The sequence below is a fragment of the Micromys minutus genome, assembly GCF_963924665.1.
Source record: "Micromys minutus genome assembly, chromosome: 18".
Classification (NCBI taxonomy): domain Eukaryota; kingdom Metazoa; phylum Chordata; class Mammalia; order Rodentia; family Muridae; genus Micromys; species Micromys minutus.
In genome coordinates this window covers 15326180-15398268 of record NC_137953.1, presented here as the reverse complement: position 1 = coordinate 15398268, position 72089 = coordinate 15326180, and the positions used below count along the sequence as shown (strand labels likewise).

Sequence of the window (72089 nt, the reverse complement as noted above, 5' to 3'; positions counted from 1 at the left end):
ACATCCTGCTGATACTTAGTATCTTTGTTTCAACTGCCTTTAAGGAAACAATGTAATAATAAACCTTAACTGCCATCATTTCACCATGTATTTAACTTTCACTGCCTGTACTAATACATGGAACAACCAAAATTTATGTATTCTTCCATGAAACAGAGTAAGGTATGTTCAAATAATCATTTCCTAAAAGCAACAAAAGTAGAGGTTTAAAGAAATCTTATATCAATAAGATACCAATACCTACCAGGAATGTTGTGTTCTTGTTGTCACGTGTGTATATTGCTTGGCAAGCAATAATGTTTGTGATACTGTTATCTCTGTTAGTTGGGGTCAGTTGAAATCTTTGGCTTAATATATTGTAAAATTCTGTTTAAAATTTCTGAAAATGATGCCTCATTTTTCCTTTCATATTTACATGATGACTTTTGTGCAGTTCAGGAAATACAGAGCAGAGAAAGACACAAGAACATAACCACAAAACAGCCTCCAGGCAGAGCCTAATTCAGAATCATACAACAGACAGGATGGAAGACACAAAAAGTGACATGCAGAATTAAATCTGGACTAGCTTTGGCTTGATTGACACTGAGGGTACATGCTTTTGTTCCTTCCCTTAATGCAACATTGTTGTTACATCTGTGCCTCTGAGTGTATTGTTAATGTGTTGAAACTGACTGAAAGTTCTGTGGAGACACACACTGTGGAAAGGCAGTATGCCATTACATGTAGAATGACGTAGCTATGGGCTTAACACACTCATTCTGAGGAGAAAAGATGATTTTGAACAGTCCTCTCTGGTAGAGAGTGCCATCAAGGAGAAAATCCTCAGATTGGCTAAGATCAAAAACACAGATGACAGCAGATACTGTTGAGATGTGGAAAAAGAGGAACACTCCTCCACTGTTGGTAGTGGTGTAAGCTGGTACATCCACTCGGGGAATCAGTCTGGCAGTTCCTCAGAAAATTGGACATAGTACTACATGAAGACCCAGCTATTCCACTTCTGGGTATATACCACAAAGATGCTCCAACATATAATAAAAACACATGCTCTACCATGTTCATAGTAGCCTTATTTATAATAACCAGAAGCTGGAAAGAATCCTGATATCCTTCAACAGGGGAATGGATACAGAATTTGTGAAACATTTACACAATGGAGTACAACATAGCTATTAGAAACAATGACTTCATGAAATTCCTAGGTAAATGGATGGGACTAGAGAATATAATCCTGAGTGAGGTAAACCAGTCACAAAAGAACACACATGATATGCAGTCACTAATAAGTGGATACAAGCCCCAGAAATCTCTGAATACACAAGAAACAATTCAGACCTTATGAAAGACAAAACGAAGGAAGTACAAAATATGGAAGCCTCTGTCCTTCTTAGAAGGGAGAATAAAAAACTTAGAGTAGAAGGTACTGGATCAAGTGGAAGATCTTCAGGGACTGAAGAGGGGGTCTTTCAGGGGCTGCTCACTTGGGGTTCCACTGCATGTGCAGCCGCTGGGACCAAGCACTACAGCTGATGCTGGGAAGTGCTTGTTGGCAGGAAGCTGATATGGAGGCCTCCTCAGCGGCTTTGCCAGATTCATGCAGCTGAACATGCTTGCAGCTAACCATCAGACTGAGCACGGGGACCCCAGTGAGGGTGCATGGAGTGGGGATGAAGGAGTTGAAAGGGGTTGTGGTTGTAGCCTCATGAGAAGAATAACATTGTTGAAGAACAAAATTCTCCACAGCTTCCATGGATGTGAACATCAACCACTGAGCACGAATTGAAAGGCCCATGACCCCAATTGCATACAGTCTGGTATGCATAGCCGTGTCTGGTATTAATGTGAGAAGAGGCCTTTGGCCCAGGAAGGGCACGTTTTCCCAATGGAGGGGAATGTCAAGGCACTGAGTCAGAGAAGGTGACTGGGAGTGAGTTTGAAGAAAAGTGAAAGAAAGGGGGGATGGGATGTTAGGTCTGGCCATGTAAAGAGACTTAGTGCCAGGACTAGTCAAGTACAGTAGCTGGGCGACTGGCCAGCAAAGCTTCAAAACATTAAAAAGCCTCTGACTCAACATTCATGTCGCTGGTGTGTCAAAAGGAGGCCACAATAACAGGAGGAAAGGAAATGAAAATGGAGAAAGTTAGTGGATATGGTCAAAATATATGATGTACTTGTAAGACATTCCATTATGAAACTTCAGTAAAATGAGTACCTATCAATTAAGAAATGTAAGGAGCAGCAACATTACACAAAAGATGAAGGCACTAGCCACCAAGCCATGTGTCAGACCTGAGACCCCATACACACACATACCCACAGAAGGGGGAGGGGGAAAGGGAGGGAGGTTAGGAGGGAGGGAGGGAAGGAAAGACAGGCAGAGAGACATACATGTACATAAAAATAACTAATTAAATAAAAGGAATATAAATAAAAGAATCACAAAAGAAAAAGAAATGTCAGAAAAAAATAGATACCATTAAGGCAGCAAAAAATCCTCTAGAAATCACAAAAATGCAATAATTTTTTCTATATATTCCTAACCAAAACACAGTTTACCAATATCACCACATCAGCCCATATGATCTTATGTTATTTACCAGATTGATAGAACTATAAGATAAATCCATCATATTCATTCATCATACTTTTTGCTAAAGTGTTTATGAAAGAATTAAAAAAAATGATACTGTGGTATTTTCCTGCATTATGGTATTTAGAATTTTTGTACCTAAAGACATAAGAGGCATTAAGCACATTTTAATGGGCTGTGTAAACTTTTTCTTCAGTACTGCAGGCAGGTCAGGTCTCAGGCAGAAGGGGGAAGTGTGCATGTCCAGGGTTGTGTGTGATGTGTGCAGCTGGGGAGAGTCTCAGGGAGGTTTGTGTAGGAGGCTGAAGCACTGTGTGGGGGAAGGCTGTCATAATGGTGCTGACAGTAATAAACAGCCAGATCTTCAACCTGCACACTGCTGATGGTCAGAGTGAAATCTGTCCCAGATCCACTGCCTACAAAGCGATCAGGGACCTCATATTCTCTAGTGGATGCATAGTATATCAGCAGTCTAGGGGACTGCCCGGCTTTCTGCTGGTACCAGGCCAAGTAGCTTGTTCCATCCCATAAAAGACTCCGACTAGACTTGCAGCTCATAGTGACCTTCTCACCAGTTGACACAGCCAAGGATGATGGAGACTGTGTCATCACAATGTCCCCACAGGTACCTACAATAGGGAATATGCAGTGAGAATGCCTAAATTAATGAACATAAATTATAATAAAAATTAAAATTTGTCAGTTAAATATCTTTATAATGGCAAATTGTCACAGTATTATTATGTAAGAAATATGGCAAACTAAAACATATTGCAAATTTCCAATGACAAATATAAAACTTTGAAAATATTTTAATACTTTAAATGTCTCACCAGATACCCAGAGCATCAGGGATATGAGGACATGGGTCTGTGATGCCATGTTGACGCCCCTGCCTGTTTGATGCACTTCATTCACAATGCAAAGGCCTGGTTTATGAACTCTGAGCAGCTGGGCTGGGCAGGAGGAACCCATGCAAAGCAGATGGAAAAGAAAAAACAAACACCTGGGCAGTATGTGAGTGGTGGTGTCAATCAACAGGAAAAATACCATCAGAGAGAGCACAATAAAACACTGACAGTGATCGGCTTCCTCATAACAACAGAAATATACTACAGGATCTAAGAGGTTTGGGTTAATATCCAAGACAAGTGTCCCTTGGAGAAATTTTAGGGGACCGATAAAAGATTGATCATTCTAGAAAGATAATATCAGTGAGAAAATCGCAAGAATACAAGAAATAAACAGAGTAAGAAAAATATCCTATAAAAGAAAGTGATGGGTAGAAAAAGAAAGAAAATTCAAAGAAATTGTAGCTAAATCTGTTCCCTGTCTCCCATCTCCATATCGATTCCGATAATGAGAGCATGAGCAGTGCCTCAGGCATCGGAGCCCCTACTTCCAATTAAACATGGGACAGAGGTGCCAGGAGGAGACTGAATTAGCTCTGTGGATGTCCTGGGAACTCTAGCCTGGGATCAGAGAAGCTTTAATCTCAAAGACAATCAAACAGAAACTAGCAGTCATGTTTTCCACAATGCCAGGGAATTTAAAGAGGGATCTCAGTTTAAGAAAATGGAGGAGAATAAAACAAACCAGGTTTCTTTACCTCATCACACCTGGAGACCCGCACTGCCAAACTGTTTTATTCCACAAAGGAATTTTCTACAAAAGTCTAAAAATTAGCAGATTTAAAATTGGTCAAAAGTGTCTTCATATTGCTCAGTCTTCAAAGATTCTCCAGAAGGGGGCACAGCCACCTAAATAGAGTAATGATTTTACAGAGACCAGGTGTTCACAACATCAGAGACGGTTCACATCTAAAGAAAAAAAACTGTTTGGGTGTGAAGGAAAACCAATAGCAATTGAAAACCTGAAATAAACACCTGAATTCAGCTTAGTGAATTATGAGGGTATATATGAAGTAAATTATAATTACACTATTCTGTGTAAAGTGCATGAAACAGAAAAGTAAACAAAATGTCATGACAAAGACTGAGATTCATCTCTGTATCCCAGAACTGGAGAGATGGAAGCCGGAGACCCATAAGATTCTAACCAGCCTTGGGTACTTAAATTCTAGGTCAGTCTAATCTATACATGCAGACACAACCTCCAGATGTATATCACTAATCAGCTGAATGCAAGACAGCACAAGAATTTGATATCCAATTTAATTATTCATCAGATATTAATGTGCAAATATTAAGCCAGAACACTATTGAAATTAAATATGGATTTAATCAATATGCTTCTTTTCTATTTTCCATTAAATATATCATTTTATACTGAAATAGGTATAAAACATTAAATAATTTGTGGTAAGCATGTTCAGTTCTCATTTTATAAACTGCTAACATACATACATAACAGAGAGATGGTTAGGGGATTAGAAAACCTTCTATTTTCTGCTGTTGGCAGTTCTCATTTTTAATGAAGGCAACAGACCTTCAAGGACACAGGTAATGCTGGTGGTCTCCCGATGGCAGTTGGCCACTGGCATGGCAGGTAGACCTGTTTGTCCTGAGGGGCAGTAGGCTTCCAGTGATACAGACAGAGCTGGTAGACACTGCTGGCTTCAGACTTCTGGGTGTCCCAGGTTTCAGTAGGCCTCAGGGATGGAAACAAAACTGATAGGCCCTGGTGGCTGCAGGCCTCCAGAATTGCCAGTAGAGGTGTGGATCAGAGGATGAGACACAGAGAGGGCAGAACACAGTGCTGCTGAGGTTGCTGGAGGAAAGGGCAGGTCCTGGAGAGCAGCAGGACTCCAGGAAGCCAGACAGAGCTGCACCACACAGCATGATGGGCAGACAATATGGGAGGAACTCACTGCTCAGTTTTCTTGGTGGGGCCAACATGCAGAGAATTGTGTTCCTTGTCTCAACTGCTGGATCCAATGGCTGGAGGCCTCCTGGATTGCACCTGGCTCTGTGGATCCCAACATGGAACACATCAGTGGATAGTCAGTCCTCACTGCTGCTGGGTTTGCTGGAGGACCAAGAGGGAGAGGATGGGGAGAATAGAGAGTGGCAGAGAGCCTAGCATAACTGTCCTCTGAGAGCCTTCAACCAGAAGCTGACCAAAGCTGATGGAGAGACCAACAGCCAAAAATAAGGCAGCTTTTGAGGAGTCTTTAGCAAGAGTTAGGGAAAGGACTGAGGGGAAGTGGACTTCATATGTCCAAGAGAGGCAACGAACTTGGACCCTTGTTGAAAGGGGTTGGGGGAGGCTCCCAGAAACTGAGCAGCAAACCAAACAACATTCATGCTCTAAACCTAGCCCCTTCCCACCCACCCCCTTCACATATGTAACAGATGTGAAGATTGGTACTCATGTGAGTCCTCCAACAATTGGAGTAAGAACTCACACTGACTCTGTTTCCCTATTACCCTGGCTGGGCTGCCATGTCTGGTCTCATTAGGAGAGGATGTGGCTAGTCTTGAAGTGAATTGATGTGCCAATCTGGGTTGGTACCTTCAGTGTTGTGGATACTTTCCCTGTCTCAGAGGAGAAAGGGGGGGTTGTATGGGGGAAGAAGCTGTGTAAGTGGGAGACTGGGAGGAAAGGAAGACTGCCATTGGGATGTAAATTGAATTACCTAATTAGTTAATAAATTCATTAATGAGAGGATGCAGAGCGGAGCCTGGCCCATCTGCCACCCGGAACGGAGGCTCGTAGACGCTGAGCAACTGGTGGGTGGGAGACCTGGGCTGCCAGGGAGCAGAGAGATCTCTGCGGAGTGCACACGGAAAGTGCACCCCCTCCCTTGCCCTGCCCTGCCCTGCCCGATCCAGCGACCTGGAAATTTCGAACTACTGTTCCCACCCGGTGGCGACTTCAGGACGCAGAGCGGAGCCTGGCCCATCTGCCACCTGGAACAGAAGCTCGTAAAGGCTGAACAACTGGTGAGGGGGGGACCTAGGCTGCTGGGGAGCAGAGGGATCTCTGCGGAGTGCACACGGAAAGTGCACCCCCTGCCTTGACCTACCCTGTCCTGCCCGATCCAGTGACCTGGAACAGAACTTAGGAACTTATGTTTCCACCTGGAGGCGACTTCAGGACAGAGAGCAGAGCCTGGCCCACCTGCCACACAGAACGGCGGCTTGTAGAGGCTGAGCAACTGGTCGGTGGGAGACCTGGGCTGCCAGGGAGCAGGTATATCTCTGCGGAGTGCACACAGAAAGTGCACCCCCTTCCTTGCCCTGCCCCGACCTGTCTGATCCAGCGACCAGGAATAGAACTTTGGAACTTCTGTTCCCACCCGGCGACTCTGAGGCATAGAACAGGGCTCAACCTATCTGCCACCTGGACCAGTGGAGATCCAGGGACAAAGACCAGATACAAGGGAAAGGCAAGAACATATCACTGACAACAAAATGGCAAGAGGAAAGCAAAAGAGTATATCCCAAGGAAACCAAGACAACATGGCAACACCAGAACCCAGCTCTCCCATAACAGCAAACACTGGAAAGCCAAACACTCCACAAAAAGAAGACACAGACCTGTAATCATACATCAAGATGCTGATAGAGATAATTAAACAAGAACGGGAGGAAAAGCAAAAAGATTCAGAAGCTTTTAAAGAGGAACCAAGAAAGAACTCAAAGAACTCAAAGAACTAGAGAAAAAAAGAATAAAAGAGATGAAGGAATGGAAGAGGGAATTTAAAACAGAAATTGACAAAATAAAGAAAACACAAAAAGAGATAACCCTAGAGGTAGAACCCCATAAAAAAAAAAAATCAGGAATCACAGAAGAAAGCATTTCCAATAGATTACAACAGATGGAAGAGAGAATCTCAGGGGCAGAAGACAACATTGTAAAAATAGACAAAACAGCCAGAGAAGATGCAAAAAACAAAAAGCTCCTAACCCAAAATGTCCAGGAAATCCAGGACACAATGAGAAGACCGAACCTAAGGAAAATAGGAATAGAAGAGGGAGAAGAGCATCAACTAAGAGACACAGTAAATATCTTCAACAAAATTGTAGAAGAAAACTTCCCTACCCTCAAGAATAAGATGACCATGAGCATAAAAGAAGCCTTCAGAACTCCAAATAGGTTGGACCAGAAAAGAAATACCTCCCGACACATAACAGTCAAAACATCAAGTGCCCAAAGCAAAGAAAGAATACTAAAAGCAGTAAGGGAAAAAGGTCAGGTAACATATAAAGGCAGACCAATCAGACTCACACCCGATTTCTCAACAGAGACTATGAAAGCTAGAAGAGCCTGGACAGACATCATGCACACCCTAAGAGAACACAAGTGCCAGCCCAAGCTGCTATATCCAGCAAAACTATCAATCACCATTGATGGAGAGATGAAGATATTTCAAGACAAATCAAAATTTACACAATATCTGACCACAAAACCAGCACTACAACGAATTATAGGTGGAAAACCCAATACACTGAGGAAAAATACAGCCTAGTAAAAACAAGAAAACTCCCAAACAAGAAAACTAAAAGAAGAAAAAGACACAGACACAACTCAACCCACAAAAGCAATAATGGCAGGAAACAGAAACAACTATTCCTTGATATCTATTAACATAAATGGACTCAACTCCCCAATAAAGAGACATAGGCTACCAGACTGGATACATAAACAAAATCCAGCATTTTGCTGCATACAGGAAACTCATCTCAGACACAAAGACAGACACTATCTCAGAGTTAAAGGGTGGGAAAAAAACTTCCAAGCAAACAGCTCCAAGAAGCAAGCTGGAGTGGCTATTCTAATATGGAATAAAGTAAATTTCCAACCAAAATTTATCAAAAAAGATAAGGAAGGACACTTTTTACTCATTACCAGGGAAACTGGTCAGGAGAAACTCTCAATCCTTAACATATATGCTCCAAATAAAAAAGCACCAACATTTATAAAAAAAAATCCTACTAAAGTTCAAAAAATATATTTCACCTTACACAATAATAGTGGGAGACTTTGCTCCCCGCTCTCACCAATGGACAGATCATGGAAACAGAAACTGAACAAGGACACTGCAAAACTAGCAGAGACTTTGAACCAACTAGAATTAAAAGATATATACAGAACATATTATCCTAAAGTAAAAGAATACACCTTCTTCTGAGCACCCCATGGCACCTTCTCGAAAATTGACAATATAATTGGACACAGAGCGAGCCTCAATCGATATAAGAAGATTGAAATACTCCCATGCATTTTCTCAGATCACCATGGTTTACGGCTGGACTTTAACAACAACAAAGAAAACAAAAAGCCCACATACACATGGAAACTAAACAACACTCTGTTAAACGATAGCAGGGTCAAAGAAGAAATAAAAAAAGGAATTAAGGATTTTCTAGAATTCAACGAAAACGAAAACACAACATTCCCAAACCTATGGGATGCAATGAAAGCAGTACTGAGAGGAAAACTCATAGCCCTAAGTGCTTCCAAAAAGAAACTGGAGAGAACTCACATCAGCAACCTGACAAAACAGCTAAAAGTCCTAGAACAGAAGGAAGCAGATTTACCCAAAAAGAGTAGACAGCAAGAAATAATCAAAATTAGGGCAGAAATAGACCAAATAGAATCAAAAAGAACCATTGAAAAAATCAACAAAACCAAAAGTTGGTTCTTTGAGAAAATCAACAAGATTGATAAACCCCTAGCAATACTAACTAGAGGGCAAAGAGAGAGTATACAAATTAACAAAATCAGAAAGGAAAGTGGCGACATAACAACTGAAACTGAGGAAATTCAAGAAATCATCAGATCCTACTACAAAAACTTATACTCCACAAAATGGGAAAATCTGGAAGAAATGGATGAATTCCTAGAGAGATACAAGATCCCAAAGTTAAACCAGGACCACATAAACCATCTAAATAACCCTATAACACCTAAAGAAATAGACGAAGTCATCAAAAGTCTCCCAAACATAAAAAGCCCAAGTCCAGACGGGTTCAGTGCAAAATTTTATCAGACATTTATTGCGAACAAAACACCAATACTCGCCAAATTATTCCAAAAGATAGAATCTGATGGAATACTACCTAACTCATTTTTTGAGGCTACAATAACCCTCGTACCTAAACCACACAAAGACCCTACAAGGAAAGAGAACTTCAGACCAATCTCACTTATGAACATTGATGCAAAAATACTCAACAAAATCCTTGCAAACTGAAACCAAAAACACATTAAAACGATCATTCATCATGACCAAGTAGGCTTAATCCCTGGGATGCAGGGATGGTTTAATATGAGGAAATCCATCGATGTAATCCACCATATAAACAAACTCAAAGATCAAAATCACATGGTCATCTCACTAGATGCTGAAAAAGCATTTGACAAAATCCAACACCCCTTCATGTTAAAAGTCCTGGAAAGAACAGGAATCCAAGGTCTATACCTAAACATAATAAAAGCAATATACAGCAAACCAACAGCCAACATCAAACTTAATGGCGAGAAACTTGAAGCAATCCCACTAAAATCAGGGACTCGGCAAGGCTGCCCACTCTCCCCCTACCTATTCAACATAGTACTGGAAGCCCTGGCTGGAGCAATTAGACAGCAAAGGGAGATGAAGGGGATACAAATCGGAAAGGAAGAGATAAAAACATCACTCTTTGCCGATGACATGATAGTGTACTTGAGTGACCCCAAGAATTCCACCAGAGAACTCCTACAGCTGATAAACAAGTTCAGCAAAGTGGCTGGATACAAAATTAACTTGAACAAATCAGTAGCCTTCCTATACTCAAAGGACAAACATGTGGAGAAAGAAATTAGGGAAAAGGTACCCTTCACAATCGTCACAAAAACTATGAAATACTTTGGTGTGACTCTAACTAAGCAACTGAAGGACCTGTACAACAAGAACATCAAACCTCTAATGAAAGAAATTGAGGAGGATGTCAGAAAATGGAAAGATCTCCCATGCTCATGGATTGGAAAGATCAACATCTTAAGAATAGCCATCCTACCAAAAGCAATCTACAGACTCAATGCACTACCCATCAAAATTCCAACACAGTTCTTCATGGAACTGGAAAGATCAATGTGCAATTTCATATGGAATAACAAAAGACCTAGAATAGCTAAATCCATGCTCAACAACAAAAAAACATCTGCGGGAATTACTATCCCTGACCTTAAGCTATATTACAAGGCAATTGTGCTGAAAACTGCATAGTACTGGTACAGAAATAGGCATGTGGATCAATGGAATAAAATAGAAGATCCAGAAATGAGCCCTCATGTATAAGGTCACCTGATTTTTGACAAAGGATCAGTAAACATTCAATGGAAAAAGGACAGCCTATTCAACAAATGGTGATGGTTCAACTGGCACTCAGCATGCAAAAGAATGAAAATAGATCCTTTTTTATCTCCTTGTACAAAGCTCAAGTGTAAGTGGATTAAAGATCTCCACATTTAACCAGATACACTGAAACTATTAGATGAGAAAGTAGGGAAAACCTTAGAACACATAGGCACAGGAGTAATTTTCCTGAACAAAACACCAATGGCTGAAGCTCTAAGGTCAAAGATTAACAAATGGGACTTAATGAGATTGCAAAGTTTCTGTAAGGCTAAGGACATCGTCAAGAAAACAAAACGGCAACCAACAGAATGGGAAAAGATCTTTACCAACACCACATCAGATAGAGGCCTAATATCCAAGGTGTACAAGGAACTCAAAAAGCTAGACACCAGAGAATCAAATAACCCTATTAAAAAATGGGGTACAGAGCTAAACAAAACGTTCTCAGTTGAGAAACACGGAATGGCAGCGAAACATCTGAGGAAGTGCTCCACATCCTTAGCCATCAGGGAAATGCAAATCAAAACAACCCTGAGATTCCACCTCACACCAGTCATATTTGCCAAGATCCAAAAATCAGATGACAGCAGATGCTAGCAAGGCTGCGGAGAAAGAGGAACACTTCTCCCCTGTTGGTGGGGTTGCAAAATAATACAACCACTCTGGAAATCAGTCTGGAGATACCTGAGAAAATTGTATATAGTACTACCTGAAGACCCAGCTATTCCACTTCTGGGCATATACCCCAGAGACACTTTAATACACAACAAAGATATATGCACCACAATGTTCATAGCGGCTCTATTTATAATAGCCAGAAGCTGGATAGAACCCAGATGTCCTTCAGAAGATGAATGGATACAAAAATTGTGGTACATTTACACAATGGAATACTACTCAGCCACCAGAAACAATGACTTGACCAAATTCTTAAGAAAATGGCTGCATCTAGAGAATATCATCCTGAGTGAGATAACCCAGTCACAAAAGAACAGACATAATATGCAGTCACTGATATTGGGATGCTAACCCCAGAGGCTTGCACTCCCCCAGAAACAACTCACAGACTGTACGAGGTCCAAGAAATAAATAAAACAAAAAAATATATATTTACAAAACAAGAAGACTTTAACTATTTCCATGTTGCGTTTTGTTTTGCATGTACTTTACGCTTATTGTAACTATTAGGTTTTCAATGCATACTGTCAAGCCCTTGAAAAAATCAATTACTGACTAAAAAATATATTCACATAGTTTTATGTAAAAATTATTTTAATATCTGAAAAAACAGTACTGACAAAAATGTATAATTTTAAGCAAAAAATGTTTAAATTCTGTACATTTATCTTTGTTTTGTAAAATAAATTTGTTTAAAAAAATAAAAAAAAAATCAATGCACACTATCAAACCTCTAAAAGAATTAAGTACTGACAAAAAAAGTTATATACTGTGAAGACAAAATGCTTTTAAAAATCTGTACATATTTCCCCCTTTTTTAAATGAAGTTGTAAGATAAAATAAATAAATTTAAATTTAAAAAAAAAAGAAAAAGAAAAAAATTAATTAATGTACAAACTATTTCCCAATCTCCAACTAAACAATATACCAGGTGAGCAACAATTCCCGTCAGTGTCTAACAAGTTGTCACATGATCTCAATGTTCACTAACTTTATACTTTATACATCAGAAAGGTTTGATAGCTTTTCATTAAACCTTTTTCCATACATATGGTTTACACAATATGTCTAGGTGCATTCAATTAAATCCACAGGATTCTGGGATTCAGAAAACATGGATTTTATGTCTAAGACTCTTCCCCCAATAAAATCCCAGAATTCTCAAGTTCAAGTGATCTGGTTGCTTGTAAAAAAAGTAATTTTTTAAATTATCATCAACCTTTCCATCCCCATGGTATTCAGGCTTCCTCTCCCAGCAGAAACTGTCAACATCCCCACCTTAAGCTCACAGCTAAGAAACCAGTTCAACCCAACCTCTAATATTCAAGAAATGTGTTTTCTCAGATCATTATGCTCAATTTATACCCAACAAGAAATCTGTTTCCATGTTACTATCTGTCCTACATGTACTTCATGCTTATGGTAACTAGTGGGATTTCTATGCATTCTATCAAACCTATAAGTACTGACAAATTTATTCATATAATGTTATGCCAAAATGCCTTTAAAATTTACCAATTTTTTTAAAAAAAATCAACCAGTAAGGAATTAAAAATAATAAAAATAAATTCTGTGCACTGTAAAAATATATGTGTTTTCTGTTTCCATTATAGATGTCCAATTAATATTTAAAACTTAGTTCTTTCCCTACATGGAGGATGACATCTTTAGTATTAATTCTTGTTAATGAATCCCACCATGGTGTTTCTACCCACCTCAGTGGTGTATGTTCCCTAATGAAAAACACTCACATTGTCTTTATATTTTATTTGCCTTAAGCAACACAATATACTGTATAGCCTCCTTGCTGCAAGAATCTACCTCCTGCTGATAATTCTGAGTTACTACTTACTAACAACCATGTTTGATATTGGCTGCTTCAGAGCATTTGTGGTGCTCTCTGGGCCATGATCAATTGGTTCAGACCCAAGTGTACTCTTCCTGCTTCTCTATCCCATGATGGGCTCTGTCCCTCCTCTCTCCACCCTCTCCAAAACCATGGGATATCTCTTCTTCCTCTCCTCTGAGTCCAAAATCTGAGAATTATAATTTGTCAGTTCTGTCTGTCCTCCCCAGATATTAGCTGCTGGCATCTTTATTTACCAATCAAAGCCAACTCTGGGTGCGTTCTTGGAAGTTATCTTCAGACACACTTGTGTAAACACTTTTTTTGGAGAATGTAATTAGCATTATTACTACAAGCAGCTACATGTATCTTCTTTCCTTGATGTTGGGGCTATCAAGTTAAATGGCTTATTGCTAGAACTCCCTTTAGACATGAGTAATAATGCATTTGATGGTAACATCTTTGGGGCAGTAAGAATCTCTAGTTTAACCAGTTCGCTGAACAACCTCTGCTACTCATTAGACTCCCCTTAAAGAAACAGACATTTGATAGCTCCTCCTAGAGGTAATGAGGAGAAATAATGTTTGTTACAAGGGATGTTAGAGTATGTTGCAATTTATGCAATCAAAATTGCATCTAGATTTCCACAGTGTATCTTAGGTAGACAGGGCTGTAAGCTATAGAAACTTACAATCTAGTTGAGTTTTATTGGCATAATGGCTGATAAGTAACAATATTCATAGAATTTTTATTCCTCTCCCTGATATATTCTCACAAATCCCAGTAGGGGTCTTAAATTGATTTATATTATGGTGTCAGCTATCACACATCTGCTCACCTTGGAGATGGGTGACTATAATCTGATCATTCCAGAGGTAGAGGAAAGATTTCATGTTGGTGGAGAACATCTGTTAAAAATCCTATACTTCACAATAACACAAATGGATAATATCACATATGCATAAAAATATGTATGTATATGTACATTATATATATGTATACACACATGCACACACAAGGACACGTGTGTGCGTTTGTAAATATTTCTGTCTTTTTTTCGTATAATTCCATTAACATTCATATATGTTATCGTTCAATTGAAATAAACAACTTCACCTCCTATTTTCTATATTTTATAATTTTCATTCTCAAAGTAGCTGAAAACTCCGAAGATGAGAGAACTCTTATAATTTTCATCGAGACAAAATTAAAGAAGAATAAAAGAAAACAAAGAGTAACTCATCTGGTTTGGAAAGCAACTAAAAGGTGGGGAGGTTGTTTTCTTCAGAAGCAGCTACTTCAGAGCATGACTGAGAAAACACATTTGAACATACAAAGACCAGAGAGGGCCCTTTTCCCATATGTAGGACCCGACATTTTATGAAGGACACCAGGTCTGAATTGAGCACGGCTTGGGATAATCCATGTGTAAAAGATAAACAATCTGTAGAGGCCAATGTTAAACTGTGTCAAGTTTAGAAAGTCTATCAGTAAGTTTGAGGTTAATACAAAGTATAATGAGAAATTGTGAGGCAGTGCTCACAATAAATTCATGTTTTCATTGAATACATTTTAGTCCGTGTTGTATTGACACACAAAGAGGAAAAAATTAAAGGCTCTTACTTTGTGATCCAGATGAACAATTAAGTTATTTTTCCTCTCCTCATCTGAAATTATACAATATTGATGGGAATGCCTGGAATGGAAAACCTGGTCTAGAGAGCTTAGCTGTGGAGGTCATAGGGCTCTTAGAGGAAAACTACTATTGCTGTTATATTTAATGATAGGGCCACATACTGCTTCATAATTCTTATTTTTGAGCAGGTTGAGTGGTGTTATTCTTAGCATTCACTTTAGAAGCCTATTTGGCTGTATAAACTGATTAAACATCTGGCCAACTATTGAGAATAAATAACTCTATTGTCCACTCTACCTCTATACAAGTCTGTGGGAGATCAACCCCTTGGGTACTCCATTTGAAGTTGATTTACATTCACTTTTGAAGAAATCAGTACCTGAAACACTCTGTGAGATTTATGGGCTTTTTGCTTTGTGAAGACATTCTTTTCTTGGGTAATAAGTGGTTTTCTCTGATCAGATCTGATTTATTACAAGTTTTCTTAATAAACATATTTTTATCTGGTACATACATAAGCCTAACCATGGCCCTGACGTATAACTATTGCAGATTTCCATTCTATGTCAAGATATTTTTAAAGTATATAGTTGGCCTAGTTCACCAGATTTCTTTTTTCTTGATAATTTAGTGTATCTGCTGCTATTTTTCCTAATTCACCAACATTTAGAAAATTAATAAGTATCACTTTTAAGGGATGATTGGCACTTTCTATAATTTCTTCTCCTGTGGAATTAAGTCATATAGTAGGAACATGCTTTATATTATAATTAGTGAATAATTGTTTCACTTTATTGGATACATATGCAGGGGTTTTATCAATTTTAATTTGTGCAGAAATCCCCATAATTGTCATTATTTCCAATAAATATATAATTACATATTCAGAAATTTCAGAACTTAGAGCAGTTACCCATTGAAACCCTGAGATTGTTCGGCTGTTATGGTGTATATACCATCCTTGTTCAAATTCTGGAAAATGAAAAATGTCCATCTGCAGGATACCATCTCTTGCTACCTCCAAGGTTACTAACAGCAGGTATTTGAGTCTGGTTTTAAAAAATGCATAGGACATCTTTTATTATTTTTGCCTTGTGACCCAGGCGTTAATATTATTTTCTTTAAACCGTCCTCAGTAGTAGAATGTTTTTTGGGAAATTTTGAGGCTAGTAAAACATTTCCTGTGAGCAACAAGTCAATTTCTTCATTTCCTTAAGCTAGTGTACTAGACAAATCTGTATGACAATATAAATAATATATAACGGATAATTTCTACTTCCGTTGACCTGTTGTAATTGTATGATTAACAAAATTAATTCTTAGTTATTAGGTATAGATTCAGCAGTCTATATGCAAGGGTCTTTCTGCAAGAAAAGAATCAGTCATTATGTTAAGACGTTCAGAAATGACCTAATAACACCATAAAGATAGTATAAAATTCTGATTTTGAACAAATATGCACAGGCTTTTGACAGAATAATCAAAAATTCTTATTTTATCTCACATATAACCTGTCATTCTTGATTGCATAAGTAAAAATGTTGGTGTCTCTTGAATTTGTGTGCTCTTTACTGTATGTGAAGAATCCAATTAGTAGTTTTTATATCAGGTGTTGGTTTGCATAAGTTTGTAAGCTTTCTATTGTTTCTGTTGGAGTTGATATCTAAATATACTATATGGAAGTCTGATAGGTTCACGGAATTATTTCAATTTCTTGTATCTGTGGAGATTTGATTTATTTCTGCATATGTGATCAATTTTGTAGAAAGTACCATGAGGTGTAGGGAAGGTATATTCGTTTGTGTTTTTGTGAAATGTTCTGTAGATATCTCTTTCATCAAGTATTTCTTTGTTTAATAGTAGTTAAACAAAATGAACAAAATGACTTGTCTGTTGTAAGAATGGGGTACTGAACTGTCCCACTATGAGTACCAGGGTCAACATGTGGTTTAGGTTGTGCTGGTGTTTCTTAGACAGCCATGGATGGCATTGTGTTTGGAGTATAAGTCGTAAGAACTGAAATGACATCTTTTTAACTTTTTTTCTTTAACGAGTATGTAGTCTCTTTCTATCAGCAAGCCCTCATTCACTAGCAGTCTTACAAATGTGGCAAGGGGACAAAGCTTCATAATTGCTAGAACCTTATTGTTTGCAAAGTTAAAATTGGTTCCTAGCAAAAAATGGAGTTTTTCTTAGCCATCATATAAAATGGAGCCTGAGTATTGCATTTGTGAAAGAACACACACACACACACACACACACACACACACACAAAGCAGAAAACAAACAAAACAGGAACATATGCTCTGGTAGTCATTACAAATACAAAACAATAAAATACTCTGAGAAAGACCTTTCGCTGCATACAGACCTTGCATTAAATTTCAAAATACTTGGATATTTTGACTATGCAAAACAAAACCACCACGTACATACACTTATTGACACGGGTTGTATATTGAGCCAGGACATTGGACACACCCACTGATTTAGGATTTCTTTAAAGTAAACTTTAGCATTCTAGACAGGATCAGTGGCAATAGGCCAAGGGACATATATGTTTCATGCTCAAAACCAGCAGCATGGAGGCTTATGGTGTTATGGTTACTGTGTATACGGCAAACAGTCTCATAGAGTACGACAGTTAAAAAAAAAAAAAAAAAAAAAAAAAAAAAAAAAAAAAAAAAACCTTGCTTAGATAGGACAATTTCCATCCTAGAAAACTGCCTGAATCTGAACTCATGTTAGAGAAAAAACAATAGATATCAAAACACAGCAAAGTTCTGTGTTCTATGGGAAACATAGCTTCATGAGGGCAAAGTATTAAGGTGACGTATATTTTCCCCATTAGCGAAATACAGAGTAGAAGAATGTTCATTAACACAATTTCTTCTACATGAATAAACATCATTATACATTTAAAAAAGAAAAATCTCAAGTGTCAATGATCTGTGTGACTCATAAGATGATTGGTGACTTCCAGATGATCTTTTGTAGATCACTGATTCTTCTCATTTTTAATAATTATGGAAACTACATCAAAAACATAAAACTCACTTAACCTGAATAATTAATAAAAAATAATGAAAATGGCTAGAAATGATAGATAATTAATTGAAAGAGTAAGCTGTATATGCTGCTGAAGAAACTGTAACCTGATATGGAAATTAAGGTCTACAGTATGGACAGACCTCCAAAAAAGATAGAGCTACCATATATTTCAACTGCTCCATCAGTGGGTATATTTATTCATGAGCAAATGTAAATTATCATTAAATATAAATATTACCAAACTGATGTTCATTGATGCCCTATTCATAATAATATGAATTTAAGTATATCTCATTTCACACAGGGCAGATCAGTAGCTTATCTGCCTCTCTAAAGTCTGCACATTCTAAAGGCCTCACAGGATATCTGTGGTACATAGGGCAACATGTAAGGGCCCTTTCCACAAATCCACAGCAGCTGAGGACCCTGAGAAGCTCAGAAGATGCTGGACCTATGGCCTCTGCTGAAACTCCACTCTCTTTTTAGCCTCTGCCTTATGCCAGGGAAGATCAGAGACTTATCTGCCCCTCTGAAGACCCCACAGCCTAAAGGCTTCTCAGGAAATGTACTGCACCCAAAGCAACAAGCCCACCACCTGAAATGGAGCAATGGAATTGTCATCTCACATTCAAACCTCTGACCTAGAATTGTTCCTGTCTAAAAGAACTATAAGGACAAAAATGGAGATGAGACTGAGGGAAAGGAGGTCCAAGTGACAACCCAAATATGGGATCCATCTCAAGAGGAGGCCCCAAAGCCTAAAACTATTACTGATGCAATGATGTGCTTACAGGCAGAAGACTAGCATTGCAGTCCTCTGAGAAAGATGAATGAGACAAAAGCAGATACTTAACACCCATCCAAGGAACTGAAGTCAGAGACCCATGTGATTGGATTACAGAAAGGCTTAAAGACTAAGAAGAGGGCACTCCATTGAAAGACCAGCATTCTCTACTATTCTAGGTGCCTAAGATCTCCCAGACACTGACCCATCAGGCAGACAAAGTATGCTAATTGGTCTGAGCCCCAATTCACACAGCAGAGGAATGCTTAGTGTGAATTCAGTAACAGAAGATTCAGCTAAACCTCAGAAAACCTAAATCCCAAGGAAGTGGGGAGGACTTGGGGGTTATCCTATGGCATCACGGGGAGGAATAATGGGATGAGGAACTATGAGAGGATAAACTGAAAGTGGAGTAATGTCTTGACTGAAATGGGTAATAAAAAAATCTGCCTTCCTGGTTCAGAATGAATGATACTTTGTCTCAAAAGTGAATAAGAAAATTTTATTCAATTATTATTTAATTAATACATATGTCTGGGCTTGGTTACCAAATTGTTTTTACTGACATACAAACTATTTACCTCAACCAATCCCAAACACTTTAATTATTATAGGACAGAAAAACAAGCTCAATTCTCAAGAAACAAAATCATGTTAACCATGAGTGCAGTATAGTACAGAATGAAGTATTGGAGTGTCCACATTTGGAAAATAGATAAGAAAACAGCAGGGGCAGGTGAAATAGGAATAGAAAGCAAAAACAGATATGTTGGTTAAAAAGTTAAACCTAATCTTGTTCTCTAATATTTGGATCATAGATTTATATATACTCATAAATCTCTGTGTATATGCATGTGTATGTGGGTATAAATCTCAGTGGACACAGCATATGATTGTGAGTGTGCACCTGTGTATATCAAATGAACATACATAGGAAACTAGGAGTTGGAAGGACATTAGTTGGAGAAAAAGACTGTGTCAAAAATGAGAAACTAGGTGGATAATGGTTGTCACAATGTACAATATGTTTCTGTATTTTGGGATGCAAATCAACTTATCTATGCAAATAAAGTTAGACTAAGAAGAGAAATTGCCAGTGTTCAAGAGTGAGGAAGACATATCACAGGTGAGAAAAGAAAAACGCAAGTTGTCTTCTCTATCCTCCAGTGGGAACATAAGCTTTCAGGTTCATAATTTAGGCCAAGAAAATCCATGTTGAAATTTTGCACTCAAAAATACAGAATAACAAATTTACCATGTTCGATATGCAAAATTTGAGCATAAAAATAAAAATAAAAAAACACAAATGTCTTCATTTCCTTTTGCCATAAAGATCTTCCAATTCAACAGATCATAGAAACAATCTGTTCATAAATTTTCAACCAAACTTTGTATCAGTTAGTCAGGAAGGTCAGCTCTCAGGCAGAAGGAGGAACTGTGCATGCTCAGGGCTACTCTGGATCAGTTAGCCTGGTATAGCAGCTCTCAGACAGAAGGGGAAGTATACAGGCTGTGTGATGTAAACAGCTGGTTAGAATCTCCAGGAGGTTTGTGTAGGAGGCTGAAGCACTGTGGGAGGAAATTCATAATAGTGCTGACAGTAATAAACTGCCAGGTCTTCAGCCTGCACACTGCTGATGGTCAGAGTATAATCTGCCCCAGATCTACTTCCGGTGAAGCGATCAGGGACTCCAGTGTACCGATTGGTAGCCGCATAAATAAGCAGTTTAGGAGACTGTCCTGGTTTCTGTTGGTACCAGGCTATATAATTACCCACATTCTGACTGGCCTTGCAGCTCATGGTGACCCTGTCTCCTACTGATGTGGACAAGGATTTGGGAGACTGGGTCATCACAATGTTCCCATCAGCACCTGAAATTAGAAATAAAGGATGAGTATATACTAATACACACAAAGATTTCCTGACAATCCTTGGAATCCAAAATGAGTTTTCTAATCGCATTGTCTGCACCAAGTAAATGTCTCACCAGACAACCAGAGCAGTACAAATACGAAGACCTGTGTATGTGACTTCATCTTGATGCTTAGGCTGGACTGATTCATTTAAAACCTCACTGTGAAGGCCTGATTTATAAGTCATGTGCAGCTGGGCTGCCTCTAGGGACCTATGCAAAGTAGTCATCAAATAAGAAAGTAAATTACCTGGACAGAGGGTTGTGAGAGTATCCAGGTTAAATAAAAAGCCAAAAATACCATCAAAGACAGTAAGATATCACTGGGAGAGAAGGCAACAAAGAAGCACAAGAAGCACCTTGGAGCTCTAGATTCTCCTAACTGGCTCTTTGGGGACAGACAGTCATCACTGTGGCTAAGATCGCTTGCTTCTCATGTAAAACACTCAGGTTTGACTCATTCCAATCTCAGATTGATATACAAACCACAAGAAAGAGTCAAGGGTAGACAAATGGCTTAGAAACAAACTATTACACATACACTTTGCTTTATAAATCATAGATCTTTTAAATGCAATATATAAATAAAATCAAAATTGTGGTAGGCTTGTAGCAGAAAAACCAGAAAAGGGAAGAAAACCTGTGGGAAAGGAAACATGGAACAGAAAGAAAGAGAGGGTAAGGGATGTGTCTTAGCTAGGATTACTATTGTTATGATAAAATATCATGACCACATTAATTTAAAAGAATGGAAATTTTATTAGGCTTACATTGCAAGTGTAAAAGTTAAGGTGACAGTTTATCACTGAGTAAAGTCAAAACTGGAACTTGAACAAGGCAGGAACCCAGTGTCAGGAGCTGACCAGAGCATAAAAGAAGGATGTTTAACTGCTTCATTCCTTGGAAATTTCTCAGTTTTATTTGGTATAAAACTGGGGTCCAAGACCAAGAGCTGGCCACCCACAATGGACTGGATTCTTTCCCATCAATCAGTAATAAAGGAAATCTACTATAAGCTTGTCCACAGCCTGGCTTTATGGTACCAATTTTTACACTGATGTCTTATCCCATTCAGATGATACTAACTTGTGCAAATTTGACATTAAAAAGTTATCAAGATGGGTATAAATATGTTGTATAGATATAATAATGTTAAAGGGAGATGCTTTTATAAAATCTAACACTATGTGTAATATATATGTATTAATGTACTTAATTATTTAGCAAGGAAAAGAAATAAAAAGCAGAAACAGTAGGTAGAGTCCTCTGAGGCTCTGCTGCCACCTTTTGGGTACTGTCCATGTCCTAATTACAAGGAAACTTGGGATTTAAAAAGATGAATATACTTCAGTTTCATTGCTTACTTATTCAGTGTCAAATAAACTTTTGATGTAAAAGGTTCTGAGTAACTCAACTGTACTTTTATATAACATAATTTACCAGGATTACTCAAAGTACTTGTTCTTACATGAAAGAACTCAGACCCTAATAAATTTTATACCGAGGTAATATTTATTCATAGCTAATGTTAAAAATTAAATTAAAAATTGATGTCATTTTTAATTTAAAAATTATTCATTTGAAGAATAGGATAATTAATATGAAATGAACATTCTTCAATTGTCTCCAGACTACTTGTTCTGCAAATGAACACATACATAAAATTTACAACACTTTATGTCAAATCACCTTTAAAATCAAGCTTTCATGATAGGCAAAAGTAGTAGAAAATAATTGTTTAAACTTGACTCAAAGATTTAAGGACACGTCATCTTCTAAAAGCTCTCCTGGACTCTCAGGTTTAGTTAACTAAGCAAGGTTCACTGGCCTTTTGAACAAAGAGGAGAGAGTTTTGGATAGCATACTAAGTAGAGTAACAAGCTGCTAATTCAGACACTGGCTGACAGGCTGAACTCTAAAGTATGTGTGTATTGCACAAAGAGACACAGAAGTGGACTGCAGTGTTCAGAGTATTAACTTGTCACATCTTTATTCTGAATATAGATGGTGGTGAGAGCAAACTCTGTTCTAGATCCACTGTCAGTAGAACAGTGAAGATTCCTGGTAAGTACCCAGTACAACAAATGAGTAACCTATCTCTGCTTCTGTTGGCATGGGTCTAAATACCTACACATAGTGAAAGCTATGTGTACATACCACTGACCTTGTATCTGATGCTGAACCTATGTGCTGTAGACATATCCTGGGAGGCCTTAAAGTTCAACAATCTCTCTACTCTTCTCCAATCTCCCAAATCCCCTGCAGAAATCTACAGTTCATGGCGCCTCCTAGAGGTAACCTGTAATAACAATGTTAGTTCCAAGACCCCTTCAAGTATGTTTTAATTTGGGCACATAATCAAAATATAACTAGAATGTCACTATATATACACCTATATGTATTTATATGTATGTATGTGTATGCAGGTAAGTAACAGTCACTTCCAATCTAATGAGATTTTATTGGACGTAGTACTTGTGATAGTAAGCCATGTGGTAAGAACTATTTAAGATGACATTACTATCCCTCATCCTAAGATATTTTTCCTATAATATTATTGTTCTTAACTTGCCGCATACTGTGGTTTTAATAATCATACTTGTACCCTGTTGGGTGATTGATGCCTACAATCTGAACATTTGGGAGGCTGAGACAAAAGAAAAAGAAGATTGTCAGCAACCCAAGATGAAAGTTTATGCAATAAAGGAGTACAGCAAGATTCCTTCTAAGATGAATATATGTACACACACTTCTGACTCCCCTTGAATACTTTCTATAGCATGAACATATATTATCTTTTATATGACATCAAAAACTTTCCTAACATTCATTTTTTCCCTTCCTCAAGGAAACTAAATCTCCTTTCCCACATTAAAGAAGAGATAGTAACCTCAGTCAGATAAAAACTGCAAGTGATTGAAAAGAAGATAAAAAATAAGTCCATTGGTAGGTGGTGAAAGAATATTAATGGGATAGACATGCCATCTTCAAATGCACATACAGACAGCAGGCCTGAGACAAGGGTGTGACTTGCATAACTCAGAGAGAACCCTCTACAGACACCCTGTGATTTTGAATGGTAGAAAGTCTGAAATGCACAGGGCCTAAATGCTCATCATTGTGGAAGATGATAAAATAGCTTTTGCACACAGACCAACATAGGACTGACAGTGCCTGATTTGGGAAGTCTCTCAGTAAGTTTGAGGTTAATGGCAAACGCAGTGAGTGATGGTGGGACAATGGTCACAATGAGATCATGATTTTACAGAGTATATTTTAGCCAATCTTGTGTTGACACACAGAAAAAATGTGCAGACTATTATAATTTTGGCCTCAGATGAACTTATAGGATATTTTCCTTATCCTAATATGAAAAGAACTCAATGATATTAATTCTAATGCCTAGAACTGAAAACCTGTTTCAGAATCTATATGTATTATTGTTACAGGACTTAAGAATGAACCGAACGGCAGAGGGATCAGAATTGGACTTGGGAAGAGAGGCACGGAGTCAGGCAAAAAACTTGGAGAGCAGTAAAGAGCCGCTGCCTCTCCTCTTCCACTCCGCTGCGCTTAAGGGATTCCCTCTGGCCTTACGATTTATTTTTATATCTGCTTTTTATAGAGAGAAGTATATTTTTTTTCTTCTAAAGAGAAAATTCCTGTTCCCAAGAGAAAATAAGGCAACATCAGTAAAGGAGAGAAGAGCCAGCCAGAAATTATCCAGTAAATCTATAATGGATCCTAATCAGAAAGTGAAAGGCAAGATAGTAGTAGTGGGCAACAGCCAGTGTGGGAAAATCGCGCTGCTCCACCTCCTCGCAAAGGACTGCTTCCCCGAAAATTGCATCCCTATGGTGTTTGAGAATTACACTGCCAGTCTTGAAATCGACACACAAAGAATAGAGTTGAGCCTCTGGGACACTTAAGGTTCGCCTTACTAGGACAACGCCCGTCCCCTCTCTCACCCAGATTCTGATGCTCATTTGCTTTGACATCAGTAGACCATAGTGTCTGGACAGTGTCTTTAAAAAGTGGAAAGGTGAAATCCAGGAGTTCTGTCCTAATACCAAGATGCCGTTGGTTTTCTGCAAGTCTGATCTGAGGATAGATGTCAGCACATTAGTGGGACTCTCAAATCACAGGCAGACTCCTGTGTCACATGATCAGGGGACCAACATGGCCAAGCAGATCGGAGCGGCCACTTACATAGAATGTTCAGCTCTACAGTCAGAAAACAGCGTCAGAGACATTTTTCACGTGGCCACCTCAGGGTGTGTTAATAAGACAAATGAAAAAGGTTAAGCAGAACAAATCACAGAGGGCAACAAAGCAGATTTCACACATGCCTTGCAGACCAGAATTCTCGGCAGTTGCTACGGACTTATGAAAGGACAAAGCAAAGAGCTGCGCTGTGATGCGAGGCCTCGCCATCTTTAATGAGGACACGGGAATCTGGTGTGAAAAATGAAATACAAATTTAAAACAGCAAAAGCAAACGAAAAGATGGAGTCAAATGAAATGCACAGCCAAAGTCACATAGACACAAACTTAGGAGGCCCTTGAAAGGATACCCACATTTTCGGATCCTGTCCTTAGTTTCGGCATGTAGACTGACTGATGAGAAGCAAATGCCTTGAAGAGTTTTGTGTGACAAGAAGTGTGGCTTAAAAAATACGCCAAAACAAAGGAAGCTATAAATTGGCGAGCACTAAAGTAGAGGGGGGATCAGTACTTCCTAGAAGAACATCCACGCTCTGAATGGTGCTTGGGTATTTTCGGTTTTGTGTTTGTGGTTTTGTGACAAGCTATTCCTGGATCTCTACTTTGATTTAGTTTTTCCAATGTTTTAATCCCCGTTTTCCAAAAAGTATGTATTTGTAGACCTTCCTCGGTGTGGAACGTGCAATGTGACCATAGCGTTTAGTTTTCTAGAGGATGCGATCTAATTTTTTCCTAGCACATCATTAAAATGGAAATTGTATTGGGACCCGGTGGGATTCGAGAGGAAAAACTTGATGCTGCTTTGAAATCTTGATTTCCTGAAAGTCCCTGCTGAGCGAGATGGTTGGAAAGCATCGCCTCCGTGCCTTTCGAGATGCGTCGACCAGCACTACAGAGATTGCATAGAGCAACTGTAAGAGAGGTGCTTCTTATTCTGTCTGGTTAGGTTCGTCCTTGTGATTGTCCTTAACAAGTGATAAATTGTCCCGTGTAATATTTTTTGTGCGCTTTTTAGAAGAGAGTGTGTGGCTTTGTTTTTCTTTTTGCCATCGTTGATGAAAACAAGAAGTCGAATAAAAGATGTCTTCGTTTGATGTGATAGGGATTAATGAGTAGGCAGGTGGGGGCTGATTTCACCAGGAGACACCTTGAATGAAGGAGTAGTCATTAGCAGAGAGCACAGTTGTTGAATGGGGCTGTCTGGCAGGAAGTTCTACATCAAATACACAGAGCAAAAGGTGTTCTTGTCTTGGATGTTGCCCCCAGACTGGCAGCAGGCAGTGTTGGTGGGGTTGTAAGCTATACAACCACTTTGAAAATCAGTCTGGCGATTCCTCAGAAAATTGGACATAGTACTTCCTGAAGACCCAGTTATTCCACTTATGAGCATATACCCCAGAGAACCTCCAACATAAAGCAAAGACACATGCACCACAATGTTCTTAGCAGCTCTATTTATAATAACCAGAAGCTGGAAGGAACCCATATGTCCTTCTGTAGATGAATGGATACAAAAATTGTGGTACATTTACACAATGGAGTACTACTCAGCTATCAGAAACAATGACTTAACAAAATTCTTAAGAAAATGGATGCATCTAGAGAATATCACCCTGAGTGAAATCACCCAGTCACAAAACAACAGACATAATATGCAGTTACTGACAATGGGATACAAACCCCAGAAAGCTCTGAACACCCAAGAAACAACTCATAGACTGTGTGCAGTTCAACAAAATACATATTTTTTAATTAAAATAGAACTGTATCACATCTCCCATTCCTCCCTACAGCCCCTCCTAGTCTCTCTCCTATCCTCTCAAATTAATAGCCTCTTTTCCTATATTGGTGTTACATATATACAAATGTTTATATATATATATATATATATATATATATATATATATATATATATATATATATATATACATCCACAAATACTTAATTACAACCTTAAAAATGTATTTGTCCCGGAGACTTTGGGCTCGGCCAATCTGCCACCAAGACCAGCAGTCCCTAAAGTTTTAAAGACTGGTAAGTAGGAGATCTGGACAGCCAGGGAGCAGAGAGATCTCTGCAGAGTGCACACGGAAAGCGTGCCCCTGCCCTGCCTGATCCAGGGACCAAGGACACAGCATTGGAACCTCTGTTTCTACCCGGCGAATTTGGGGTGCAGAACAGGGCTTGGCCCATCTGCCACCTGGACCAGTGGAGATCCAGAGACACAGACCAGATACAAGGGAAAGGAGAGAACATATCACTGATAACAAGATGGCAAGAGGAAAGCGAAAGAGTATATCCCAAAGAAACCAAGACAACCTGGCAACACCAGAACCCAGCTCTCCCATAACAGCAAACATTGGAATGCCAGACACTCCAGAAAAAGAAGACACAGACCTGAAATCATACCTCAAGACGCTGATAGAGATACTTAAACAAGAACGGGAGGAAAAGCAAAAAGAATCAGAAGCTTTTAAAGAGGAAACAAAAAAAGCACTCAATGAACTCAAAGAACTAGAACTACTGCGTCACTGTAAAATCTTTGAATCCCATAGGGAACCTTTTATTTCAAAATCAATGCTGGTGCTGTTTGGAGTGAATGGCACTATCTCTTGGCCAGTGCTGAGGCAGTTAGAAAGGATTACAGGTGCTGGAATTCAGAGGCTAGGAAGCTTTTCAAAAACGCAAGAACAACCATAAAAGCTACCCATTATGTAATAAACAGGAACCCTGCACCTATTCCTAATTAATGGATATGGTCATCAAGACTTTCCTAGACCTTACAGGAAGGTAGTTTAGATTTTGTAAAGTAGAGAGTTCAAAAAGTCCCTCATGGAAAGCACATGTTCTGCAATTGTGATGCAGACTTCTGATAAAGAATAAAATGACTAAATGACCGCAAGTCCACCACTGCCACCGATAATGTTGGCAGAGTGGCTATATGGAGTTTGAAAGCTAAAGTGTTTATTTATCTCCAGCTGCCTGCTCAGATTTAGGATTGAATGTGAACAGGGACAGTGAGATATGAGAGTACACCAAAGGTCACCCTCCAGCCAAAACTTAGGAGCTATTTTCTTTATTCCAATCACTTCTTAAGTGTTAAAAAGGGTTTATCCCTAAAAAATTCTTTCTGACGAGAAATACAAAGGGCAAAGAGAAAATTCCCCTCAGCCTTTGAAAATCTAGTTCCTTCCATGTCCCGCGCAAGTCATCTCGCCCGCAAGAACGACGCGGCACACACAGGATCCTTCTGTAGCAAGCTTTAATAACTCTTAAGAGGGAGAGCCAAAGCTATACAAAGCGGAGACACTGAGTGCACCAAACCCTCCCCTTATATAGGGGTTTTGTCTCGCCTCGGACGTGGCGCCTCCTGATGGGCTAGGGCCAAATCATGCAATGTGATGTCAGAAGCGAGCACCCGGGTCTAGGAGTGTGGCTAGGCTTTAGGCGGGCATGCTCTGGTTATTTACCATTGTTCCTTAATGGAAACCAGCGCCATCTTGCAATGGCATGTGGGGCGGCGCCCCACATCTCCCCCTTTATTATTTATTACAAGGCCAGCCGGACACCCAAAGAATGGAGGGTGGAGATAGAGGCCATTCTCCTCGAATGATCATGGCGCACAATTAGTTGCGTGCGGTCAAGACTATGTACAAGCACCCCGTCAGGGTTGTTGACGTTACCCTAACAGGGCCCTGACCGGTCTCTCTGCCGTTTTGTGAGGGAGGGACACTGGGGCAGGCAACCCTCTGCAAGAAGGCTTGTCTCCCAGAGAAGGTGGGGGCGACTTCTCTGTGCGATGCCCTTTGCTCTACAACCCTCTTGGGCTGCTCAAGCCTGACACTCATCCTCGTGCAGTGTGTCTAAGGACACAGAGGGTGCAAGAGCTATCAGGCCGGCGACCGGCTGCCTACTGTTTCAGAGCCGCGAGCCAAACGCCTGCCGAAGCTCCCTGTTCTAGGGCGACAAGCGCCTGAGTCATCATCATCTTATCTCTTTTTGTTTGATTGTAAAATTTGCAAAGCAACCAAAGAATAAACACAAGTCCAAGGCTAAACAAAACCCCGAACAAACCCACCCCCACCCATTCCTTAAAGTAGGACAGCGCAGATGAAATCCAGGGGACGAATCCTTCGGTCAGCGATAAATCAAGGCATGTGGAGTTAATCTGCAGGATGGCCGTGCGAAGTTCTCTCAGGGTCTGGTCAAACTCCACCGACCAGTTCTGCAAAATGTGCTGAGACAAAGTTTTAGAAAGATTAGCAGCTTTAGTAAATTTTTCATATTGGACCGAGGTCACACACAGTCCGGGCAGGTGGTTTTCACACCCCAGTTGAGCAATCTGCCACAGTACATCTATCTGTTCTTGCACCAGATCTATACGCTGGTTGACTATCAGTAGTCCTCCTTGGATTTGGGTATAAGCCAAATGCCCAGCCTCCATGGCTGTAGTTACAGTGGAGGAAAGTTCATTAATGGTGGCTGCGGCTTGTACTGTGCCGGACAACGCCAGGGCAGAAGCAGTTACAGAGGCAGCCACGGCTGTGGCAGCAATGATGCCCACAATCAGGGCTGAAATTCCAAAGTCTCTTTACCATTAAGGCTAACTACATTTCCTGTGTTATCTGACAAGAGCGGGGACAGGGAAAAATATGGGCCAACCTCGCCTACCATGCGCGACTGGCACCCCGACCAGGGTAAGATATGGCGCATGTCTTTTTTTGCTCGGCAAAACGGGGCTAACTTTGGCTGCTTTAAGTTTTCTGAATAGCTTGAGTGGGGCCAGGTTCCAGTAAGCTCTGTATAGAAGATCTGGCCCCAATGGGTCTTATTATCCCAACCATTAACAATATTAGACACAGACTGAACATGCAGCCCCAGGCACCCAGGGGTTGTTGAATTAAGGACAAAACATAAGCTCCCAGGGAGATAATGAGTTCTATTGTCTATGACCCTTTCTATCTGTGAATCCCAGGGAAGAAAGGGCAAACCTAGTTCTCTATCCGTAGTAAAGAACCGAGGGAAAATTTGGGCATTATACATCACCGGCATGGGAAAAGGGAAAGTTGACATTATCCCCCATCGATACTCATGAGCAGACATTCCCGCCAGCGTTGTCATCAGCAGAAGCCGGAGGACAGTCATCTTCCTGGGTGATTGTGTGTGTTAATCGCTCTGGGACCCAGAGTGGATTTTCTTCAGTCTGTGGGAAAACACAAACAGCTCCCCTGGATCTTATAAGGATAGGATCCGGGCCTCTCCATTTGTTAGATAGGACATCTTTCCATTTTACCATTTCTTTTGGCCTTTTTGGCTTGGAGCAGTGCCTGTCAGCAGCACTCCGGCCCTCATCATCCAAATTTAGAAAATTCAATGTAAAGAGAGCCATAGAGAGCGCCACTCTCGGGCCATGGGGTAAATCATCCATAATACCCCCCTTTTGTTTAATTAAGTAGGACTTAAGGGTTTTATGGGCACGCTCAACGATGCCCTGTCCTTGTGGGTTATAAGGCAACCCAGTAATGTGAGTCACTTGCATCTGAGCGCAGAACTGCCTGAACTTTTGAGAAGTATAAGCTGGGCCATTGTCAGTCTTTAGGCACAGAGGCTTTCCCCAGGTGCTCCATGCTTCAAGGCAATGCTGAATTACATGAGATGCCTTTTCTCCAGAGAGTGGGGTGGCAGACAAAACACCTGAACATGTATCAACAGAGACATGTACAAATTGTAGCTTGCCAAAGGACGGAATATGGGTAACATCCATCTGCCAGATTTGCAATGGGGAAAACCCCCGAGGGTTGACGCCAAGGCGAGGGACCGGCAGAAACTGGCAACAGTTATTACACTGGGTCACAATGTCCCGAGCCTCCTTCCGGGTCAAAGAGAAGCGCCTGCGAAGGGTTTCTGATGTGACATGAAATTTGTTATGAAAGTCTCTGGCCGCCTCAAGTGAGGGAGACAAGGCTGCTGCAATAATCTTAGTGGAACGATCGGCCAAATCATTGCCTTCAGCCATTGGGCCAGGAAGGCCAGAGTGCGCCCGTATGTGGACAATGTAAAAAGGGCGTGTTCTTTGTAGTAGAAGAGCCCGGATCTGTTCTAGGATAAGGGCCACCCTACTAGAGGGCTTTATCATGCCTGCAACCTCTAAGAGCCGCACAGCATTAACTACATACAGTGAATCTGAGACAATATTGAGCGAGCAGGCAAACTGTTGAAAAACTTCCAAGACAATCATACATTCAACCACTTGTGGTGAAGACTCAGGATATTGTCTAGTATGGGGCACACCATTGACTATATAGGCTCCCGTTCCATTTTTGGAGCCATCTGTATAAACGACGAGCCCGTCTGGGAGCGGATGGTCCCGGGTGACTTTGGGAAAAACCAATGGATGAGCTGCAGCAAACTGAAGGATGGGGTGTTTGGGGAGGTGGTTGTCAAACTTTCCAGAGAAAATGGAACATAACACCGCCCAATCATTGGAGGCAGCGGCCAAAATTTGAACCTGCTGTGGGGTATAAGGGAGTACTATGGTGTCAGGTTCGAGGCCAAAATACTCAAACATCAGCTTAATGCCTTTTAAGGCTAACCGAGCGACCGCTGAGGGATACCAATCAATAATCTTGGCAGGAGAGGCTTGGGGATGTATCCAACACAGAGGCCCATTTTGCCATATGACGGCTGTAGGCAACATCCTGGTGCTTAAGACGCAGACCCAAACGGGTAGGGCGTAGTCTATTCTTACCAGATGAGCCTGTGTCAAGGCTTCTTCGACCTTATTAAGGGCCTGCAGTGCTAGAGGATTTAAGCTCCGGGGGGAGGTAATATGGCTGTCCCCCTCCAAAATGTCAAAAAGAGGCTTAAGCTCGGCTGAGGGTATCTTAAGAAAGGGCCGAAGCCAATTAATGTCTCCAAGCAGCTTTTGGAAATCATTTAAAGTTTTAAGATGATCTCTCCTAATCTGGAGTTTTTGTGGCCGAATACTTTGTGGCAATATATGTGCTCCCAAGAAAGACCCTGAGTCTGCAATCTGAACCTTCTCAGTGGCTATCTGCAGCCCCCAATCTTGCAAAGTTTGCTGCAAGATTGGGAATGCTTTATGTAATAAGACCAGATCTTTGTGGCAGAGCAGCACATCATCCATGTAATGGATGAGCATTATTTGTGGAAAGAGCTTTCGTATTGGCAGGAGGGCCTGACTAACATACAACTGGCATATGGTAGGGCTATTAGCCATGCCCTGCGGCAAAACCTTCCATTGATATCGCCGGTCCGGTTCTGCATGATTAATTGAAGGGAGGCTGAACACAAAGCAAGGTCTGTCCGCCTCATGAAGAGGGATGGAGAAAAAGCAATCTCTTATGTCAATAATAAGTATTTGCCACCCCCGAGGGAGGGCTGACAATAGAGGCAGTCCTCTCTGCACCGGCCCCAGCAGGGACATTTGTTTATTAATGGCCCTCAGATCATGGAGGAGACGCCATTTTCCAGATCTTTTTCTGATGACGAATATGGGGGTATTCCACGGGGAAGTAGAGGGCTCGATGTTTCCCTGAGCAAGTTGGTTTTCTACAATGTCTATTGCTGCCGTTAATTTTTCAGAGGTAAGAGGCCACTGGGGAACCCACACCGGATCCTCTGTATTCCACGGAATGGGTCGTGTTGCCCCAGTGGCACCTAGGAAAAACCCAGACCTGTTTTATCAGTGTGTGCCCGTGGAGAAACGGGGCATGGGTCTCCTTGTTCATATTTTCCTAAACCAGATCCCTCTTGATATCCATGTTTTTCCATCATGTCTCTCACATGGGGCAAATACTCATTTGTAAGAGTTAGCCCTAAGTCAGTCATAACATCTCGACCCCAGAGGTTAACTGGCAATGGCAACACATATGGGGTAAATGTCCCCGTTTCTCCTTCAGCCGTTTTCCAGACCAGGGCTTCAGTGCTCATGTCTGGACTGGATTGATACCCTAGCCCTTGAAGGGAATGAGATGACTTAGTGAGGGGCCATCTTTTTGGCCACCAATGGGAAGAAATGATGCTCTTGTCTGCCCCTGTATCTAAAATGCCCTCGAAGCTTTTGCCACAAATGGTTAATGTCAGGCGTGGGCGAGTTCCTAAGGTTAATGTTAAGTAGGCTGAGTCTGTCCCAGAGGACCCCATCTGGTTTTTACTCTTTTGTATAGGTTCTCCGGGGGCGGGGAGCAGTAAAACTTGAGCTATACGGTCCCCCTTTTGTACAGAAAATACCCCCTGGGGGCTTGCACACAAAATTTGAATCTCAGGGACATGTTGATTATCAATAATTCCTGGGTAAACAATTAGTCCGCGGGCAGTAAGTGCACCACGGCCAATAATCAGGCCCACCGTATCTTTGGGCAAAGGGGGGTGTAGTGGTTGTGCAGGGACTGGGCACACCCCCATCTGAGGCATTAATAAGATTGAGGAGGCGGCTCGCAAGTCCATTCTTGAGTGTCCGGCTGCGGGCTCCCCTTGGATAGAGATTGGGCCTTGACAAACGGAGTTCCGTATTTTTGCGGGCCCCGGAACCGGGGGCCCACTGGCCCGTTTTTTGGCTCCTCATTGGCTGAGTTTTGAAGGGGTGGTAAGAGGTTGCCCCTCAAATCTCTGACCGATCTACATTGATTGGCCGTATGATAACCCTTTTGACATCTGGAGCACAATGTAGGAGCCTTACGTTCTTTCTTTAGCTCTTGACAGTCTCTTGCCAGATGTCCAGGCATTTTGCAATTAAAGCAAGTGCGTTCTCGCCCAGTAGGGGGAGGCCGCCTCTGCGCCTGTAGGATGGCGGCAGCAAGTCCTGTATTACTCAAAGGGCTGCCAATGTCTCTACAGATTCTAAGCCAATCTTGTAGGCCCTTATTTTTTCTAGGGGCTATGGCATTTTTGCATTCTTGGGAGGCTTGTTCATAAATTAACTGTTCTAGAAAAGAACCCACGGCATCAGGGTCTCCAAAAATTTTGCCCGCGGCATCCATTATTCGTGCCACATAGTCCGAAAAAGGTTCTTGGGGGCCTTGGAGAATTTTTGTGAGCTGGTTGCCTCCTTCCCCTTTCTTATTTAACGCCTTCCACGCCCTGATGGCCGTACCAGACACCTGGGCGTAGGCTCCCCATGGATAATTTGCCTGATCTGCCGAAAAGCGGCCCTGCCCGGTAAGAAGGTCAAAGCTCCAATCCCTTTGTTCAGCTGTAAGCGCGGAAGCATTAGCCCGCGCCTGACTTTGCGCTGCCTCATGCCACAATGCCTTCCATTCCATATACTGACCCATACTAGGGAGGGCAGCCTTAGCGATGGTTTGCCAATCAGCGGGTGTTAAGGCATTTAATGCCAGTCGCTCCAACTGCATGATTGTGAAATTGGCATTGGGACCATATTCCCTTATTGATTTTGCAAGCTCTTTTAATTGGTTAAATTCAACAGGGGCATAAACTCTGGCATTGTCAGGACTCTCAAAAACCGGGAAAGCAAAGCTGAGCTGATGGCGGACTTTGTCTGTAAGGCGCGAAACAGCCTTGGGGCGGGTCTCGTAGGGCGGCGGAGCCAGCGGGGCCGTAGGGGCCACCGAGGCTGGCCGGGGGGAAGCCTTTACTTGAGCTCGTGGTTCAGGCCCTGAACGCGGCGCCCGGTTGGTCGCAAGGTTCCTGTGCCACCACTCATCAGGGTGATATCTTTCTCCTTCATATCGTGCAGCTTCTTTTTCTAGATCTGCTTCCTCTTCTGCATCTAACCTTTCATCCTCCTCTTCAGAGGAATCTCTAGGGGTGCTGACGCGAAGCGCCGCAAGTTCTTGTGTTGGATAAATGAGGCCTGTCTTAAAACGAGGCCGGGCAACAGGTTCCCACCATGAGTCGGACCCTCTATCAGGTGAAACGGGCCTGGGGCCCAGTCTTCTCTCCCGCCCTATCTTCGGGTCTGCGGGAGGGCCTTTTTCACTTATATGTCTAGGGGGATATGTTTTGGCGCGCGCACCCATCCTCTCACTACGTTCAGATTCTGACATGCCATCTTGCACAGTTTCTAGGACCATCTGTCCCTCTCTTTTAACCTCCTCGCAGGCCTCATCCTCCAGGCAGTTTTTTACCCGATGTTCACAGAGGTAGGAGGTGAGGATAAAGAACAAAAGAACAAGAACAAGTCCAACTATCCCCTCTGGGAGACCTACTAACGAACCGGAGAGACCCAATAAATGAGAGAGAGGAGAAAAATCTGACATACCTTTCTGAAGCGTAGTCTGCGCTACAGTTCTGAATCCACCCCACCACGGGGGGTCTCCGGAGGTGCGGACGATGGTCTGGTCAAAATTTTCCCGGGTTTCGGCACCACATGTCCCGCGCAAGTCGTCTCGCCCGCAAGAACGACGCGGCACACACAGGATCCTTCTGTAGCAAGCTTTAATAACTCTTGAGAGGGAGAGCCAAAGCTATACAAAGCGGAGACACTGAGTGCACCAAACCCTCCCCTTATATAAGGGTTTTGTCTCGCCTCAGACGTGGCGCCTCCTGATGGGCTAGGACCAAATCATGCAATGTGATGTCAGAAGCGAGCACCCGGGTCTAGGAGCGTGGCTAGGCTTTAGGCGGGCATGCTCTGGTTATTTACCGTTGTTCTTTAACGGAAACCAGCGCCATCTTGCAATGGCATGTGGGGCAGCGCCCCACACTTCCATGGCATGCCCTTTGTGCATGAGTGTAAAAGTGTAGTTCATTGTGTTTATAAAAGTTCACCACTCAAAGGTCAGAACCTACAATGGGATAACTTGTTTTACTCCTAAAATATCTACATGAAGTCTTAGATGTCTGGGTAATAGTATGGAACTCAAGACCTTTAGAAGTGATGAGATCATCCTGGTGGACTTAATATAAGAAGAACTGGCACCTGATAGAAGATCAATGACTCAGGAGGAAGAATGTGATCTACAACTTACCAAGAGAGCCTTCCAGAATGCTGCTAGTTATTGCAGGACCACAGAGAGTAGGGCAGTTAAGTTCTTTTATTTGTTTGAATTTTTAAAATTACTTTGTTTCTCACAAACATAAGTAATTTGTTTTGTTGTTTGTTAGACATAGAAAAATTCATTGAAAAAGTGTGTGTGTATGTGTGTGTGTGTGTGTGTGTGTGTGTGTGTGTGTGTGAGAATGTAAAACCTCTGTATGCACACAATTGAGCATGTGATGGTACATATATGCATGGTGTGCATTTTGTCATCAGAGGACAACTTCAGATATCAGTCTTCACATTTTGCTTTTTCTGAGATGGGGTCTCTTTGTATGTTTTCTGCAGTGTGTGCTAGGGTAGCTGACTGTATGCTTCTGAGAATGAGTTTCACAGTATAACTCTACCTTCAGTATGTGTTTGGGTACACTGGGCTTATAGAGAGTGCTTGGAGGCATCCAGGTTCTACATGGGTTGTAGGGATTCAAATTCATATTCCCATGGATGGGTGGAAACCCACTGAGCAATCTTCTTCTGAGCCAGCACCAGAATGTTTTATGTTAGCTTTACTTCTTCCTTTTAAAATACTAAGATTTGTTCCTGATGTCTATGTCTACATGCACTTATGTGTTTTCATACATACAGGTGTCTCTGGTGGCCAGAAAAGAGCCTCAAATCAGCTGGAAATGAGAATTGCTCCTTGTTCCTAGGCAAAAACAACAAATGCTCTCAGCTACTGTCCTTCTTCTCCAGCCAGCTCTGTCTCTCAGTGTTTAATTTAAACACTCAGTACCTTATTGTCAGTAGTCAATATTTTATTTGCCACTAAATCATGTTGCTCATAAATAAATGTTGGCAAGATTATAAATGATAGAGCCATTTAAACAACAAAGATTTTAATGTGGCCATGTTCCAACTCTTTGTGACATGATTTCTTGCATTTCATGTTGATATAATTCTCTAGGACCATAACAATATTGGTTTAAAAAAAATCTTCATTGTTTTGAACTTTATACAAATGGGAAATTGGTAAAGAACTATAATTAGAAGTTAAAACACTAAATACTTCTAATTTAAGGCACCACTGAGTTTTATATATGTTCACTTTTAACTATTGTTTATAATTCTCAGCAATTAGAAGTGTCAATTTTATGACTGAATTTTTATATTTTGAGTTTTAATTTCTAACTAAAATTATTTCTAGAAAAAATATTTACTCACAGCGTGTGTGCTGATTTCTTTAAAAGTGCCTGTTTCAGGCTTTTTAGTGTATTATTCACAGGCTTATAGGTATTTGTATATCACCAATATAGGTCCCTTTTCTAATTTAAATTTTTTCTTTGTTTATCACATGCATGCTGTTTATTTTCTCTTAAATTGTAGCTCATCATTTTCATCATAATGTTTTTTTCTATTTATCTTCCTGTTATTTTTCTTTTGGTCTCTATACAAAATATTTCCTTTTCTTACATCATAATGAGACTATTATTTTTATCTCTAATATTACATTTTCTTTTATAATGAATATATGGGCAAATGAATTTTTTGCCATATAGAATTTTATTGGTAAGTAAGTATGACTTCCAAAGTTTTGTTTGAATTTTCTTAAATTTTTAATTACGTGTGTGTGTGTGTGTGTGTGTGTGTGTGTGTGTGTGTGTGTTTGTATGTGTAGAAGGTGTTAGACTGCTAAAAAAGGGTTATATGAAGTTACAATTGCACTGGAAACCAAATGTATGCCATCTGCAATAATAGTATGAGCTTTTTAACATTGAACTACCTATCCAGTTCTTGACTATTCTCCACTATATTCTTAGAAAAGTTTATGTGTACACTCATTTATACACATGAATTTGATGTTTTATAAATATTTAAAAGTTTTATAAATAAATTTGTGGTAAACTCTAAAACTTGGGTTATTTTTGAGAAATATGCTTATTTGTATGGTGTATTACGTGAAATCAAACATCAGGTTTGAAAAGAAAGAAAATAATTCTTTTGTATGATCTCAATTCCCAATTTTATTTTTTATTAAAAGTCATATACTATGTATATGTGCTCATATTCTGCATTTATGATCATACATAATAAAATATAATTGACTATTGTATTAATTCTATACAATTTTGCAATGTTTACACTTAATATTAATTATAGTACATACAAATTCAGTAAAGCAGTAATATTGATATTTCTAAGTTTGAAGAAGGAAGAAGCTTTTTATTCATGCGTCCCACAGTGAATATTGCTTACTACTACAAATTATTCCTAACCTTATTCATTATACATGTGAATAGTGGAAATTGCTTAATTTAAATGTGGAGATAAATGTAAATCCTGCATTGTAGTCAGTAGTATTAATCAGTTCTTTAAACTTTTTGAAAGTATATTCTATAAATACGAATTTTTCACAAATATATTTTAAATTGTTCAAATTGGCTGTCATGTACACTTTTGTCTTTGGTTTTATTGATATGGGAATCTAAATGATCAATTGTTACAAAGATTTGTTACTTGGTCATAAACACCAATCTTATTCCCAGGACCTAAAATTATAATTAAATAGGCTTTGCTAAGTCTTTCCAGAAGACTACTAATTACCCCTTTTATTTCTTCCTCATCTGATAAGCAATCTATTTAACTTGATAAATGAAACATTTGTTGTAATAAAAATCAATTTAGAATTAATTACTATATTTCCATGACAATACTGATGCATTTTCAGATATACTTCAAATTTATTCACCGATTTAAAGGTATTTGAATCAAAACCATAAAGCCATGTTTTAAATTGTTGTACTTGGAGAAAATGTGATCATGTAATCCAATGGGCTAAGTCAAGTATTGTCAAAGCAATTGACCGAAGGAAACTTTTTATCTGTGGGTAACAATGTATTAGTAAGCCACCCTTTGCCAACTATTGATCTTCCAAATTCCAGCTCCTCCTATCTCTATAGGAAAATCTTATTCTAATTTTTTCAAGGTATTAAGACTCTGTTCTGAAAATGGATGTCATATTCACATTCATGCCTCTTCTTCCTCTTTATCTGTTTTATTTTTCTTGTTTTGAAAGAATTTTACCTAAATGAGTTAAGTAAAAAACTGGTCAGTACTTTAGAAATTGAAGAATCGTGGATTCTTTTGATCCTGTTCTTACCTTTTCATGAGTGTATCCACAAGTGCATGTACTTGTAGTAATGTGCCTGTTTGGAGGAAGGAGGATGGCCTCATGCATTCTTCTTGATGTTAGAGGCTCTCAGGGTTTTATTATTTTTATTTGACAGAGTTTCTCAATCAGCTCCAAACTTCACACTTAGTACAGGCTGATCAAGGAGCCTCAAATATCTACCTACGTTTGTCTTTCCTGCAGTAAAATGAATAAACACTGGCCATACCTCATGCTTTCCCTTGAGGACTAAAGACTAAATGCAGAGCCTCATATGGAACAGACAACCAGCTCACCAATAGCTATCATCCTAACACATTGCATTTTATTTTTTAAAAGTGTTTGAAGATAGTATGCTTCTTGTTATATGCTTTTTTAAAATAACATATTTTTATTAATTATCACATTACAGGTTCTCCTCCCTCCTCTCTGACATTCCGTCTTTCTCCTCTCACCTCCCCCCTCACCCTCCTGCTTTCTTTATTCTCAGAGAAAGAAAGCTATTTCTTTAACAAATACAGTTATAAACCTGTGGCAAAGGAAGTTTCCAGGTAAGAGGGCATAGGTGGATGAAAATAGCAGGAGTAGCATCAAGTTGTGAACTTGGTTAAATATGTACAGCTTATAGTTAATATACCTAATTATGAGGTGAGTAAGTTAAGCTATTTCTAGAGAATTGAAATCAGCACCATGGTTGCTTTGTTAAGGGATCATAACCAGAGTTCTTCTAGGTATATTATGATCAAGCCAGAAGACAAATCTACCCTGAATTATAGTATGATCTGGCTTGAATACAGACTCACCCTTAGCATACACCTTTAATCCCTACAAATGAAGGTAAGGTTAGTTTGTAGAAGGAAGCATGCAAGTTTGATAATGATGTCTAATTGAGGGGCAGAGAAAGTGACAAATAAAGATTTGATGGAATTGGTCAGTGATAAGATATTCCCAACTCACATGAGAACAGAACTGGAGGGAGAATTTACTTAAGAACAGGTTGAGAGAAAGATAGAATGGTGTGTGCTGTGTGTGTGTGTGTGATGTGGCAGGTTTAGTAGTTTCACAGAAACAGATGTCAGAGAGAACACGTCAGGTAGAGGTGAGCATAGTAAGAACATGAGAACGAGGCAGGAGATTAGAACATACTTCCAAAATTACTAGGAAGCCAAGCAGAGGAATTTGCCAAAAGCAGAGAGAAACAAGCTTTGAAAATTAGATTATAAGGAGGCTAAAATCTTCCAGGCCTAGGCTTCAGGATAGTTAGAACAGAGAAAGAAACTCTGTGGGTTTAGCCCAACTTGCATAGCTTGAGTATAGCTCTTATCTCATCCCATCATCTGAGGAAATAAAAGCAAGCTTTACATTGACTCAATATCAATCAAAGAATAAAAGATAATTTTTGAGTTTCAGAGGCATTTTTCTTTGATTGGATAGTGTTTACTAGAAACTTAAATGTATCCCATGACCAAAGAACAATACAATGTATGTAGTGCCTAGCACAGAGCTCATAAAAGGAAATAACAGGAAATGATCAGTTTCTCATTAAATATATTGTAAAAAAATGCTAGACATAAAATACATAAACTTTCTATAGTTTCACATACATAATATGTGACATATAATATTTTATAAGAAGCTTTACAAAATATTATACACAAATAGGAGAAACATCATACTTGTATAATTTACAGAGCTGAGATCCACAATCCCAATGCAAAAAAAAAATGTTCCTGTTATTTCAAGTTCTATACTGTGTTGTATGAGCAAATTTAGAGGATGTTTTCATGGTCAAGTCTTCAATGGTGGACTACATTATTTAATAATTCCATGGCTTCACATTTATCTAACCACTTACTGTGTGTAGAGATGATAGTAACAGTTTTCATTACTTTAAAAATGTATTTTGAAAATCTCATCACATTGCTGTTTCTTTTGTTTAATCTCGCAGTAGTTCTAGTCAAATGTGTTCAGCTCTGCTACAATTTTTTGTCTAAGCTTTATTGTTTTGTTTTGTTTTGTTTTTTTCTCTTCATGATGTGGTTTCATTTTATTTATATCCCAGGGTTCACTCCTTCAGATGGAAAACGGGGAGTTCAGTCTGTCCAGCTAAGTTTTTCACTTTTCTTGTAATAGATTTTCTTGCTATCCATTCAGTTGCTGGCTGATGAAACATTGAGAAGAAATTTCTTTCTCAGATCTTTTCACATAGCTGTGATGTGTTAGAGAACTCGGGTAGAAAAATAAAACTTACAGAAGAGAACCATGGTTATAAAATCAGTCTGAGACCACCTAATTTTTTTCCATCTAATATGAATCATCAACAACACAGCTGGTTACTCTCTGTCCTTTGCAAACCATTCCTTAGCTGTAGCTTCCTCTAAAATAGCATTTCCCATCTTGTGTTAGTTACTGAAAACACAAGAATCTTTGTTAGCTTTTCTCTATAACAATGAATTTCTGATGGGAAAAGGTTTATTTATTTATTTAATTTTACATATTGGTGAATGGGTTGATGCCTAACTTAAGAGAGTAGCTGTTTAAAGATAAATTACATATTCATGAAACTACTTATGTATAGTATGTGCACACTTCCATGCAGTTTGGATACATTTGGAACAACTCTGATGGCTTCCTGTGTTTATTGATCTTATGAACAAAATATAATAATGGAATCTCTTTCATGTATCACTTGATAATCTTAAAGTTCATTTATAACCTTGCCTAATTCAAACTATAGATGGTATCACAGCTTTGATGTAAAATTATATGCTTCATGAAAATGAGATTTGTTGGGAAACTGGTAATGATTTCTCACTTTTCTGCATGCTTTGTGAGTACAGGCACTTGCTTCTTTTGATCCAGGCCATATTTCTGTGGATGTTTGCAGAATAAAATCTTCTGGAAGACAGAGGTTAGTACTTTTCTTTGAACCGGGGGCAGATCTGTTTACTTGCTACAATAAAGCAAGCCAAATGTTCCCATCCCATGGAAAGGTCAAATAGAATTTTGTGTTATGCATTATAAATAACTCTGGTTTTCTGAACTTGGGATTCATTGGAGGGAATGCAAATGTGCGACCCCTGAGACTACCAACTGGCTGTCTGTGTCCCAAGAGTAAACAGGACAAATTTGCTGGAGTCCATGAAGCTGTGGCAGGCTTACTTCTTAATTTGCAGAGTAAATGTCTCAGGCCTTTGCAGTTGCTAACAAGCCTCGGGGAAATTGTACATATTAGAAATGTTGACTACGAATGATGATGAAATTAATGGGTTTTGGTTTGGTGTTGTTATTTGTTTTCCTTTGTTTTTTAAATTAGGATTGACATAAATGATGTTTAAATATCTTAAATATGCAAAAGCAAGAGCAGAGATTTTAATCTAGAATTTACTAAATAGGGCAACAACTCCTCTTATAAAGTGACTGTAGAAAGCTGTGTGTTTTCTATATCCTGAGTGGTATTACTATTATTGATTTAGTTAGATATATCTATGGGGCATTGTAACACTGATTATGTTGTGTAATAATAACAGAGTTAGCATTTCCTCCTCTCCAAAATGTTCAAAAGTTGTAACTGACAGAACAATTGTCCAGAACTATAGAACAGAACATAGTATTAAAATAGAGGTTCGAGCACATACTCATCAAATCAGAGTAATCATTGTAATTTCTGTTTCATCCTGTTTGTAGACTTACATCTCTTGCTTCTAATCATTTATGAAATATTTACTATTTCACTGTAAGCTCCAGCCATTCTACAGTGATTTAGACCTCAGTCCTTTTGTCTTATCCTATTTGGTGAACACTTCCCAATTTTGATTTATCCCTAACTTACCATACTTCTTTGTCTCAAGAGTTTGTATTCCTAATGCAGATAAACTTTTTAAATTCCATGTAAGAGAACAAACACAGTATCTCTTATGCTTTAATTATTTTTTCCATTAATTTATTTATTCACTTTACATTTCAGTTGATGCTCCAACTCCTGGTCCTTCACAAAGTACCTCCTTTCTTCCACACTCTTCTCCTCTGAGCAGGTGCAACTCCATCCCCCCTGAGTATTCCCCCACATTGGCACATCAAGTCTCTGCAGGTCTAAGTACATCCTTTCCCAGTGAGGGCAGACAAGGCAGCCCAATTAGGGAAAGGGGTGGATTCAGCAGACTGGCAACAGCTTTAGGGACAGCACTTGCTCCAGTAAAGAAATCCAAATGAAGACCGTTTGCACAACAGCTACTTATGAGAGGGACCTAGGTCAAGCCTGTGTATGCTTTTGGGTTGGTGGTTCAGACTCTGGAAACCTCCAAAGGTCTAAGTTAGTTGACTTTGTTGGTCTTTCTCTAGAGTTCATATCCACTTGGGAGTCCTCTGTTCTTTCTTCAATTATTCCATATGAGTCCTTAAATATCCAATGTTTGCTTATGGGTCTCTGTATCTGTTTCAGCCAGCTGCTGTGTGGAGCTTTTCAGAGAAGAGCCATGCTAAACTCCAGTCTGTAAGCATAAAGGAGTATTATTCATAGTGGTTAAAATTGTTGCTTGCACAATGGATGGGTTTCAAATTGGGCCAGTTATTGGTTGGCTATTTCTTCAGTCTCTGCTCCATCTTTTTCCTTGCATTTCTCTTAGACAGGATAAATTTAGGGTGGAAAGTTTTGTCGGTGGGATTGTACAGCCAGCCCTTTGATTTTCTTTTATTCATACTTAAAACACTTTAATGAAGAGGTTATTTTTCAGTAAACACTCTGTTATTTTACAAATGAAAGAAATGATTTAATTAAAGACCACCTCTGCTGTAATACAAGCCAGTAACCATGTTAAGTTTTTAAACTAAAAACTTGGCCAAAGAGCCCACCGTATTCGCATGTTTGCTGACTACTCTCGGTGACAATTACTGATGATGTTATTTAGAAGTATTTCAAAGTGTTACATAATAGAACTCTTAAACCAATCGTACTTCTCTGAGGTTTGTTACCACGTGAACTATATTCTACTACACATGTTGACTCCTTCGGACATCAGTACAAACACGGCTCTTAGAAACATGAACAGGAATCAGTACTGCACTTGAGTCAGACTCACATCTTTCCTATTTGCATGCTCATTCTTGCTACTGACTTAGTGTTTCTGCAGAAATAACAGTGAAATTATATAAAGGAAAGCATCTGCCATCAGAAGTTCAATAGAATGTAAATTCCTTTAAAAATGTTTTCATAGAAAATGTATTTCTCTAAATCTTCACTTTTTCAAAACCATGTTCATGATACTCATTCATATTTTTGATATCTTTTTCTTATTGGATAATTTTATATATTAAAGAGTGACCACCATTTATTTTTCCTTAACATCTCTTTTCATTTTAAGATAGTGATTTTACATTTTAATAGTCGGCCTTTTTGTTTATAGAAATGAGTCTGGGTGACTATAGGCAGCAGAACATTGTGTAGAAACACCCAGACACAGAGTTCAAGAGTATTAGAACCTAACTGGTGTGGATGCTAGATTTGTACTCCATTTGCCTACAAGATATATATGGACTCAACTGCTGAATATCTCTCCATCGCTTTACATTGTCTCTCTCCCATTAAAAATATTTATTTATTTATTCATTCATAAATTTATTTATATGTGTTTAAATGTTCTGTTTGCTTGTGCATGCACCCTGTGTATGCCTGGTTGTGCAGGGACAGAGAGGGAAACATGTTCTGAAAATGGAGTTATCATTGTTTGTAAGCTGCCTGTGTGTATTGGAAACTGAACCAGATCATTCTGTAAGAGAAGCAAGGATCCTTAATTACTGATACCTTTCCATCCCTGATATTTTTGATATTATTATCAACATGTGCCCTTCATTTTTTAATCAATAGCGGTTTATTTCCTCCATGTGTGAGTAAATGTGCTATGAACTTTTTTAGAGATTTGCTGAAGGAAGATGCCAGTCTCAAATACTATGCAAAAGAAAAGAGTATTTCTTTTTCAGAAACAATCAGCATATAGGAGTCAACCATTCATACACAATGGCAACCACCAGAGAAGCTCACAATCTTCTTTTAAGCACAGTTAGAGGAACTACAAGAATGGAAAGGTCATTTTTAATATGATTGGGTAAGTTTCACTTATATTAGTAAATTTCTAATTGCTTGCTGTATTAATTGTATCAGTTTTGGTCAGGCCTTAGACAAATTCTGAGAACTGTCTCTGTTCTTGGGCTAGTTACCTCTCTCTGCTAGATGTCAGTGCCGTTGCTGATTAATGGCCGATTGTTTGTGATTTGTTGAGAATCCTTGCCTGAGTTTTTGAAAAACTGAAACTTAAAGCCAAACATAAAAATTTGTCTGTTATAAAATTAAAAATGTTAGGTCCTCTCAATATGCCTATATTTTTTCTTGATATGTATATGTTTAAATTCTGAGCCCAAGGCCTCAAATTATGTCTATCTTTGGAGACAGTATTTAATCAGATAATTAACAGTAAATAAATCTCTGGTTGGACACTAGTTCAATAAAAACATTCCCACTTATTCACTTAAACAAGATTTTAGGCCTTAGACCTATAAAAAGGAGAATGATGTCAGGACATAGAGAAAGTTCAACAGAAGCTTGGAGAGAAAACAACCTTGCAGTAGACTTAGAGTTCCTGCTTTCAGAGCTATCAAGAAACAGACCCACCTTGTTTAAAAAGAAATATCCTGAGGGATCTTTCGAACTTAATACGTGTGAGTAATTAATGCGGGAATATGAAGAAGTTAAAAGGCTGAAGGTCATAGGATGTTATATTTGGATTTGTAAAAAAAAAAAAAAAAAAAAAAAAAAAAAAAAAAAAAAAAAATTTCTAAGGTGACCGAGTCTGACTGAAGTTATTCCAGGAAGGTGTAAACTTTATTTTCATCAAATACTCAAAATATAGTGATAATTGTTATAACTATCACCAATTGATCTGACATCCTATTGCACAGTATTTTCAGTACTACTTCCTCACTGGCAAATGAGTAGGGATCACTCTATACACAATCATTAATAAATTATCATTGGTAAAGCATACTTTTATGTATAGTTCCCACATTAGTGTTTATCTCTGACAGTGTTTGGATGTACTATTGTGCCATATAAAACTACATAAATCTTTCAACATATATATTAAATATATTAATTGAATATAAAATAACTAAATACAAAATAAATTAAATATATTTATAAAAAAGATATAAATATGCATTCATACTAAATTAGTCATTTTCTAAAATTTTGAGAAAGGAAATTAGCCAGTTAAATAGTGTCATAAATAGTGACATCCCAAATACTTTGATTAATACAGAGTATTGTAGGGTTTTAGTCATGTTGGACATAAATCAAATTCCTTATTCAATACTTGCCTTATATATTAGTCAGAAAATATGAAGGATGGATAGTGGCAATCTAAATAGACCCCACCCTCTACTTCACTGATTATTAAAATAGACTTTTTCCTTTGATAATCCTACATGATTCTAATTTTTAAAAATATATTTAGAGATTGCATTTATGTTATTTCCTCTCCAAATTCAACCATATATCTTGCCTTGCTCTTTTATATTTATGGTCCCCTTTTCTAGTTTTTGTTATGAGATATATATATATATATATATATATATATATATATATATATATATATATATATATATATCACATACACAAAACCACACAAAAGTACAACCTGATTAGCCTATTCACTGTATAATATGTATATATGTTATATGTATATACTTATGTAAATGCATAATTCATATCTATGTATTTTATAGGTACACACACACACACACACACACACACACACACACATATATATATATATATGATGTATATGTATAATGTTACCTGTGTGCATATGTCTTCACTGCTGACCATTTGAACTTAGATAACTAATGGGTATTCTCTTCCCTGAATAAATATTTCTATGGTTCACTCTGACTATGGATGTATAATCCCTGTTAAAAATGTCTCCAGTCACATGACACCCAATTTATTCACTAAAAGGCTTCCCTAGACATGAAAACATGAAGGAGACTTTGTGTGGAAAAGGAGAAGAAAGAAAGGTGAAAAGAGAGGTGAGGCAAGGTAGCAAGTATCAAAACTATTATTTGTATTTATATCTATGGAACTATCTTTTATCAGTTCTTTTAAAAGGTAAAAATTGGGGCTCGCACGCCGTTCGGCTGCCGGGAGCCCGAGCTCTCTTCCGCTTCCGACACGCAGTCCACCAGCCAATACATGTGCGGCCACAACGTGTCCGCCCCGATGCCCGCCGTAGTGCCCGCCGCCCAGAAGGCCACCGCCCCGGTTATTTTCCTTCACGGATTGGGAGATTCTGGGCACGGATGGTCAGAAGCCTTTGCAGGTTTCCACATCAAAAGGTCCCACATCAAATACATCTGTCCACATATGCCTGTTATGCCAGTCACATTAAATATGAATATGGCGATGCCTTCTTGGTTTGATATTATTGGACTTTCACCAGATTCCCAGGAGGATGAATCTGGAATTAAACAGGCAGCAGAAACTGTAAAATCCTTGATAGATCAAGAAGTGAAGAATGGCATTCCTTCTCACAGGATTATTTTGGGAGGATTTTCTCAGGGAGGCGCCTTGTCTTTATACACCGCTCTCACCACACAGCAGAAACTGGCTGGTGTCACTGCACTCAGTTGCTGGCTTCCACTTCGGGCTTCGTTTACACAGGGGCCTATCAATAGTGCTAACCGAGATATTTCTCTGCTCCAATGCCATGGAGATTGTGACCCTTTAGTTCCCCTAATGTTTGGTTCTCTTTCTGTTGAAAGACTAAAGGCATTGGTAAATCCAGCCAATGTAACCTTCAAAATCTATGAAGGCCTGATGCGCAGCTCATACCAGCAGTTTTGTTGAGGGGGCAGAATGTGACCGGAAATGGGACAGTGAACAGGATATAAAGTGAGAAATGATGGATGTCAAGCACTTCATTGATAAGCTCCTACCTCCAATTGATTGACGTCACAAAGAGGCCTTGAATAGAAGCTCACCAGCATCACAGTAATAGAGTATAAAACTTTTCCCATGACTGATCATGAAACTTCTAGTGTTCGCAGTGTTAAAATGTTTTGCAAATACATATCAATGATACAGAGTAAATGCTGTCACCCTAATGGGAAATATATGATCCTTTTAAGTTTTCTATGCATATATGTGTATTATATGTTTCAGAATATATTAGTATTACAGCAGGTAAGTGAAGCAACTCGCTTCTTTGTCATTCATTCAACAAAATAAGATAACACAGCAGAGTTTTATTACATCATTTAAAAATTACTACTATACTCTCTGAAAATTTGTTCAGGTCTAAACAAGCTGCTAAGATGTAAGTGACTTCTTAATTACCTGAGTTAGACTACAGTTTTACCCCACAGTTGTTCAGTCACCATGCAGTGTGTGTATTTTGGTTTGTGTTCATACATACTTTACTGTAATACCTACGAATCCCATGGTATTGCATTATCCCTAATAAAAGGGACAATGCTTTAAAGTGTCAGAAAGTAATACCGCTCTCTTCAACTGATGGCCCTTCTATTGGGGACCAGGCTCTTTTCTCCCATGTATGTAATTTTTCTCCTCAAGAAGAAAAAAAATAGGTTCTATTTTGATTTTCCATAGAAAACTAATATTGCCTGTCTGTCATTTAAAAAAATCTGTCCCCATATATTATATTGACATTGTTAAACACAAACATACAGTATTTCCAATATAGGTAATGTGAAAAGAAACCAAACATTACATAAGCTTACATATTTCAAATAACTGCACCTTTAGGCTGTAGAGTTATGAGAATCTTCAGCTCTGGTAATAATTTTGTGGTTTTATTTTTCTGTAAAAATAAAACCTAAAAGAGTAAATAATATCTTGGAATGTTTAGAAATACTTGTGACTGCGTTTAAAATATAATTTCTTAAACATCTTATAGCAGAGTTTAAGTTTACATTTTCTGTACATGTTATGCTTAAAACCAAATACTGTTCAAGATGAACAATCAAAGTTTTGTTTTATTTTTATCTGGGTAGCATTAGAAATTTTCATCTTAAGTAAAGGAGCTTTTGATAATCAGTCTCCTGTGCAAACATTAAAATAATAATTATTTGAATTTAAATCATCTACATATTCAAAATACTGGTGAAAATTATTTAATTCATGGGTAATAAGGACTGGTTAGAACTCACATATATAAAACCCATATTTATAACTGTGACCACACAATTGAATATGTTGTAAAAATTAAGGTTATTTAAGAACAGTTGCTTTCCCTGCTGTTTTCCAACTGACCAAGAAGAAGCATCTTTATAGACAGGTGCTAACTGATGGAGATCATTTGGTATGTCCTGGATAGAATGTTAACAGTGAGGCCAAATGTTTATGTCTGGATTTAAAACAAGATCATCCTGAGTGAGATAACCCAGTCACAAAAGAACAGACATAATATGCAGTCACTGATAGTGGGATGCTAACCCCAGAGGCTTGCACTCCCCCAGAAACAACTCACAGACTGTATGAAGTCCAAGAAATAAAGAAAACAAAAAATATACATATATTCACAAAACAAGAAGACTTTGACTATTTCCATGTTGCGTTTTGTTTTGCATGTACTTTACGCTTATTGCAACTAGTACGTTTTCAATGCATACTGTCAAGCCCTTGAAAAAAATCAAGTACTGACTAAAAAACATATTCACATGGTTTTATGTAAAATTTATTTTAATGTCTGAAAAAACAGTACTCACAAAAATGTATAATTTTAAGCAAAAAATGTTTAAAATCTTTACATTTATCTTTGTTTTGCAAAATAAAGTCGTTTAAAAAAATAAAACAATTTCAAACAATCATTTACTATTTTGCTTTACTTTGAAGAACATAAATTTACTTCAGTTATTTTATCTGTAAAGATTTATTTGGGGTAAGAAATATTCCGTTAAATTTGTGTGCTGTAATGTGGGAAAATGTCATGTTTTTCACAGTTTCTATCAATGTGAAATAAAATTTAATTTTGGCTTTTAAAAAAGGGTAAAAATTGAAAAGTCACAATATGTCTTTCTTACCAGTGTTCTGTGACTTCAGTAAGCCTCCTTCAGTCCACTGAAGGGAAGTATCGGAGGAAGGTCTGTAGTACTAAGTTATCCAACTGCTGCAAGAATTTATTTCCAGTTGGTATGGCTTCCTTTGGGGCTTTAAGTAGTCTAACTTTGAAGAATTTTACTTTACATAAAATATTAATAGGTAATGGGGGAATTTTCATATGCTTGGCTATGATGGGAATCTTGTATGTTGCCTACAGACTCATGGCTTAAAGGCTTGGTAATAGTGTGCTCTTTGGGGTGGTGAATACTAATGCACAGGCAAGTGTTGTGTTAAGTTGGTCTCTGCAACAGACTCTTAAAGGGAATAATGGGGCCTCAACCCCATCTTCTTTCTCACCTCTTGGACATAAGATAATACTTGTTCTCCACATTTTATGTGATAACTCACAAAGGCCACAAACAACTAGCCTATCTTCAGGGATCTAAACTGCCAAGTGTCTAGTTGTGTTTGTGTGTGTGTGTGTGTGTGTGTGTGTGTGTGTGTGTGAGACAGACAGAGAGAGAGAGAGAGAGAGAGAGAGAGAGAGAGAGAGAGAGAGTGACAGAGAGAGAGAGAGAGAGATTATTTTAGTAATAAGAACCAGAGGATAGAAAAATAGCTCAGCACTAAAAATCATAATGTTCTTGCCTAGGACCCTAATGGAGTTCCCAGCATCCCAATCTGATGGTTCAGAACCATCTGTAGCTACAGACCCAGAGAGTGTAATGCCTCTCTTTGCCTCCATACCTACTTCACTCAGTGTGAGTGCATACGCACATGTGCACAAGTGCACAAACATACACACAGAAAAAAAAAAACTAAAAATGAAAAAACAATTTCCAAAACAAAACCTAACACCATCCTATACACAAATTACCTCATCTATATCTTAATTAGTGTTATATATTTCTACAGTTAAGAGACACAATTATCGATTAAAATTTGCATTTAGTCATTATTACTTAGATTTTAGCCCTCGTAACATTTTGCTGCATATTTCAATACAAGAAATCATAGCACATAATATTCCTATGTATTGATCTCCTTTTTATTAGAAAATTTCATCAGAATATTCTTGTATCTGATTACACCAAAATCTTGGAAATTTTTAGTCAGGATATGACACTAGTGCTCCTCTAGTAGAATTTGATGTCTTCCTTTGAGTGGAATGGAGATGTAAATTTGCAGAAAAAGATAGAAACATAGGTATATTTTATCATCACCCATTACAAGGACAATAGATCATGTGGCCAAAACTTGGAACAGTGTCCTTAACAACCTTACTAAAGACTGTTGTGCTACTTCATGTCAAAGTCATCTTGTCTTTCATTTGATCTTGCTCTGAGAAAATAACCACTCATACACAGAATTGGATTTTCTACTTTGAAATTGCATACATAAATGTTTTATTTTTTATGGGACATATTCAGATTTTAGGGTAATGTATATACCAATCTACAGTAACACTCAGGGCAGGGTTCTTTCTTCGATTCTTCAGTGGTTTGCAAATATTTCCTCACAGTTACTTAGCAACTATTAGCTTTTCCTTGCTCTCTATATAGTTTTTCCCTTTTCAGAAAGTTACATAATTGAAATCATGAAATGTATAGAACCATAGATACATTTCACTTCTTTAAGGTTTCTATTACATAATCATAGTTTGGTAGCTACTTGTTATTCCTTATTACACCACAGTGTGCCAATAAATTTATCCTGTTAAGAAAGTCTTGGGGGGAGGGCTTGAGAGATGGGTCAGTGGTTAAGAGCAATGGCTGCTCTTTCAAAGATCTGAGTTTAAATCCCAACAACCACATTGTGGTTTATAACCAACTATAATGGGATGCCCTCTTCTGTCATGTAGGGAAGTATACAAATAGATCACTCATAAACACGCATATTTAGACAAATAAAATAATAAATATTCATTCAAGACTCAAAAGAGGAAGTCTCAGTGAGTTTTTGTATTAATTATGCATAAATGATATTATTACCATTTAAGCTTTTGCATTTGATACCTAAATTTTTACATAAGTTGGGTGAGAGCCTAGAAACCATGCCTTTTGGAACCAATCATCGCAGTAGGATTTGTCATAAGAGTTACTCTAAATATACCTCCTCATGTGCCTGAACCATTGTGCCTCTCATCAAGAATGTGTGACACTCCTCTGACTTGCATTGTCCAAAGCCCTTGGCAGTGCAAGTAACCCAAACCTCAAATATATGTTGAAGGGCTATGAAATTGAACTGAATAAGACTATTATGTATTGGTTGCTTAGTGGGGCCATTTGACCCACACCAACTTTTGATCTAGAGCCATCATTTCATCTGAAGTAATGACTTTCTAAAATTACTTCTTTAATTTATTAGTTAGTACTTTACAAATGACCCCAACTAGTTAGGAAACCATGGCTCTGGATATGGAATAAAACATTCATAAAATCCTTTGATTTCATAGTTTACTTAGTTTCATAGATTATGATGATATATATTTAATTGTGAGTTTGTTGCTAAAGTTGGTTGGAAATAAAAGACTATAAGCCTTTTTATAAGACATTCTTTTCACATGATGTTGTCAGAAAATTTATCAATATAAAGGTAATAAACACAGATTCGATGTAATGGTCATAAATTTTTCAAAACAACTGATTCTAAGTTTTCCTTAATCCACGCCCTCCCATACTCTTATTCTAAGCTTCTGTTTGACTCAGACTCTAAACTGTCACATAAAAAAATAAACAAGATTACAAATAAAATTAAGTTAATAAATATGTAACAAGGATTAATTAAAGTTATGCTTCATGGCTAACATATTAGCTTGGAGATATGAAATTATAAGACCATAGTAGTCAGTCCATAGAAACATCCATAGAAACATCCAGTTCCTAGATTAAGCAATGTGATGTTGGACTATTAATCTGTTATACCTAAAAATTGTTTGGATTTATATATCTGTTGTCTATCAATTCAATAATTTGTTTCATTTTGATGCCAATGTATACCACTAGGTATTATTCATTTTATTACTACACAAATGTGTTCAACAACATGCATACATACCTTTTATATATGAGGTCCAGTACTCTAGACTTTTAGTAGGAGTATTTTTGCAAACATCATCCAAGGTCCTCTTAACAGATATAAACCATAAACACTAATAATAAACATGTAAGTATAATTATAGTATAATTATCAGGGAATATGCTGGACAACTAATAAAAATTATAACCTTAAGCATATACCAGACTTTTATTCTTGTATATTTATTTTAATCTATTATACTAAAGCACATGTTCTATAGTGTCAGGAATATATATAATGTTTGTATGTATACATATGTGTATATGTGATAGGTTCATGTATGCTTTGATCGTACTCACCAAACTCCTCCAATTTGTCCAAACTGATATTGCTATACACCTAAGTCTGTTCCATTTATTTTCCTGGACAGGTTGTTCCACCCAAATATTGTATATGTAGCTTTAAACTGGAGCAGGAGCATCTTACAAAGGCCTATACTTTTAGAGAAAATGGAACCCCCTTTTCCTAACCACTGACAATTTCTGATAGTTCCTTGGCTGGAGCTGAGACTTCATTCATTACCAAATTCTTTCTTCATGCTTAGATTTGTTCTGGCTTGGGCTTCCAACACTCTTACACATGGTGTCAAATCCACTTTAAGTTAATTATGTGCAACTTCCCAGCTATGTCCTTTGGACACTTTTCCTTGTAGTTATTTATTGCCTCTAAATCTCTATCAAATGGACCCAATAAACTAAAGAAAAGACATTTTCTCAAAGCAGTAACAAATTTCGCATCCCTTAAGATACATTCATCTTAAGAGAATTAAATACATTTAAAAGTATGATGAGATTTTTTTCCAAGAAATTATTTTAGAAAGTGATACTTCTTTTATGCAACTTTTTATCTCTAAACATACTTTTTTGTGGCATTCTGTTTGTCACCCATCTGAGAAATTTAAAGAGGACTTCTATAAGTCATTTTAAAGTCCTTAATATTAATATCAAGTGTGAATTATGCTGACATAAAAGCTGATGATATCACAAAAAATTATTCAGTTAGTAAAAGTTTATATGGTTTAGCTTCACTAAACAAAAAAATTTCTGACACCTGAAATTAATATGTTCTTGACATACTGCTTTAGAAAAATATTCTATCTGTACATTGCTCAGATTTGTCTATTCAGTGACAGTCCTGGCCTTCTAGCCTAGGCCAAATGGAATAAATGCGAACTAAAGACAATAGTGTTATTTTTTTTTGTAAAGTGTAATCAACCATAAAAGCAGTAAATTGAACACACAAGAGTCATCATTACATGATTAATTACTTTGGCAAATCAGCCTCCTACATATGTCATAAAGCTATTCAGAAGAAAACAGAATCTAATGTAAACAAAGCCGACTTGTCCTGGGGGTAACCACATCCATGGGAGGGGGTTGTTTGCAGGAGCATTTGTTTCAGCATTTCTGTTTTTCTTCTTGCTAATACCCACTATGCACTGTTTTTTAGGATAAATCTTTTGATGGTTTCGGGAGCTTTGAATATACAGAGCTCTCAGAGGCTGACCCACCAATCACAGAATGTAAACCATCTGGGCCAAGGCCCTACATATATATGGCAGGTGTATATCTCAGTCACCATGTGGTTCCCCCCAACAACTTTAATGGAGGCTGTCTTTAAAGCTGTAACCTGACTGTAGTATCTGTTCCACAACAGGTCTATCTTCTCTAGCCTCGAGGAAAATTATGTGCCTAATCCTGGAGGGACTTGATGCACCAGATTTGGAGAATACAGGAAGCTGGCACCCTTAGAGAAGAGAACAGGGGCTGGCATGGTAGAGGGATTCTGTGAGGGAGGGACCAGGAGGACCGCAGTGTTTGGCATGTAAATTAATCTATTAAGTTTTAATAAGACACAGGCTGAAGAAGTATCTTTTTCAATTTCCTGCCACACAGACAAAAGTTTAGGTTCAAAGATTAATTGGGATATACAAATATCTATTCTTAATTCATACATTTCCTAGTTTATTTATAATAGTTTCATGATGCTGCCATTGTTATTATGTTGTGGGTATTCCACAGAGATGTGCATGAGCATGAGGGTGCGTGTGTGTATGTGTGTGTGTGTGTGTGTGTGTGTGTGTGCATTCATATTTAAATAACTTTAGGGTCATATAGAGGAGTTCTGGAAATAAGCTGAAAAGAACAAAGTAATATAAAGATGAAATCTGATTACATGATTGTAGACTACCTCTTTTTCTTTCAGGCTCTTGTGTTTGCATTTAAAGCCTTCTGTTATCTGTCCAACCTTTGACCTGGTGACTCTCATACCATTTCTTTGACATCAAAGTGACAGGAAGCACACAGGTCACAGAAGGTTACATTCAACTTCTGGATTGTATAAAGCTGGATAGTACCAGGCATGTTCACTATATGTGTCCTCAGTGTCTGCAATGGGTCAATAACCTGTCTCCAGATTAATATGAGAATCAAAATCACAAATTGAAAGACAAACTGAGCCTCAGAACAGCAGCAGAGACAAGAACCTGTGTATAAATATGGAATTCGTTTTGAAACATGGCAACACAATTTTTTTTCTAGTTCCATCCAATTGCCTGCAAAAGTCATGATGTCCTTGTTTTTTTAATAACTGAATAGTATTTCATGGTGTAAATAAACCACATTTTCTGTATTCTTCAGATGAGGGATAGCTGGGTTGATTCTAGCTTCTGGCTATTATAAATAAGGCTGCTAAGATCATACTGGAGTATGTGCCCTTGTGATACAGTGAAGCATCTTTTGAGTATATGCCCAAGAGCAGTATAGCTGTGTCTCCAGGGAGAACCATTTCCAATTTTCAGAGGAACTTTCAGATTGATTTCCAGTGTGGTTGTACAAGTTTGCAACTCCACCAGCAGTGTAAGAATGTTCCCCTTTCTCCACATCCTTACCAGCATGTGCTGTTGCTTAAAGTTTTGATCTTAGACATTGTGACTGGTGTAAAATAGAATTTCAGGAACCTTTTGATTTACATTTCCTTGATGACTAAAAATGTTGAACATTTCTTTAAGAACTTCTCAGTCACTTGAGATTCTTCTATTGAAAATTCTCAGTTTGGCTCTGTACCTCATTTTTAATTGTGTTATTTGGAGTCTAACTTCTTGAATTTTTTATATATGTCGAATAATAGTCATCTTTCAGATGTAAGGTTAGTGACGAACTTTTCCCAATCTCTAGGGTGCAATTTTGTCCTATTGTCAGTGTCCTTTGCCTTACATAAATTTTTCAGTTTCACAAGGTACTATTTATCAATTGATGATCTTAGAGCCTGAGCCATTGGTGTTCTGCTCAGGAAATTTTCTCATGTGCCAATGCTTTCAAGGATATTTTCCAGAATGGAACTAGATATTATCATCCCAAGTGAGGTCAACCAGACCAAAAAGGGCATATACGCATAGTACTAACTGATAAGTGGATACTTGCCAAAAATAGAGAATACCAATGGTGTACTCCACAGCTAAGTAGATAGAAAATTGATGTTATAGTAATTGATAAATAGATGATGTGATTGATAGGCAAATAGATAGGTAGATAGATATAGCAAACACAAAGATAAGAAGACACACCTCAAAGGCATACCCATAGTGAACTATTTCCTCTTTTTGAATCTTGCATCCTATTTTTCTGACATATTCAGTATAAGCAACATCAATGGACCTACTTGCCAACACACACACTATGTGAGGCATTTCATATTCAAACCCTAATAGATTGTTTGTAAGAGCTTACACATTTACCATTTTATCAATATTTTATAAACTGCATTTATTAAGCTAATGGAGTTCATGTACTTATGCTGAGCATAAAATTCTCAATAGTGTTATAGTTCTTTACTGGTGTTGAATATCATCTGGTATCTTCTGGTATTCTATCTCCCCAAACACAAAATAAATGAACTTGATTATTTCCAGCCCCTTTCACTTTTCTAGTTGACCTAGAGACAATATTTTATTTCAATATTTTTAGCCTCATTATTAAGCAAATTGACACAAGTATAATTTTTGTTACATCATTAAAAACTACATTTTAACATGATGCAGTCAGAATATTTGTGAGACAAGTATATTTTTTTCTCCACATTACCTTCAGAATGGAATGCAAGTGGCCTTTTGTGTCTTGTATTTTTTTAATTGAACAATTTTATTTTAAAAAACAAAGATAAATGTACAGATTTTGAGTATTTTTGCATTGAAGACTAGGAATACATTTTTGTCAGTACTTGATTTTTTTAAGGTTTGATAATGTATATTAAAATTTTACTAGTTACAATGAGCATAATGTACATGTAAAACAAGATGTAACCTGGAAATAGTCAACGTTTTCATGGTGTGTAAAGATGAAATATAATGGTTTTACTTTTTCTTTTTTTTTTGGCCTTGGTTTTTTCTTGAACTTCATATAGTCTGTGAGTTGTTTCTGGGGTGTTCTGAGCTTTCTGGGGTTACTATACAATTATCAGTGACTGCATATTATGTCTGTTCTTTTGTGACTGGGTTACCTCACTCAGGATGATATTTTCTAGATGCATCCATTTTATTAAGAATTTCATAAAGTCATTGTTTCTGATAGCTGAGTAGTACTTCATTGTGTAAATAGTGTCTTGTAACATAAATATTGGTACATCTGTTTTCCCTGTGTCAGTTTCTTACTCTGTCTCCAATATTTCATTTTAAGTAAATAAATTCTGCTTAAATCTTCTTTCCTGAAAAGTTTCCTGGAAAACTAATATAAAAATGTAGTTGTATCAAGGTTTGCTTACTTCTTCTCTACAGTATCATCTAATATAAAATTACTTGTTCTGGAAATTGCAAAGTTTCTGTAAGGCTAAGGACACTTTCAAGAAAACAAAACAGCAGCCAACAGACTGGGAAAGCTTCTTTACCAATCCCACATCTGATAGAGGTCTAATATCCAATATATATAAAGAACTCAAGGAGTTAGACTCCAGAGAATCATACAATCATATTAAAAATTGGGGTACAGAGCTAAACAATGAATTCTCAACTGAAGAATTTCGAATGGCTGAGAAGAACCTAAGGAAATGCTCAACATGCCTAGTCATCAGGGAAATGCAAATCAAAACAACCCTGAGATTCCACCTCACACCAGTCAGAATGGCTAAGAACAAAAACTCAGATGACAGTGGATAATGGCAAGGATGCTGAGAAAGTGGAAAACTCCTCCATTGTTTGTGAGATGGCAAGCTGGTACAACCACGCTGGAAATCAGTCTGGTGGTTCCTCAGAAAATTGGACATAGTACTACCTGAAAACATGATTTTTCCAATTCTGGGCATAGTCCTCAAAGATACTCCAACATACAATAAGGACACATGTTCCACCATGTTCACAGCAGCCTTATTTATAATAGCCAGAAGCTAGAAAGAACCCAGATGTCCTTCAGTAGATGAATGGATACAGCAATTATGGTATATTTACACAATGGAGTGCTACTCAGCTATTAGAAACCATGAATTTATGAAATTTCTAGGCAGATGGATGAAACTAGGGAATATCATCCTGAGTGAGGTAACCCAGTCACAAAAGAACAAGCATAATACGCAGTCACTGATAATTGGTTACTAGGCCTAGAAAGCTCTGAACACCCCAGAAACAACTCACAGACCATATGAAGCTCAAAAAGAATGAAAGCCAAAATGTGGAAGCCTCAGTCTGTCTTAGAAAAAAAATAAGTGCATAGCATCCTCTCAGAGTGGGGTATACCTAGACCTTAAATCATTAATAATTCAAGAGCTAAGAATGCAGCCTTGTGTCAATCCTTAGTATTTAAAAATCATCATGTTTAGTCTTTATACACCAAGAAAATTTTGACTATTTTGATGTTATGTTTTGTTTTATATGTACTTTATGCTCATTGTAACTAGTAAGTTTCCAATGCATACTATCAAACCTTATAAAAAATCAATCACTGACTAAAAAAGTATATTCATATAGTTTTATATAAAAATTATTTTAAAATCTGTCCATTTATCTCCATTTTTTAAAATAAGTTTGTTTAGTTAAGATTAAAAACTTTACCCAATTCATAATTTTCAGTATTTTACTGTTTTTTTTTCTGTGCTCACTGAATTGGTTTATGTGATGTTTGTTTGATCATTTCCTTATTTAAGGTTTTATTAGGTAGCCTATGCTGGTCTAGAACTTATGTTCTTTGGCTAAGTTAGCTTTTGAAATATCTTTCTTATCAAAAGTTGATTTAGGGGTTGAGGAATTGCTTTGTCACCGAGACACAGTTGATGCCATGCCCTTATAATTCTACCATGTGTAGGCAGAGACAGGAGATTTCTGTGATTTGTAGAACATCCAATGTACTATAATTGCTGAGTTCAGGCAGTGAGAGACCCTCTCTCAAAAAACATCAAGTGGTGCCTCATGAGGCTATCTGATGCTATCCTCTTGCCTCTATAAATACACATATTTAGACAAATATGCCTATGTTCACACATAGTCTTCAACATCTATGAACATTCACATACATACACACAATCTGTGCCTGTGTTAGATTGTGTGACACTCACCAATAATCCCAACATCAGGTAAGTAGAGGCGGTGGGGGGGAGGGGGGACATAAGTACAAGGATACCTGGGTACAAAGAATAAAACAAGAAACACATTAAAATGCCCTGATAGATCTTATAAAATTTATTTGGCTTTATCAAGATCAAATTAGATAAATCTTATTGAGGTATTTAAATAATTCAAGGCTTCTACTTACTTTAAACAAGGGAGCTCTAAAGAGTTATCTCTACTCCTAATGTACTGTTGTTTCCACTGAATTCTTTCTGCAGCACCACTGATATTTCTTTATGTTCATTTATCTTTCAGAGTGGTTCTCTGTGATTGCACTTGGCAAGAATTTCATATTGAGAAAAAATCAGTGTTACCGTGCTCATGTTGGATAGAACAATTGAGCACACATTACCATTTATTAATTAAATGTACAATGGTCCCCTTTCAGGTTTTTATAATGATCTGGAATTTACCACAAAATTAATTAAATTCTCTTTTACAATAATAACTAGGGACATGATTTGTACAAACTTATGTAGATGAAGTCTAAATTTATACAGTGTTTAAAAGAGTAGAACACAGAATCGAATTAAGAAGAGACTGCCAAAAAACGCTGTATTACCAATTTTTGAAGTAATTTTGTAGTTATCATATATTGAATTTTTTCTATGTGTGTGTTTCCTTAAAATTTTCACTGTCTAAGTTCAAAGCAAGAGCAACTGGTAGTTCATTTAAAAGTAAAATTGCTTCATTTTGTCAAAATTCATAAGCAAAGGAGCATTCCAAAATGAAATACAGTAAATAGGAACAAAAAGAAGCAAAATGTTTGTAAGTATTCCTTCTAATTGTACATTAAAATGTACACCTAAAAAGAGGGATCATAATTATACTGGATGGTGCTACACATAGAAGCATTCTTACAAATTTAAAATTATGTAATTAGGTTTCACCTTCAATTAAGATTTCCCAATAGTAAAAATTCTAGGAAACAGGGACTTTTCAACAGGATTGAGTAAGGCTCATTTGAGTGGGATAAGTCTACATACATGATTGGCAAGAGAATACTTTTATATAATTGCATATTTATGTATACATATATACATTCGTTTATGTATATATATATATGTGTGTGTGTACATATAAAGGATAATAAGATATGTGAATCTATATGCATATAGTATATAGGTAGTCTATCTAAAGTATATTTATTTCATTTATATGTATATAGTATATCCAAAATGAAATGATAGTCGTTGCAGCAAAAATATATAACAATTCAATTCTCTCTCTCTGTGCTTGTGTGTGTGTATGTTTTTTTGTGTGTGTGTGTTCGTGTGTGTGTGTTTGTGTTGTATAATTAACTTGGTGAAAAATTTTAAGGTCAGTAAACTTGAGGTAAGTAAATGTATAAAATAATTTTCTAGTACTCTTCATTTCTGTGACTATGAACATTTCCTTTATTTTCTACACAAGACTAATAAACATTTATATATGTGTATGCATATGTACTTCATTTGGTGATCTATGATGCTTGCTATTATTTTTTTCTACTTCTAATAAAATTTTTTGAAGAAAAAATTACCCACAATTTCACTAACTCTTTTAATATATGATTTGATGAGTTTTGCTGAACAGACGAAATTGTGCAAAACTACTAAAAATATGACAAACATTCTTAAGATTCTCTCATCTTACTGGTGACTTAGTGTCTCCTAGACACTATGAACCTATTACTGCAATTCTAAATGTTTTGTTTTTCAAGAAGCTATGCAAATTAGGAGCCTTTTTTCAGCCTCCTTCCACTTAGCATTATAACTTTAAGACCCACCCACATGTTGAATACGCCAAGAATTTATTCTAGGTAAGATAGCTGAATAGCAGGTCCATGGATGGCTGCTGGGGTGGGCTGACCACACCTCCAGTTGAAGTATACTCAGTTATTTTAGCAATTTCTCTTCAACAACCTACTTTACACACCCACATGCTGTTTCTTTTGTGAACCCAAGAATCTGTAGTTTCTCATTTGTTGGCAAGTGTGCAGGACATCTAACTACTTCATAAATTCCTGATAAAAACTTCAAGCGCCAAGTCTGGATGTAGAGTCAGCAGGAACTTGTCTTGCCTATTACACGCAGCAATTCCCACAACAATGTTAGTTCATTCTTTTCAGTAATGCTCTTTGCATAAGCATACTTGTGATTTGCTTACTTATAAAAATATTTTGGAAGACTTTTTCTTTATAAAATTGTATTTTGACTTTTTCCTATAGTATTCACAGGCTCTTCATATGTATACATAAATGTGGTTTACAGTTGAACCATTGACATGTATTTTCTTTCAGTTCATAGTTTGTTTTATTTTCATTTAAAATATACTCATTTTAAAAATGCAGAAAATATTAATTATGATTAGGTATAGGCCTTGTATGCCTGCTCTTTCCAAGACTTGTAACATGAAGGGGTGTTGAATTTTGTCAAATGCTTTCTCAGCATCTAGTGAGATGACCATATGGTTTTTTCTTTGAGTTTGTTTATATGGTGGATTACTTTGATGGATTTCAGTATATTAATACATCCCTGCATCCCAGTGATGAAGCATACTTGATCATGGTGAATGATCCTTTTGATATGTTCTTGGATTCAGTTGACACAAATTTTATAGAGTATTTTTGCATCAATGCTCATAAGAGAGATTAGCTCATAAGAGAGATTAGTCAGAAGTTTCTATTCTTGCAGGTTTTTTTTTTTTTTTTTGGTGTGGTTAGGTATGAGAGTTGTTATGGCTTAGAAGAATGAGCTGGGTAGTGTTCCATCTGACTCTATTTTGTGGAATCGTTTGGAGAGTATTGGTATTAGGTCACCAACAAATGTCTGATAGAATTCTGCTAGGAACCCATTTGATCTGCTTTCATTTTTCCCTGAGGCTTTTGATGACTGATTTAATTTCTGTAGGTGTTATGGGATTCTTTCGATGGTTTAACTGGTCCTTATTTAACTTTTGTATGTGGTATCTGTCTAGAAATTTATTCATTTCCTCCAGATATTCCAGGTTTATTAAGTATAGGTTTTGGTAGTAGGCTCTGATTTCTTGAATTTCCTCTGTTTCTGTTGTTATGTCTCCACTTTCCTTTCTGATTTTGTTAATTTGGATAGTCTCTTTGCCCTCTAATTAGTCTGGCTAAGTGTTTATTGATCTTGTTAATTTTGTCAAAGAACCAGCTACTGGTTTTGTTGAATCTTTGTATGGTTCTTTTTGTTTCTTCGTGGTTGATTTTTGTTCTAAGTTTGACTATTTCCTGCTGTCTACTCCTGTTGGGAATATCTACTTCTTTTTGTTCTATGGCTTTCAGCTGTGCTGCCATGTTACTTGTGTATATTATTTCCAGTTTTGTTTTTATTTTTTTATTATTTTTTTATTTTTGGAGGCACTCAGAGCTATAAGTTTTCCTCTTAGTACTGCTTTCATTGCATTCCATAGGTTTGGGTATGTTGTGCTTTCATTTTCATTAAATTCTCTAGCAAGAATCCTTAATTTCTTTCTTTATTTTGTTCTTTGACCATGCTATTATTGAGTAGAGTATTGTTCAGTCTCCATGTGTATGTGGACTTTTTGTTGTCTTTGTTGTTTACATGGTGATCTGATAGGATGCAAGGGAGTATTTCAATCTTCTTGTATATATTGAGGCTTGTTTGTGACCGACCATAAGGTCAATTTTGGAAAAGGTGCCATGAGGTGCTGAGAAAGTGTATTATTTTGTTTTAGGATGAAATGTTCTGTAGATGTCTGTTAATTTCAATTGGTTTATAACCTCCACTAGTTTCACTGTGACTGTCTTCAGTTTCTGCTTCCATGATATGTCCATTGATGAGAGTAGGATATTGAAGTCTTCCACTATTATTGTGTGTGGTACAATGTATGTTTTGAGCTTTAGTTAGGGTTTCTTCTATGAATATGGGTGCTCTTGAATTTGGAGCATATATGTTTAGGATTGAGAATTCATCCTGATAAATTTTTCCTGTAATGAATATAAAGTGTCATTCCTTATCTTTTTTGGTAACTTTTGGTTTAAAGTCTACTTTTCTAATATTAGAAAGACTACTTCAGCTTGTTTCTTGGGGCCATTTGTTGGAAGCTTTTTTTTCCCAGCCTTTTACTCTGAGGTCTTGTCTGCCTGAGATGAATTTTCTGTGTGCAGCAAAATTCTGGGTTCTGCTTATGTGTCCGGTCTGAAAGTCTATGTCTCTTTATTGGAAAATTGAATCCATTTATGTTAACACATATTAAGGAATAGTGATTGTTGTTTCCTGCTATTTTTGCTGTTAGAGGTAGAATTAAGTCTGTGTGTCTTTCTTTTTTAGGTATTCTTGCTTTGTTATTTTCTTTCTTTTTCTAGGGTGTAGTTTCTCTCCTTGTGTTGGGTTTTTCATTTATTATACTTTGTAGGGCTGGATTTGTGTATAGATATATTGTAAATTTAGTTTTGTCCTAGAATATTTTGGTTTCTCCATCTATGGTGATTGAGAGTTTTGCTGGATGTAGTAACCTGGGCTGACATTGATGTTCTCTTAGAGTCTGTGTGATTTCTGTCCAGGATCTTCTAGCTTTCATAGTCTCTGTTGAGAAGTTGGGAGTAATTCTGCTTGGTCTGACTTTATATGCTACAAGTCCTTTTCCCCATACTGCTTCTAGTATTTTTTCTTTGTTTTGAACACTTGAACTATTATGTGTCTGGAAGAATTTTGTTTCTGGTCCAATGTATTTGGAGTTCTGTAGGCTTCTTCTATGCTCATGGTCATCTCTTTCTTAAGGGTAGGGAAGTTTTCTTCTACTATTTTGTTGAAGATATTTACTGTGCCCCTTAGATGATCTTCTTCACTCTCTTTTATTCCTATTATACTTAGGTTTGGTCTTCTCATTGCGTCCTGGATCTCCTGGACATTTTGGGTTAGGAGGTTTTTGGTTTTTGCATCTTCTCTGACTGTTTTGTCTATGTTTTCTATGTTGTCTTCAGCTCCTGATTCTTTCTTCCATCTCTTGTTGTCTGTTTGTGATGCTTGCATCCGTGTTTCCTGATTTCTTTTTTAGGTTTTCTATCTCCAGGGTTGTCTCTTTTTGTGTTTTCTTTATTGTTTCCATTTCCATTTTTAATTCCTTCGCTATTTGATTATGTTTTCTCTGTAGTTCTTTGAGTTATTTTAGTGTTTCATCTTTAAGAGCTTCTATTTGTTTATGTGTGTTCTCCTGTAATTATTTAAGGGTGTTATTCATGCACTTCTCCAAGATCTCTATCATCATCATGAAGTATGATTTCCAATCTGAGTCTTGCTTATATGGAGTTCTTGTCAATCCACTACTTGCTGTGGTGGGAAAACTATGTTCTGATGTTGCCAGGTTATCTTAGTTTCCATTGCTTAAGTTCTTTCATTTTCCTCTTGCCCTCTTGTTATCTGTGATTATAAGTAGTCTTGTTGTCAGTGACTGACACCTGTCTCTCCTTTGGATCTGAGGGCCCATGGGCTCAGGAAGAAAATTGCTTCTGAGTGTTTGGTTTGGTGGGCAAGCAGTGAGTTCTGGTGGCAGTGACTCAGCTCTGTCTTTGTGGTCTCAGGTGTGGGAGCTCTTCTGAGGCTGTTCTGGGAGCTCAGCCCACAGGTCTTGAGTACTCAGTCTTGAGTACTCAGCCCACAGGTCTTGTTTATGACTCGTGGGTACCTAGCTCTTTCTCCCTTTTCCAGAGAGCACAGTACTCTCTGCTGTTGGAGAACTCCAGGTGTGCTTTCCCTGGGCTCACCTCTGCTCAGGCTCACCTCTGGTCAGACTCACCTCTGGTCCAGGTGAAAAGCGCCTGAGGAACTGATCTTTCAGCACCACCTTTCCCAGGCAGATCATGATTCTCTCTGGCACAGGGCCGGGCTCCACTGCCAATCGATCTCTGTGCTCTGGGTGCTCGTGCCACAACTTCACTAGGCCTGTGCCTCAGGTTACCTACTCGTCCAGGTGAAAAAGTGCCTGGGTGTCTGGTCCGCAAACACAGCCTTTCCGGGCAGATCCTGATACTCTCTTACTGTGGGTCAGAAAGGAACTTTTGCCACAAGCACTGCTGCCAAGTGCTCTCTGTGCTCTGGATACTCATGGTCCTGGAACACACCACCACACTTCTTTGTGTTCTCCAAGAATTGATTGCAAATCAGGTTCCCCTCAGTTCCCTGGCTACCAAAGCGCCACTCCTTAAACAGCAGCAGAAAAATCTGGCCAGCTTGGAAGTTCCTGGACCTGGAGTGCCCTCGGGGTGCTGCGTGCCCCACAACTACGCTCCTTCTACTAAATGGTCTAGGCCAGGCAAATCTCTTTACAACTTCTAGTATCTTGTAACAAAGACATGGCAAGATAGGCCACACTTTTTTAAATGGTTTATTTTATTTCTCATAATTGCTGTTGATTTATTTTTAAGATAGGGTTTCTCTGTGTAGCCTTGCTGTCCTGAAACTTGCTGAATATGCCGGGCTGTCTTCACACTCACAAAGATGGGCTTGCCTCAGCCTCCTGAGCGTTGGGATGTAAGGAATGTGTGATCTTCTCCTGGCTGCTTATTTTTTAAATTATATGTAAATTTGTATATTTGAATGTGGGTTTGTGAACTTAAGTACTCAAGAAGGCTGAGAAAGAGCATTAGATCTCCTGGAGCTGAAGATATTGGTGGTTGGTGAACCATGTCATGTGGTTGCTGGGGTTAAAACCCAGGACCTCTGCAAGAACAGCAAGTGATCTTAGCCACTAAATCATCTCTCTGGTATATAAGTCATTTTCTTTAACAAATGTGATGTATTATGTAGTTTAAAATAAGAGAAAATTTAAATAATTTATGTATGTATGGTTACTGTTGGATCGAGATACAAGAGGCAGAGGATGGCACCCTGCAGGCCAAGGGGCAGCAATAAACCATGGTGACAATAGAGCATCTGGGATGGTGAGACTGAGTGTGAGGTCAAATGTGTGAGCTGAGGAGCAGTGCTGTCCACTGTGTTCCTCCTCTCAGGGTGACATTGTGGGAAGATGTGGGGTGACAGGAGGTGCTTGTTGGTGAGTCCCAGGGAGGTGTCTTTGAGAAACACTTCTAGCCACTTTCCCAAATGTGTTTCCAAGGATGCTTGAAACAGTTTTGTAGAGAAACATTTGGACCAAGCTGAGGCCTGGATGCCCTTGTGACTCTCAGAGTGCAGTGAGGTGCGGTTTCTGTGACCTCACAGTGTGCCCTAGTAACAGCAGTGTTCTTAGCCTGTGCACAACTCAGAGTCCAGTAGAGAGGGCTGGGATTCACACTGAGCACAAACATCTGCCCAGGAGTGGGCTGTTTTCTGGGATGGGAACTACCTGAAATTCGTCACGTGAGTAATTTACTCAGTGTGAAGCACTTCTTCACTGGGCTCTTAAATGTGGGAGACTGAAACATGGAGAGAGACTTGAAGAGTTTCTGATTGAGAACAGCACATCCTAAGAGAGCTAGAAACAGATGAGAAGTCTCACAGTAGTAGGACTGGCCACTCAAGACTGCAGGGGCAGGAACCCCTCACTCACCAGGGAGAGAGAGGCCTTAAAGAAGGCACACACATGATCTGGACCAGGACAGGAAGGAGGAAACAGGGCTTTTGCCACACCCACCTTTGACCATCACTTATAGCTTGTCCAGGGAAGGAGGCAGAGCATCCCTGGCCCTGGAATCTGATCTTCCCTGAGGACTTGAATTCCTGGCAGCAGCAATCTTTCTATTTGTACTCAGAGCTGCCACCATATGGGACAAACATCAATGTCACTATCAAGGGAAACACCATGGTAGCACACTCCCCTCCCACTCTGTACCTACAAACATGTTTTCAGTTTGTATGTGTGTTGTTTGTGTGCTCATGAGTGTGCTTATGTCTGAAGGTCCATATGTGGGAAAGTTAGCAAGGAGGACATTGGATGATGCCACATAACTTCCTCTACAAATATATGCACTGTTAGACGAGGCGGGATAATTAATGTTCAGGCTTTAAGATGAAAAGCACAGCTGTTTCTCATATTACACCTAGGCACTTAGGAAGAAGCTGGAGAGAGGTGTGATCAGGCCTCTGTTACCTCATGTAATAACCCATTGCTATGGTCAAGGCTGTGGTGTTGGTGTGAGGGAACTCAGTGGTGGGCTGGGATTTGGAAGGAACTGCAGGTATGCTGGGCTGTATGTTGGGATATATATATGTATATATATATATATATATATATATATATATGTATATGTATATATATATATACACATACATATATATATATATATATATATATATATATACATACATACCACAGATTCCTGTGATAAAGTCCTGATTTAAACTCAGTGTGGTATACTTGGAGATAGGAGGCATAATGTGGTCCTTGAAGTGACCTTTAACAGGAACTGTGCTAAAGCAGTAGAAATGGTTGCAGTAGGTGTGTGTGTGTGTGTGTGTGTGTCTATGTGAGCCTTGCCAAACAAGTATTCATGGAGATGACACCCACGACTCATGGGAGAATAGTCCCAGGGAATGATCACACTCAGCCTGTAGCACATAAAAAGGCTCCAGGCTCCAGACTGGTGCAGGATAAAGCTCTGCTATTGTGGCCCAAGCCAGGGATACATATCAGGTATGACATCCTATGGTGTCCAGGGCAGGTAGAAGCAGCTCCAGAGTTCTATTGTGTGGGGTTCTGAAGGGACTTTGCTTCTTCACAGCAATAATCTTTTAAGTCCAGGGGTTGGCCCCCGCATGACTGAAAGCAGGAACAGAACAGAAAATACCGTTCCAGCACTCTACAAAACCCTGTATGCTATACGTAATTATATTTAAATTGTATGTTAGCGTCTGGGAGTGTATACATGGCAATGCATGTGCCTTCAGATATATAGGCATGCAGGAAAGAGCAAGAGCAAGGACCTGGATGCCAGGGACAGGGACCAGGTGAAGTTCTCGAGGTTTTCCTTATATAACACAACAGGAGTTCTATTAAGCCAAGGCAGGGTGGCTGCTGACTGGCACGCCATATACAGACTCATGGAGAAGAGACTATGTGTACCAGCAACAGAGGCCTCTGGAAGAAACTGTCAAGTCAGCACCTGCTCTTAAGACTCAAAGCTCAAGCCTATAAATGATCAGTTACTTAGATCACCCTCTATGTCGTCCTTTCAGGGACATGTACCTGCTACACAGGTACATAGGAAGTGCTTGACCAGGTCCTTCTCTATGGCTTCTCTAGACATGAACCTTCCTGGAAATCATTTTTATATTCAACTCATGGACCCTTCCCTGCATGTCTACAGACATTGATATCACATTCTCTCTTCATCTAATTTTCATATTCATATTTATATGAATATATTTATGAAATTAATGTATTTGTGAATGAATCTGTTTTGTTAGTGACATTCTCAGGAGTCATCAACTACCATGATGAGGTCATGGAGGGATACTTCATAAAATGCTGCTTCCTGGGAAATCCCACTACAAGCTATGTTTTATGGTGGTGAAGGGACAGGTTGGAGGACAACATTTCAAGCATTTTGATACCAGTCCAAAAGACACCTGTGTGTCAGAATAGCCTTTGAGTTTTCCTAAACAGAGTGAGGCTTGGCCTCTGTGACCTCACATAAGGGGTCACTGTCATGGTTATGGGTGTGGCCTAGTTCTGAGAGCAGAAGAGTCCACTATAGGAGAAGCTGGCCAGGTTCCCTTTCAGGTAAGTCAGTGCAGAAAAATGTTTGGGTAAAGACCTAATCTCACATCAGTACATGTACTTCACAGGGGTTCTGGTGAAAGGGGTGACTAAGGCACAATTCAGTGTCTGACGGTTTTTGATGGACAGGGCAGATGCGAATTTGAGAAGATGGTAATAGCAAGGACTAGAAGGATATTCTCACAGAGCACAGCCATCTATGACACACAGAGGACCCATCCTATACAGGAAAAAAAGGCCATTTGAAGGTCTGCAGAGCCTTCATTTGACATTTGGGGGACTAACCTATTGTTTCTTCTAACTTCCTGTGATGTTTCATCATGGAATTTTACTTCAGAAGGAAGGAATGCATCATGGGGCCTTTCTTCTTATAACTTAGAAACAACAGTCTTTCCACAGGAGCTCAGGGGCCTCTCTACCTCAGGCACAGACAGCTATACAACAGGAAAAGGTTTTCCCAGTCAGGTTTTATCTTTCTACTTGTATAATGTACACTTTGTTTCATCTGGATTGTGAGCTCTATGTGTCAATGTCTGAGTGTGTTTTCCAGAACAAAGATCAACAATGTTCTGAGTCCATTTGCATTGCCAGAGAAGGAAATATTTTTCTCTGTCAATCTGTTTATTTATTTATTTTTTTTCCCCAGGAATATTGACTAACAAGAAGTCTGTTTGGACAATATGGACTGAAAACTATGCCCTACTTCAAACAGAAAACGAATCAGAAAATGGACCCGGCAGATTACTGGACATAGTTAGGTGGGTCTAGAATAAAAACAGCCAAGCCAAATATACAAATCAAAAAAAAAAAAAAAAAAACTATGTGCCCTGGCCAAAGGAGCACAATTCCAAAAGAAGTAGAGATGTGGGCCTGGGCTAGTCTCTGACCCTGAAGAGGTCTGGGTCCAAAGAAGAAAAAATGTGGACTTGGGCCTATCCCTGAACTTGAAGAGGCCTGAGCCCAAAGAAAAGAAATGTGGGCCTGGGCCTATTCGTGACCCTGAAGAGGCCTGGGTCCAAAGAAAAAGAAATATGGACATGGGAAAATCCCTGATCTTGAAGAGACATGGCACAAAGAAAAATAAATGTGGGCCTGGGCCTATCCCTGATCCTGAAGAGGCCTGGGCCAAAAGAAGAAGACATGTGGGCCTGGGCCTATCCCATCCCTGAAGATGCCTGGGCCCAAAGAAGAAGGAATGTGGGCCTGGGCCTATCCCAACCTCAAGATGTCTGGGCCCAAAAAAAGAAGAAATGTGGGCCTGGGCGAATCCCTGAACTTCAAGAGGCCTGGGCCCAAAAAATAAGAAATGTAGGGCCTGGGCTCAAAGAAGAACAAATGTGGGCCTGGGCCTATCCCAACCCTGAAGATGCCTGGGCCCAAGAAAGAAGAAATGTGGGCCTGGCCCAAAGAAGAAATGTGGGCCTGGGCGAATTCCTGACCTTGAAGAGGCCTGGGCCCAAAGAAGAAATGTGGTTCTGGGCCTATCCCTGACCTTGAAGATGCCTGGGCCCCAAGAAAAATAAATGTGGGCTTGGGCCTATCCCAAACCTGAAGATGCCTGGGCCCTATGAAGAAGAAATATGAGCCTGGATCTATCCCAGACCCTGGAGAGGCCTGGTCCCAACGAAATAAAATATGGGCCTTGGCTTATCCTTGACCCAGAAGAGGCCTTGGCCCAAAGAAAAAGAAATGTGGACCTGGACCTATGCCTAACCCTGAAGTGGCCTGGGCCAGACCCAAAATGTTATGTGGGTCTGGGCCTATCCCTGAGCCTGAAAAGGCCTGGGCCCAAAGAAGAAAGAAATGTGGGCCCAGGCTTAATCTTGACCCTGCAGAGGGCTAGTGCTAAAGAAGAAAAAATGTGGGTGGGGGCCTATCCCTGAACCTGAAGAGGCCTAGGCCCAAATTAGAAAAAAATATGGGCCTGCTCCTATCCCTGACTCTGAAGGGCACTGGGCTCTAATAAAATGAAGTTATGTAGGCCTTTACCTATCCCAAGCCGTTGAAAAAGCCCAGGCCCAAAGAAGAAATGGGTGCCTGGGCCTATATCTGACCCAGAAGAGGCCTGGGCGCAAAGAAATAAAATATGGGATTGGGCCTATCTCTGACCATGAAGACGCCTGGGCCCAAAGAATTAAAAATGTGGGCCTGGGCCTATCGCTGACCTTGAAGAGAACTGGACTCAAATTAGAAAAAAATGAGGGCCTGCGCCTATCCCTAATTCTGAAGAAGCATGAAGCCAAAGAAGAAAAATGTGAGCTTGGGCCTATCCCTGATCTTGAAGAGGCCTGGGCCAAAACTGGAAGAGATGTGGCCCTCATACTATATCTGACTCGGAAGTACCCTTGACTCAAAAAAATGAAGTTATTTGGGACTTGGCCTATTCCTAACCACCAAAGACGCCCAGGCCTAAAGAAAAAGAAATGTGAGTTTGGGCTTCTCCTTGACCCTGAAATGGTCTGGGCCAAA

At 38.6% G+C, this 72089-nt stretch overlaps 1 protein-coding gene, 1 pseudogene and 1 gene segment (V, D, J or C); 2 read left to right on the top strand and 1 right to left on the bottom strand.

The window, feature by feature from the left end:
• Positions 1 to 20427: 20427 nt before the first annotated feature.
• Positions 20428 to 20859, bottom strand: LOC308432392 (immunoglobulin kappa variable 4-1-like). The segment is given in 1 exon: positions 20428 to 20859.
• Positions 20860 to 24267: 3408 nt separating this feature from the next.
• Positions 24268 to 25280, top strand: LOC308432391 (rho-related GTP-binding protein RhoE-like; annotated as a pseudogene). Its single transcript has one exon. The product of its transcript is annotated as a rho-related GTP-binding protein RhoE-like (transcript).
• Positions 25281 to 47401: 22121 nt separating this feature from the next.
• LOC308432525 (acyl-protein thioesterase 1-like) lies at positions 47402 to 48107 on the top strand (the record flags this gene model as incomplete). Its single annotated transcript, XM_080932305.1, has 2 exons — positions 47402 to 48050; positions 48106 to 48107. Coding segments are annotated over 2 exons (651 nt in total).
• Positions 48108 to 72089: the final 23982 nt, after the last annotated feature.